This window comes from Terrapene carolina, unplaced genomic scaffold, assembly GCF_002925995.2.
Source record: "Terrapene carolina triunguis isolate 2854851 unplaced genomic scaffold, T_m_triunguis-2.0 Scaffold21, whole genome shotgun sequence".
NCBI lineage: Eukaryota > Metazoa > Chordata > Testudines > Emydidae > Terrapene > Terrapene triunguis.
In genome coordinates this window covers 41,474,699-41,545,643 of record NW_020664372.1, presented here as the reverse complement: position 1 = coordinate 41,545,643, position 70,945 = coordinate 41,474,699, and the positions used below count along the sequence as shown (strand labels likewise).

At 45.5% G+C, this 70,945-nt stretch overlaps 1 protein-coding gene across 5 annotated transcripts; it reads right to left on the bottom strand.

Moving 5' to 3' along the window:
• Positions 1-19,755: 19,755 nt before the first annotated feature.
• CHST10 (carbohydrate sulfotransferase 10) lies at positions 19,756-52,085 on the bottom strand. 5 transcript variants are annotated; one of them, XM_024202491.2, is made up of 8 exons: positions 51,782-52,085; positions 37,581-37,676; positions 36,924-37,064; positions 32,113-32,210; positions 29,029-29,085; positions 27,383-27,617; positions 23,348-23,453; positions 19,756-22,310 (listed from the first exon to the last, which is right to left on the bottom strand). In XM_024202491.2, the coding sequence occupies exons 3-8, from the start codon at positions 37,021-37,023 to the stop codon at positions 21,773-21,775; spliced, it is 1,134 nt and encodes a 377-aa protein (XP_024058259.1). In that variant the 5' UTR covers positions 37,024-37,064; positions 37,581-37,676; positions 51,782-52,085; the 3' UTR covers positions 19,756-21,772. The 5 variants fall into 5 exon arrangements, with proteins under 5 accessions (XP_024058259.1, XP_024058251.1, XP_024058233.1 ...); XM_024202483.2 differs by having other exon boundaries at positions 36,924-37,061; XM_024202465.2 differs by lacking the exon at positions 37,581-37,676.
• Between the last annotated feature and the right edge of the window lie 18,860 nt (positions 52,086-70,945).

Below are 70,945 nucleotides of genomic sequence, written 5' to 3'. Positions count from 1 at the left end.
GGCCAGAGCGCCGGGGGCAGGGCGGCGAGCCCCAGCTGGGGCTCGGCTCTCCCCCCGGCGGCTAGAGCGCCGCACCGCCCCCCTCCAGGTGCCGCCCCAAGCACCAGCTTGGGTGCCTGGTGCCTGGAGCCGGCCCTGCTTTCCATGATTTAGGGGCATATCCTGCCCACTCCTCTGCAAATGTGGTGGGCTCCATGTACAGTGAAACTGGTATGGTCCAGCTGTGTGAGGTCAGCAGGCTTTGGGGAAGGGCTATGCAGCCCAGGTCTGGAGCAGAGGCCAGCTTCAGGAGAGACGTGAGTTGTGATGTGTGCACGGATTGGTGGAAGGGCAGGACATCAGGGATATGCATATCCTCTGCTCCTTTCCACCTCCATCAAGGAAGATGTGAGGGGCCTGGAACCTACTCCAGCTTTTAGGCTAGAATGGGCCTCAGAAAAAGACATCTTGTTATAGCAGACAACGGTATAACAAGATCCAATGGCTGGAAACTGAAGTTAGGCAAATTTAGACTTGAAATAAGGTGCAACAGTGAGGGCAAATAACCATTGGAAGTGGAACACCTTACTGAGAGTTATGGTGGCTTCTCCATCACTGGAAATTTTGAAATCAAGACTGGATGTTTTTCTAAAAGATCTGCTCTAGTTCAAACAGGAATTAATTCAGGGAAGTCCCATGGCCTGTATTATGCAGGAGGTCAGACTAGATGATCACCTTCTGGCTTTATAATCTGTGACTCTATCAATCAGAATGGAATCCTGTCCTTTTCTCCCTGTAGAATTTACCAGTGTATATCTAGTCACTCAGGCAAGTAATGGGGAAAATGCTTTGGCCTGTATTCAATAGATCTGTCTTTGCAACAGTCTGAAGAGCACTGTCAGAGCAGGGTTTAAGAGTATCTTAATTTCAGACTCAAATGTAATCTGTCTTCATTAATGAGGAATAATCTCTTTGTTCCAAAGTCTCTATGAAAAAACCACAGTGGGCCAAATAGTCAAAGAATGACAGAGTAAGGTAACATCAGTTATTTAAAAGGACGCTCTCCATGAACTTTTCATTCATTTTATAAAAATGTGTTACTGCTTTTGCAGTTTTTAACCAGAAGACTAGTTGGCTAGCATTTCTACCACACTCTGAACACTTAAGTATTATTTAAGTGCTAAGTATTAACATAACAAATACCAAGTATTTTAGAGGACAAAACAGTGATTGTATCTTTCTAAAAGTAATAAAATGTACACATAAGAAAAGGGAAAGAGAATTTCTGCCACCATCCCTAAGTGGGAAAATCAGCAGCCTGAGACACATAACTAATAAAGTCCCAAAGATTCTTAATTGTTCAGATTGTACCCTGCTTCACCAAAGGTGCAAAATTAGCCAGTAAGTAGACAGAAAAATTCCCAGAGCCAAATTCTCCCAGCAGGATGGAGGTGGCTTCCACTGTCTTCTGGATGGTAAGAACTGGGTCCTCAGATTTTCATACTTTCCTGAAAAAATATGCAAACAAGAAAAACCTAATACCTTACATTTAGATTGTATCCAAGGCCCCGCCACCCTTCATATGTCATTTCTCTTCTTAGGCCCTAGTCCACGCAATGCACAGAGTAACGCTATGCCCACACAGAGCCCCGTTGAAGTTAGTCTGCCCAGGTGCTGTCAATTGCAGATCGGGGCCTTAGATTGGTAGCTCCTCAGGGCAATATGTTTGCCCAACCCCTAGACCAGGGGTCAGCAACTTTTCAGAAGTGGTGTGCTGAGCCTTCATTTATTCACTCTAATTTAAGGTTTTGTGTGCCAGTAATACATTTTAACATTTTTAGAAGGTCTCTTTCTATAAGTCTATAATATATAACTAAACTATTGTTGTATGTAAAGTAAATAAGGTTTTTAAAATGTTTAAGAAGCTTCATTTAAAATTAAATTAAAATGCAGAGCCCCCCGGACTGTTGGCCAGGACCTGGGCAGTGTGAGTGCCACTGAAAATCAGCTTGCATGCTGCCTTTGGCACGCGAACCATAGGTTGCCTACCCCTGATCTAGAACAATGGGATTCTGTTAATAGTTTCCCCACATCTTTCTTGTCCAAGAAGGTATGTTTGTACTGGCAAATCACTTATAACTAGACCAATGTTAGGGAAGCAAAATCAAAAGAAATATGAGGAGCATGCAGACAAATATAGTGACTACAAGGATGCCTTAAAAAAAAAAAAAGACTGCAAACACCTTGCACCTGCATGGGGACTATGATTGCCCAGTCGAGCTATAACTAGGGGCATACATTCCATTTGGGCGATATATGCCATGTCAGAGCCTGAACTAGCTGCACTGTGCATCTACCTCCAGAAGCACCTAGCCAAGGGCTTTATTAGTAAATCCACTTCACCTACCGGAGTGCCAGTCCTCTTTGTTTAAAAAAAAAAAAAAGGATGGAAGCCTCTGATTATGTGTGGAGTATTGGGCCCTAAATCAAGTCACCATTAGAAACCAATACCCGTTACCACTAATTCCTGAGCTAATGGACTGCATGAGCACTGCCCAGGTATACACAAAGCTAGACCTCAGGAGGGCATATTACCTAGTACATGTTAGAGCTGTGGACAACTGGAAGACTACCTTTCAAATGTGTTACCGTCACTTCGAATATCTCATATTGCTCTTTGGTTTGACAAATACACCTATGACATTCCAGCATTTTATTAATGATGTACTCCGGAACATTCTGGACCAATATGTGTTAGCTCACCTGGATAACATTTTTTTTGGACAATGCCAAACAACACACCATGCATGTCTGTTCTGTCCTGAAGAGGGTATGCCAACATGGCCTCTATGCTAAGCTAGAAAAATAAAGCCTTTGATTAGTCCTCCGTAGAAGTCCTAGGGTTCATACGATCTACTAGAAGTATTGAAATGGACCCGTGCAAGGTAAAGGCAGTCCTGGAGTGGGCGGTGTCATGGAATGTTCATGAACTACATTTCCTGGAGTTCACAAACTTCTATCAGTGGTTCATCCTGAGCATCCTGGAGCAATCACCCCTTTCACTATGCTGATCCTCAAAAAGATTAAGTTCCTCTGGTATCCTGAGGCCCAGCGGGCCTTCGAGGAATTAAAACTCATATTTACCACCACTTCCATATTGGTCCACTCTGACACTTCACACGCCTTCATCATTGACATGGATGCTTCCAACTTGGTGATTGGAGCAGTGCTATCCCAAAGGCCTGGTCCTCAACAACTGTTACATCCATGTGCTTTCTATTCCAGGAAACTCACACCCTTTAGGGGACCTAAAGGACTCAAACCTGAACACCTCCTGAATCCTCAAGCCTCATAACTTTCTAGGCATAGCTCCCTGCCAAGAACTTCTCATCCTCTTATAATCAGCTGAGCCATGGTAACCGAGATATGGTAACCTATGTGAAAGGGAATATACACATTCCCATAGAATCTCCAAGGACTACAGCCCTACAAGTATGTCATGCCTCTCCTCTGGCAAGTCATTTTGGCTACTTTAAAACTCAGCATCTCATTGCTTGTGTCTTCTGGTGGTCTTGCATGTGGGCCACAGTGCAGGCCTATGTCACCTCTTGCAACTAACGTGCCTGCTCCAAGGTGCTGCACAATAAACCCATAGGATTCCTACGACCCCTCAAGACTCCATCTAGCCCCTGGACAGTCATCACCTTAGATTTTGTAGTAGAACTACTCAAGTCCAATGAGTTCATGACCATTCTGACAGTAGTGTCCTACCTCACAAAGATGGCATACTTCATCCCCTGCAGTGGCCTACCCTCCTTCCAGGAAACCACTGACTCTGTGTGGACCATGTTGTCCACCTCCATAGCCTCCCAGAGCACATCATCTCTGACTACGGTGCACAATTTATCTCCTGCTTGTGGCGAGAAGCTCTCTGGATTTTGGGCACCCGTTTCTGCCTCTCCTCCATCTACCACCCTCAGACAAATCGTCAAGTGGAGAGGACCGACCAGATCCTGGAGTAGTATCTTTGATGCTAATAAAATTCTACCAGAATGATAGGTCCTCACTGCTATCTCAAGTAGAGTTTCCATACAGTAATGCAGAACATGCATCTACAGGCCAACACCCTTTTTAAAAAAAACTATGGGTCCTACCCTCAGTTCTCCCCACAACTTCCCACAACTCAGCAGCACTGGGCTGGATACAACACATATGCCAAAACAAAGATGACCTAAAAGTTCACCTGGAGGATGCCAAGAAGAGCTATGAACAATATATGGACTGTTAATGACAGGAGGAACCCACCTTTTTGGTAGGCCAGAAGTATGGCTCTTGGCAAAAAACCTACACATGAGCAGGCCAGCTTGTAAATTGGACCAGTTCCTTGTCCCTACTGTTTTCACCAGCAAATTAACCCTGTCACATTTGAACTTGATTTGCTCCGTTTTCTCTGAATACACTCAGTTTTCCATATACTACTCCTGAATCCCTGCATTCAGGACCCATTCCCTCAGTGCTCCCAATCACCTCCCTCCACCCCGTGGGTATGTGTTCAAGACCACAATGAGTATATCACCCATGAGATCCTTGATGCCAGAATCAGATGGGTTAGACTCTGGTATCTTGTGGATTGGGAAGGCTATAGACCTGAAGAGCGCTCCTGGGGACCAGCAGAGAATGTCCATGCTCCTGACCTGGTAAATGCCTTCCATAAAAACCTCCCTAGAAAACCTGGCCCACTACCACCCAGAGAGTGCCTTAAGGAACAGGGTGATGTGAAGGACTGGGGGCCTTGAATGTGGGGGCGCAAGTCTCCAGGCAGTGGTCAGACTACAGCAACCGTCCAGCAGCTCACCTGAACGGTTGGACCAGCAAAGCTCTAGCTTGCAAAGGGCCTGTCCGGGGTTGAAGTCCAAACCTAGCAATACCACCCAGCGGCAAGAGTCATTGGCTGCATTGCCCAGTGGCAAGAGTCAATGGCCAGGGTAGAGAAACCCAGGCCCACTCTGCTTCACCAAGTTCCAACCCAGGGCCCTGTGAATAATAGTTCAGATATGTGACCTAGAGGTGGGTGCCTTTATGCCTGTTCCTGGGGCTACTTCTGACCCCAGCTTCTGGATTCCCCCTGGAGTTCTCTTCGATTGCACTCCTGAGGGTCTTCCTCTATCAGCAGTGATCTGTTGTTCCCGGCCTACATGTGGTGAAGGGACCATGGCAGCTTGGCAGTAGAGCCTGGTCTTGGCTGAGTTGAGCCATAGCAGCTTCTCTACAGGAACTTGCAACACACGACTGCCTCCTGCTCTGAACATCCAGAGTGAGCTGAACTGCTCCCTTTTGAGCCCCGTCTCCAATGCAGGCATGCCTAGGAGGTTCAGATGGGCAAGGGCTTTTGGGCCCAGAGCTCTTCTTTAACCCTCAGTTTACCAGTGTAGGGCTCAGACACCCCATCACAGGGCCCCACCCACAAATCTCCTCACTGAGGGATACTTCCTGCCCTACCAATTGGCTGGGAAGCGCTATTTAAACCGGAAAGAGGCACAGGAAGTTGTCTGAGCAACTAAAGGAATCCTTGGCTGGCTGCTACTATGGACCCTGCCTACTTACCTGACTCCTGGGTCCTGCCTTCTCGCCTGTTCTTGGTTCCTGCCTCCCAGCCTATTCCTGGTTCCTGTCTTTCTTATTCAAGACCCCGTCTGTTCCTGGTTCCTGCTTTCTTCCCTTGTTCCAAGTCCCTGTCTCTATACCTTACCCCTGATGCTGACCTCCAGCATCAACCCCTGGCTTGACTCCTGACTGTGGCTCCAGCTCTGACCTTTGGCTTGGCACCTAACACTCACCCCAGCTCCGGGCCCAGCCGCCTGACTCTAACCATTAGGCATGACTGTCCACCCAGTCCCTATACCCAGTAAAGAAGCTGGAAGGGAATCCCAGGGAAATGGGATGAGACTATTGCCATGGGGGAAGCACTCCCCATCCTGTGGGAGACAGGGAGAGTTGCACTGGAGTAGAGCTCTTTCTGTGGTGAGCTGGCCCATTGTGAAGAATAATATGAGTTTGCAACGAATCTTTTTAAAAATGTTTGTTCGTACTTTGGCCTCACCAGCTATGACAAGGTCTCTGAGCTTATATGGCAGCATCCCATTTTTATTTTAGCTGCAGACTTGCATTCTGTGATGAAAAATGAAAAAATGGCTGAAACGTAAAGAGGCATGTGGAATCTTAGTCTCCCTTGGCCTATAGCACATTGCCTCCCAGACACAATGCCTCAGAGATAAAAAGCTGTTGGTGAGTCTATGGAATGAGCTGATGCGTCTGAGGAATTTTCTTGACAGGTGAAATTGTTGCTCGTGTTCTGACCAGTGTGTCACGCCCAGATGACATGTTGCAAACTTTGAAAGCAGTGTGTGTGAGTGAGAGATCACGTTTTTAGGTTAAGGATTTGAAAGAAATTCTAGATGACAGGGTTATCCTAGCAAGGCACTCCTATGTATTTACTCCTTCTTGAGCTAAATTGGGTCACACTTGAAGTAGGAAAAGGTAAATAGCTAAAACCTAATCTTGTCTACAGTGAAAAGAGGATAAAATGATTAACATGTATAGTTTAACAAGGTAGCGATATGTTTGTTTATGGAAGAGACAGAGGGCCAAATTCTGAGGTGATGGGTTAGTTTTATGCCTTGATTGCCTAGTGAAAGGAGGTCTAAGTGAATGTAAGAATTCCAGGTTGGTGTAACTTAAATGCCATGGGGCTGGCAGAAGGTATAAATTAAAGGAAAGAGAGGGCATTAACTATGTGGAGAAAAAGTATGATATTTGAGAAAAAATATGATCACATAAGTAAAGACTAGTTTGTAATGTAAACAGGCAGGGGGATGGAGTCAGCATACTCAGCCTTAACTTTGGTATTTATTATTTGTAATGCCTGTGTGTGTGCGCCAGGCACTTCATATACATAAAAAGACTCCCCGCTCCAAAAGAGTTTACAGTTTACATGTAGAGAAGACAGGGAGGAAGGGTAAAATAAAAAGGGGAGGAGAGGTGCAGGAAGAAGATCATGCCCTTGACCCTCACCCCCACACTGACCCCTCTCCCTCCTAGCCCCATATTGCATCTATAACTGAGTTTGAAGACTAAATTCAATTATTAAAGTGTGAAACAGATGGCTGTTAGTCCCGCTTTAAGTGCAAATCTCAATGCACTCTTATGTATGGAGTTGCTACTGTCACCATCATTTGAATATACATTATGCATACACACAGTGATTCCCATAAAAACCAGTGTTATCCACTTGCAGTTAAATTTATTATAATATTTCCCATTATAGAATCATAGGACTGGAAGGGACCTCAAGAGGGGGGGAGGGATAGCTCAGTGGTTTGAGCATTGGCCTACTAAACCCAGGCTTGTGAGTTCAATCCTTGAGGGGGCCACTTGGGGATCTGGGGCAAAATCAGTACTTGGTCCTGCTAGTGAAGGCAGGGGGCTGGACTCAATGACCTTTTGGGGTCCCTTCCAGTTCTATGAGATGGGATATCTCCATTAATTAATTAAATTAAATTAGTCCAGTCCCCTGCACTCATGGCAGGACTAAATATTATAAGTGCAGTAGATACACAAATCCCATGAACCAAATAAGCAAAATGAACAGAGGCCAATTTTATCTCATGTACATTGTATACACTCTCTCTCTGGGCAGGAGTAGAAACACATGGAGTCTTAGTTAGTTAGTTGATGCTATTCATATTGTGGTCGCTAGAGGGTGCCCATGTGACTTTTTCAAAGGAACTTATTCAGTGTATATACAAAATTTCACACAACATTCTTTTAGTGTAGTTTTTTAAAGATGCAAAGTCAAGAACTCAGAAGTCAGGAAACACCAGCATGAAGGGTGCCTGTGCAACCCCTGTGCCTATGCATTGTGAGACCATCTTTACCTACCTGGTCACATACAATTTCCCCCCCTGCAGGATTCCTGCCTCATTCAATGCACAGGATGGATGCTACTCACTGAATGAACTGCTATTCAATATTTTATTTTATCTCCATTTTTCAATGTATGGCCCTAGATCTTATTTACTTCACACTATTAAAACCCTGCTGTGAAGATAGAAGTATTAATTTCATCATGGGTTCTTCCAACGTGCTTGTGGCTGCAGTGTGGGTGCCTTGCAAACATTAACTTCATAAGAATCCTGTGAGATGAGGGGGTATTATTATCCCCATTCTACAGCTGGGGAAGAGAGAGATTAAGGTCAAAAGTGTCCACTAATTTTGGGTGCCCATTCTGAGACACCTAGGACTTATATAATGCTTAGCATCATATAGCACTTAATATGTTCAAAGCACAATTCCCATTGACTTCAGTTGCAGGTGTGAGTGCCAAGCACTTCTGCAAATCAGACCTCAGATCTGACACCCAGAAAATGAAGGCCGCACAATTAGTGACCACCTGTGAAGAGTTTCGTTTAAATTACCCGCCTAGCATCACACAGGAACTCTGTGACAGAGGCAGAGAGAGAGACTCTAATTCTCCAGGGTAGCATTCGACTGCCTTAACCATGAGACTATCCTCTTACTTCCTGAAATTCCTGCCTCATTCACGACACACCCTCCAACTTCTTTAACACACTTATTTATTATTTGTATTATCGTAGTGCCTAGAAGCCCTAGTCATAGACTAGGAGCCCATTGTGCTAGGCACTGCACTAACACATCACACAACAATTCCCTGCACCAAGGATCCTACACTCTAAATATAAGATGAGACAAGAGAAGGATAGAGACAGACGAGAGAGTCCAACTCAGGGGTCGGCAACCTTTCCGAAGTGGGGTGCCAAGTCTTCATTTATTCACTCTAATTTAAGGCTTCGCGTGCCAGTAATACATTTTAACGTTTAGAAAGTCTCTTTCTATAAGTCTATAATATATAACTAAACTATTGTTGTATGTAAAGTAAATAAGGTTTTTAAAATGTTTAAGAAGCTTCATTTAAAATTAAATTAAAATGCAGAGCCCCCCGGACCGGTGGCCAGGACCCGGGCAGTGTGAGTGCCACTGAAAAGCAGCTCGCATGCCGCCTTTGGCACACGTGCCATAGGTTGCCTACCCCTGGTCCAACTGAACAATGAGACAATACTGATCAGTATGGTAGGCAATGCTATCAGCCAGGGCTGGCTCTAGGTTTTTTGCTGCCCCAAGCAAAAAAAATTTTGGCTGCCCCCCACCCCAGCCCTGGGCTCTCCCCCTCCCCCAACTGCACCCTCCTGCCGCCCCAGCCCTGGGTCACTGGTAACTCGCTCCCAGGGCGGGTCATTCAGCAGGAATTTTGGATGTGCACAGAACACAGACAGGATTGGTTCCCATATGGTTACAGAACTGCAGTAAAGTGGAACAATTTTCAGCTTGTGTGACTGGAGGATATCTGGATGCATATTATAAGACTGTCCTACATAAATGAGAAAAAGTTGAGGTGCCTTTATTATTCTTTTGTTCCATTCTTTGTTTCTATGGGGAATGCACTATCACGGTCTTCCTTTTAAACAAATAAAACTAAAACTTAAAAAAGCAATGGCTGTTGAAAATAGCAATTCCAGTCCTAATAACCACTGGGAAGCATTTCTTGCTCAATTTATTCTACTTTTTCTACAGCAAGTTACAGTGGATCAGTATATTTGATTTGGGGGAAATGAAGTAACAGCTGCCCAAATTGAGCTTGAGCACTCCTGAATTTTGAGGGTGTTCAAATCCGGAAGGCAGGTGCTAGATTCCCTTTCTGAATATTAGCTATATCTGGAAAGGAAAAGTCAATTTCTGCTTCCATGGCTCAGAAGTGGAAATCCTCCTAAGTGCCTGGTACTGTATCTAAAGCTGCCCAGGTCCAGAGCCTCCCCTCCCTTACTTTTCATTTTAAATTCTAGTGGGATCCACATACCTCCCTTGCTAGGTTTCAGATAGAGAGGAGCACCGTCCATTTAGTCCCCCCAATTCCTTCTTTGGGGGAGAGCCCAGGACTGGGGCAGCAGGGGGTGTGGGTGGGGGGGGAAGAGCCCAGGGCTGGGGCGGCAGGGGGTGCGGGTGGGGGGAGAGCCCAGGACTGGGGCAGCAGGAGGTGCGGGTGGGGGGAGAGCCCAGGGCTGGGGGAGCAGGGGAGTGCAGGTGGGGGCCAGAGCTGGGGCAGCAAGGGGTGTGGGCGGGGGAGAGCCCAGGGCTGGGGTGGCAGGAGGTGTGGATGGGGGCCAGAGCTGGGGCGGCGGGGCAGGCGGGGGGGGCAGGTGGGGACCAGAGCTGGGGCAGCAGAGGGTGCGGGGGGGGGGGGGGGCGGGGGGGGGGGGGGGGAGGGGGGGGGGGGGGGGGGGGCGGCAAAAAACCTAGAGCTGGCTCTGTTCCTACCATTCACAGCAAGCTGCAGATTTCACTTCCATGCTCCTTCCCCCTCCCTTTCCTGTTGCTAGTGGCCAAGGGAATGCTGGGAAATGTAGTTCTTTCCCTGCTCCAGGGCTGGCTCTATAGGCAGGGAGCTAACCAAGGAACTACAGCTCCCAGGGCCTCCTGTTGGTTCTCAGCTCCCATGCTGGATTCTTGCGCCCCTTGCAAATCTGCCGCCCCAAGCAACTGCTTGCTTTGCTGGTGCCTAGAGCCGGCCCTGCTATCAGCAAACCCTAGCCTAACTCTTATCAAGTTTTATGTAGGAAGAGGAGAGTTTTAAGGAGGGATTTGAAGAAGAGTGAAGTAGTTTTGCAGGTGCTTACGGGGAGCACCTCCCAGGCATAAGGGGCACCAGGGGAGAAAGCACCAAGGTGCTCATTAGCAAATTTTATGAGTGGGGGATGGGTGCTGTCATTATGGGCCTATTGAAGGCAGGCATTGACCTTTTGCTACTGATTGAGGCAGGGACCCTACAGGCAACAGCCTCCTTTGCTAAACAACTTTGATTTGCCCTGAGCGCACCATCCATCCTGTGTACTGATTGGGTCTAGGATCATGTAAACAAACTGGTATGTGATGTAATTAAAGACTTGTCATGATTCATATGCACAAGGGGGCTGAGCTAAGGCTGCATGCATAACCTTCATTCTAGCCTCTCTCAACCCCCCAGTTCCCAGTCTCCTCCCAGCACCGCTGCCACATACACCCCTCCCCACCCAGGTCTGGCTCTTGTCCTCCCTGCATCCCAGTCAGGCTGATTCCTCCACCAGGCTTCCTAGGCACCAGCAGTGGGAGCAGTCAGAGCACAGGAAAGACAGGCTCCCTGCTGCCAGATGTGGTGTCCGGTGTCACAAGAGGCCCTACCAGTGAAGAGCAACAATTGCAAGAGGCGTCCTGCTCAGCTCCTGCAGCCCCAGTCTACAGCATGCCCAGTTACGTTCTTTTTGGAAAATTTAGCTGCCAAACTCTGTCTCTACTGAGCATGTGCACATTGAAATTTTTCAATGGCTTATAACTTGGCCACACACACACACAACAGCAAAAGACACATCTCTGACACCAGGGTGGCTGCCCCCTCCAAATTTCAAATCCCTGTTTCAAAGCATGGGGCACTAGAGTTTCTCAATGAAATGTCTGTAAACATGGGCAGCAGATACCGCCGCCGGATACCTGGGCTGTGGTGGCTCCGTCTGTGCTCCATCCCTTCCCCAAGTCCCCCACCGCTGCCTGATGAGTCCCTCCTCGTTCCTCTCCTCCACTCCAATGCCCCTCTCCAGAGGTCCCTGCCGCTATCCACGTCCCTCTTCTCCTCCACTCCCCTCCCCGTGAGACCCCCCCCCGGCCCGCTGCATCCCTCCTTACCTACCCACAGGGGAGGGGGATGGAGGAAAGGAGGGATGTGGTGAGTGGCAGTGAGGGGGCCAAGCAGGGAGAGAGCTGATCAAGGGAGAGGGTGGAGAGGGGCGGGGCCTGGGGCAGAGAGGGGGTTGAGTGTGGGCGGTGCCATGGGTGGAAGAGGTGGGACAGGGAACTAGCCTCTCCCAGGGGAAGCTTCACCCGACGCCCATGTCTGTAAGATATTCTTTTAACGCAGGCAAAACATCACCACCAACTCAGGCCGTCAGGTTGTCCAGCTGGGCACTCACTGTCAGAGATGACCTTCCTGTTGTGCACTCAGGTTTTAATTTCAATGTCCTGAAATTGACTGTGGCCCCTACTAGACCTGTTGCTATAAGAAGATGGGAGGATGTGCCACCTCCCCGTCCATCCTCAGTGCCTTGTCTGCAGCCACCTCCGTGGGAGCAGGGAGTGCACTGAATAGATGCTCTCTTTCTCCTGCTGTAGGTGCTCTACGGCATCCAGCTGTCCACAAGGCAGAGAACACAGGGAGGATGAGATGCAGCCTCATACCCAGGCTATGTCAGGGTGAACCAAAAGAAGTGGGGCCGGTGATCGCGAAGTCACACAATACACTCCCAGCTATAAATACTGTCAGCTGGCCATACTCTGGGAAAGGGGTCAAAAAACTTTTTAAAAAGATTAGTAGTAGTATTAGGCAGGTAATGTTTTGGTGGATCCAGGCCTACCAGAGTTCTATGCTGCCCTGCCTCCACAGAGGTCATCATGGGTGAGGTGAGCACTCTAGAGGCTAGCTAGCTGCTGGGACTGATTTAGGGAAAGACTTTTTTCACGACTTAAGCACACAGCAAGATTTCACATGCTCTACATCCAGAAAGCAAGTTAAGATTATTTGTTACAACTAAATTTTAAGGTGGCTAATGAGCCTATTACTCATAGCCTTGAATGTTAAATGGCGGCTCTGATTGCAACATATCCCTAGTGTCATTTATATGGCTCTGCAAAATTAAAACAAAGTATCAAAACCAGCTCTAGCCAGCATTCAAAGTTACCCATACCAAAGAAGAGCAGTAAACATTAGCTGCCTGAACTGTGTGCATGCTTTTTTGATTGGTGTTCCAATGTGGTTCGCAGAAGTTATAACGTTTTCAAAAGTCTACAGTGAAATAGAGTTCTCAATATGATAACACAGTCATCAATATTTTGTCTGCTCCGACTTTATAACAACTTTACTCTGCACTTGACACATTACAAATATCTTTAATACATCCTACGCTTATGCAGAGAGCCTCATTTACAAGGTGCAGTCTTTGGTAAAGCTTATTTGACATACGGTCCCACCAGCAACCAGGTTTTCTGAAGGAGGTAACTAATATATTTGATAGTTTCTTCCCAGGGCTGGGAATTGCCCCTATTTGTTTTCCCCTTAAAATAAGAAACGAGGTTTGTTGAAGCCGGGTGGGAATTCATGTTCAGAAGAACGTGTGTGGTGGATTTGGAAAAAGGTAGCTTTCCATGGGGATATAGCTTCCTTGCAAAGCTCTGCTCTGACTGAGGTTCTGTGGGGCGTTTCATGTTTATTGGGCCTCAATGACACCATATCCAGTGTGCTAGGTAGGCATTGAATCTAGATCTGAATCTTGGAGTTGACTCTATTACTGCCTTATACTCCTTTGGTAAGGAAGGGATTGGGAAAATAAAATGGACTCCTAGGGACAGGAGGGGGAGATGGGAGTGGTAGAGAGTGTTGATACCCAGGAAACACCTTCCAAAGAGGAAATTAACTCATAAAGCTTTTATCTGAGGGAAGCTGAAAGCTTGTCAATTAAAGGGAATAAAGAACAATTAAAACAAACTTTGAGAGATCTATTGAGAAGATTCCACGTTGGCACAGACTTACGAAGGAGTGAATGTAGCCAGAAATGGGTGACTTTACAGCAAAGAAAGCTGCTGCCTCATGTATTTCCTTAAGGTGTTTGAGGCTTGGTGGGGAAAAGGTTACCAAAGCAAAGGCTAATGGGAGAAAAAAAAATCTGTGGCTTTGGAAAGCTTGATACAAGCTTCAATCTTTTGGCACTTCAGCTAGCCACCTGTGTATACCCTCCCATCCTGACCAAAGTTCCCTTGTCTTAATGCTTGTTTTTCTTTTGTCTCTTTTGTTAACAAACTGTTCAAGACTAGCATGACAGGCTCCTGAGTTCTCTGAAGGTGCATCAGAAGCCACCAAATAAATGAATGAAATATTGAAGAAACATACCTGCACAGTTGGCTTTGTAGAAAATGTGATTTTCTTTCATTGTGCGGAGAGGATCCGGCTGAAATAGGATTAGTTTGGAATAAAGAGGAACTCAGAGATGACATTCGCTACCCATTGAGGTCCATTGTCCTCTGGGTCTCTCTTTAGTGTGTAAAGCCTCTTCTTTTGATGACTTAAGAACTCATACAAAACATTTAAGCATCAAAGTCATTTCCAACTAGAAGCTACAGAAAATAGACCCCAAAATAGAGTATTAAACTGTATAAATAAACTTATCTTGGAACAAATTGGCATGTAGAGTGCAAGTCTTGCGTACTGTACTTTATGCTAGCGATACACCGCTAAGAAGATTACAATTTAAAAATCAATATCTCATTAAGAGAATTTCTTTTGGCTAGCAAGAAATTAGATGACTGCTCTTTACATGGAGGTAATGGCAAATCCTTTATCAGTCTAACTTTAAAACCGTAACAAATTATTAAAACTTTCTGCAGATTCTTGCTCTACACAGAGATGTTTTTCAGCAATATATGAAATTCAGGCTTACTTAAATCAAAATTTGTGACCCAGGGACCTCTTGGTGCCAGCTGGCACATAGGTGCATAGGGTTTTTCAGGGATCCCCTTGGTCAGATATATGCAAAATAGTTCACCAAAGGGTGGTATGTCAGGTTTCTACAGAGAGCCAGGAGCCCTCTAGTCATCATGATCATTGTGCAATGTATATATGGATAATATTTAAGAAGTTATGTATATATTACTGAAAATTATGATCTTAAGGTCTTGATGGCAAGGCAGGTCACCAGGAGGTGATATCCTCGGACATGTTCCTTCCAGGCAGGTGGTAATAGATGCTTATCTCCATGTCTGGTCATTTGTGCATTATATATTGTCTGCCTCACAATGGAGGCCTATTTGCATACTGAGCCAGGTGCCAGTCAAAAGGTTGCAAAATCTACAAGAGAGAAAATCTACAGGAAGGAACAAAACAGCAGGTGAATGTCCTATTTATGAATGAAGATAAAGGATGGGACTTGTATATCTTGGAAGGCAAAGAAACACAGAGGGTCCTTCACTGAGGATACAAGCTAGTAGCATGTCTAACCCATGAAAAGAGGATCACAGCCAAACCTGGCTGTAAAACGCTGCAAGGACTTTGGGTGACCTATACTTTACAAGACATGAGTGTATCTAGTTAATTAAGTCTAGGTTCTAGAATGCATGTTATGCTTTTATTCTATATGTAACCATTTGTTTCCAATACTTCTACCTGCTATTACGTGAATCTCTGGACTTTGTTAAATAAATGTATACTTGCTTTCACTCTAAACATATCTGAGTGCTGTGTGTTCAGGGGAGCAATGATCGGAAGTGGAACTGGTGGGCTACAGTGTACTTGTTCTTTGGAAACAGCGAATCTGTGAATACTGTGTGTCCAGTGGAACAGGGGCTGGACCCTCCAGGGAGACATTTGGAGGCCTCAAGGGCTGGAGTGTGCCTATCACTTACCTGCAGAGAGCCAATGGGGCCCACGAGGGGGGAGTGCTGGTGTTGCCCCGGCCGGGTAGAGTTTAGGAGCTGACACAGACAAGGGCAGGTGGTAGTGAGGTGCCTCAAAATGCTTGGTACCCACAGGAACTGTCACTGTGGTATAGGCGGCAGGGTCTAGACCCCATCTGCTGGTTAGCCAAGGGTCACGCTCCAGACACTCATATACCAGCCAATATAAATACTGAGTGATTCAACAGTGAGAAGGTTGGAAACAAGTAAAGAAGAAGGGGTACAGTTTGTTACTTTCTGTTTGGTTATTTCAGGTAAGGGAGATAGAACAAAGGAAAGGACAGGATGAGTAAGCTGGAGACATACGCTAAACATACCAAATTGTAGTTGGAAAAGGGTTAGGTGCTCAACACACTAGAGGCAAATAGAACTACAAGGCCCAACTTCCTAGATGGCAGGAGCATATGTGGGTGTAACTTATCTACCAAGGAAACAGAAGGGTGGGGTTGCGCAAGAAAGCAACCAACAGGAGAATATAAAATAACATGCATAGGGAGGAGATGGTGTGGAACTATTTAATCTTACAACTTCTGCCCTCAACCTCCTTACTGCTCATGACCAACATGGAATTTCTACCACCATTTCTCACCTCTGAATTTGATCCCAAAATCCTGTCTTGAGGGGCTTTACAAATGAAAGTTTTAGACTGAAAATATACTAATGAAGTTTGTTAGTGAAGAAGACAGAAGTATACAAAAAGGAGCAATAGCACCCTTTTGGGGCCCTGGCTTTCCCACAGAGCTGTCTCAGCAGACTGTGTGGTAGCTGCCTTTTTATACTGTACTTTGTAAGTAATTCTATATCTTTTAAAAAAGAACAGTGACATTCATTGGTTGAGTAACACTATAAAGATGGAAATTCAGTGCAAAGGATACTGCAAAGCCTCTTGAGAATAGATTGAGAGCAAAACGAGTGGATCCAGATAGAGACTTTACAACATGTCAGATTTCAAATGTAACTTGCTGAGAAATATCAGAGGGGTAGCCGTGTTAGTCTGGATCTGTAAAATGCAACAGAGTCCTGTGGCACCTTATAGACTAACAGATGTATTGGTGCATAAGCTTTTGTGGGTGAATACCCACTTCGTCAGACGCATGTAATGGAAATGGCCAGAGGCAGGTATAAATATGCAGGTAAGAATCAGTCTGGAGATAACGAGGTTAGTTCAGTCAGGGAGGGTGAGGCCCTCTTCTAGCAGTTGAGGTGTGAACACCAAGGGAGGAGAAAATGCTTTTGTAGTTGGCTAGCCATTCACGGTCTTTGTTTAATCCTGAGCTGATGGCATCAAATTTGCAAATGAACTGAAGCTCAGCAGTTTCTCTTTGAAGTCTGGTGCTGAAGTTTTTTTGCTGTAAGATGGCTACCTTAAAATCTGCTATTGTGTGGCCAGGAAGGTTGAAGTGTTCTCCTACAGGTTTTTGTATATTGCCATTCCTGATATCTGACTTGTGTCCATTTATCCTTTTACGTAGGGACTGTCCAGTTTGGCCAATGTACATAGCAGTCGGGCATTGCTGGCACATGATGGCGTACATTACATTGGTGGACGTGCAGGTGAATGAACCGGTGATGTTGTAGCTGATCTGGTTAGGTCCTGTGATGGTGTCGCTGGTGTAGATATGTGGACAGAGTTGGCATTGAGGTTTGTATTCACCCACGAAAGCTTATGCTCCAATACATCTGTTAGTCTATAAGGTGCCACAGAACTCTTTGTTGCTTTTTGCTGAGAAATGTTATCAGAAACCACCAAAGTAGTAAGAACAGAAGTACAGGATAAACCAAAGCAATTATGCAGTTAGCAAGATTTATAGCATTAAAGGCAGATGAAATATCTAAAAGCAGTAAATGTCACATCACCAAGATCCCCACACCCATAGTAAGTTATTTGTAATCCATAGCAATTCTGTCTCCATATGCTACACTCTGAACTGTGGAGTGATCACACTATAAAGATACGCATTCAGGGAAGTGGCTACCTACAATCTTCTATCTTTGCACGGGAGGAGCGGTGAGTGTATGTCACAGCATATTATCTTATGCTGCCAGGGAGGGAGAGTTAGAACTGAGAAACATAAAAAGGCTACAGATTGAAGAAACAGAAAGACCTACAAGAATATCCCTATTTATTAAATCACAGTAGGTGTGTAACTTGCAGTTGTTTCAGAGGAATGTTAGTTACTCCATAGCGGGTTTTCGAGTGACTAGCAGGTGCGGTTTTCAGTGCTGTCTGGAATTTTTGTCAAGGTCATTGCTTGTTATGACTCCAGGCAAACGTACATTCATTTTCCCCTGCACTCCTGCCTTCCTTGATAATAAGGGGAAATTATGATTAAGTGTTACTTAGCACTAAGCAGCATCATTTGTCAGCTGTTGTATTTCCTCTGGGTAATGTCAGCCTGTTGCCATCAGCTGTTCAGCTGGAAGTGTATTGCTGCTTGCCTTGCAGGGGCACTTCTCTTATTACAAGGCAAGCCACACTACAGTGCATTCGGAGCTGTACAGCTGCTCTGGTGGCAATGGGCTTATGGCACCTCAAGCAATTGCAACAGATGACAAAAGGAAAGCAATGGGGCATCCTAAAGTTAATCAAAACACCCCAATGAAGTTCTGCACAAGGCAGCACCAAAGTATGGTGAAAACTTGAGGGAGACAGACTCAATTCTCTTCCAGAGGGGAGGCATCAGCCTGCGATGCATTCTGGACAATCACACTGTGGATTCGATTGCTAATAGAAGAAGACGACTATAATTCTACAACTGTCTCCACAGCAGTGCCACAGAACACACACACTCTGTTGCAAATTAATCACACTACAAGGGACTATCAGCACACTTCTCTGTCCCCCTGCTGTCTCGCAGTTGCAGGCCATCTGTAAATCTGGTGACCTATGGGGATGGCGTGCAGGGAGCAGTTATCTAGGTGCCTTAGCCATTCAGCTAAGTTAAGCCTTTAAGGTCCAATTCTCATTTATGCTAAGGCCCCTTTACACCACTCTGGCAATGTAAAAGGGCCTTGAAGTGAATGTAAATTAATTTTATGCCTACCTTAAGACCACTTTGTACTGACAGGGTGGTGTAAAGGGGCATTAACTTACGTGATAATTGGTCCTTAACTGGATATACAATTTCCTCCCTCCACTTACAATTAACTGATTCCTGTCAACTATGTTCATTATGAGCGCAGGCCTGGCCTTACTGTTTTGAGGAGGGTCATCAAGAAGATTCTTCGAGCCCCCCTAACCTACTTGACTCATTTTATATAAAGGGAATTTGTCGGAAGACAGGATACTGGGCTAGATGGACCATTGGTCTGACCCAGTATGGCCGTTCTTACGACAAGTCTCAAAGGAGCTGGGGTGGAAGGCCCCCACCTTGCCTCATGGGTTCCGTGTGCACCCTATGTGGGCCACTGCTCCCCATGTTGCGGGCTTTCTTGCTCCACTCTCCCATTCGTCTGCCTCTCCTCTCTTCCTCCTGCATGGATTTCACCATTTTAGCCTAGCCCTCCTTCTTAAGCCTGGTCCTCTCATTTTAGTGTGGTCCTCCTCCTCTCTTATAGCAATGAATTCTCCTCAGAGATCTCATTGAAACTTTCATTATACTCTCTGAAGTGGCAGTGGAGGGGAAGGATAGCTCAGTGATTTGAGCATTGGCTTGCTAAACCTGGGGTTGTGAGTTTCAATCCTTGAGGGGGCCACTTAGGGATCTGGGGCAAAATCAGTCCTTGGTCCTGCTAGCGAAGGCAGGGAGCTGGACTCAATGACCTTTCAGGGTCCCTTCCAGTTCTATGAGATAGGTATATCTTCATATATATATTTTTTAAATTTTACGTCAACATACCTTGTGTTGACCTAACTTTCTAGCATAGACATGACCCGAGTGTTAAGCAGTTTCTATAATATTCACCCACAATTATTCCTGAAATGCTATTAACCACAAAAGAATGAAGATTTCCACATGGAAAAAGTAGCACAGAGGGATATTGTTTTAGTATATTTCACTTACAAATTGAGAAGAAGATAATGAGCATTCCAATCCCAGACTGTATAGTATGGAACCATTAGAAAAAAGTCACAGAATAGTAATTAAATTGAATTTAGTAGGTCACTGCATTAGAACTCTAGCACCAAACACTATACTAAGAAGAATAAAACCAGACACAGTTATGTGATCAGTATCTTTTGCTTGAGAGAGAGAAAAATTCTACTTCACCTTTATTAGGATTAAACTTTAAGGCCTTAATTCACTATACATTATTCACATTGTTACATTTTAATACAGTAGAGAGGTAATCAGCTCATTAGCTCTGAAATGCATTTAACAATATACTTTTCTATGACTTCATATAAAAATAACTGAGCTGTTACATCCTTTAATTACCAGTTAAGAAATAACAAATCTAAGACATTGTAACTGCTGCTTTTTCAAGAAAAACAAGAGCACTTCAAGCTTTGCCACCTTAGACTGTTCTTTTGTAACAATGCCCAGTAACAATTCTCCCTTATACCAATCAGTCTGTCAATATGCTTCTGGAATCACATCCAGCTACTAAAGGACTTCCTTTTTGCGGACAGCAGCCCATGTCCGATTTGGCACTGGTTTTCCTTTTTTAAGTTCACAGGTGTAAGATACTTCCTTTGCCCTGCCACAGGAGGCTATCCAGACAAATACTGTGGCTGGATTTAGAATGAGAGACTCCATAACTTTATGGCCATTGTTAATGATTCTAGCCATATAAGTTGAGACACTATTATATTCAAAATTCATCCTTTAGGAGACAGATGCCAAAAATGCAGCTCGGCAGCCAAATATGACTCTGCGATTCCTAAAATGCAACTGTGGTCTTCCCTCTGCCACTTACTGCAGGATGGGGGCAAAGCTGATCAACCACAGGTTTTTATTGCTGGTGAACTAAAAAACAAAAAGACTTCTCGTAATCAAACAGGAACAATGCACGCACAGGCAAATACTGTGGTTGTGTTAATTTAATTTTGCTTTTAAAATTTATGCACAAGTGTAGCTCTTGAACTCCTGGCAAGTTGCCAAAGCTGGTGGCATAAAGTTTGGGCACCTTTGATTTAGGGCATTATGCCAACTGATCACCGGGAAGAGTCTAGAATGAATCTACCCATTTAGAATTGGGGAGGTACATTTTGGGAGGGGATTTGTTTTTCTCTGAAGCATCAGGTACTGATCACTGCTGGGAGCAGGATACTGGAGTGGCTGGACCATTGGTCCAAATAATTATGGCAACTTTTATGTTCATATGCTTTCTTGTTTTCATGGCTTATTTAATATTTGTAACAGCCTGAAACATTAGAAAATAAACAATGTTAAAATGCACAGTACTTAGAAAGCGGGTCTTGGCTTCTATATTTGCTCTTGCAAATACAATTCATCTTTACTTTTTAATTAGTTTTCCTCAAAGTCTCCCCAACAATCCTTCCGAGTTTCTTGTTGGGATCTATGCTCCACCTCAAGTTTTCAGACAATATACAAACTTGGAAGTTAACAATTAAAAAAAATGAACAACTATGTGGCCTGATGGACCAGTAGTAAGTACAGATAACACCATGACACAAAATAAAACCAAAGGGCCTCTGGAATCTGCCCTTTTCGGATAGGACTGAAGCTTCTGTCAAGTTAGACTCATTTTATGTGTATCGCAAAAAACAGCATTAGCTCAGCACAACGATTATAGCAGCCACACAGCAGACTCTGGGCATCTTTTGCTCATCTAGCGCATCATCAGTTTTTGGTCCTATGTCAGCCTCTAGTTTTCATAGCCCATGAGAGACTCCACATTTCTTTTTATAAGCATCAGGTCCCCTTACATTTCACAAAGCTATACTACAGCAAAACTGGTATCTTTACGAAATGCTTTACAACATTTTACATTGCATTCTATTTGATGTTCTTTTTTCTTCCTCTTTTTCCTTGGGAAGAGGGGATAAGTAACAGATTTAATTCACAATAGAAGACTGCAATGTCATATGTTGAAAACATGGTCAGTGGCTAACAGTTAGGAACCCCTAATTGTTCGTGTGACAAATATTCCACTGAAAAATGGAGCAACATCAAAAAAACTAGAAAACAATGGTACAGTATTGTTAATCTCAGTTCTGTCAGTGCTGCAGCTGGTATTCATATGCTTTAGTTTAATCTGATAGACACGTCTTCACAGTTTCTAGGCATCAGTTTAGCAAGAAATCTGGTTCCCGATATCCAAAGAGTTTAAAGTCTCCTTCAAAGTGGGCATATAGGCGTCTTATATCTCTCTTGCTAATGCCTGAGAAATAACGCTCTACCTTTGTTTTGTTGTATACCGTTATTCCTGGTGGAATTGTGGGATATGATACCAGATGGTCTATTCCTGCTTCTTTCAAGATATATGGAGCATCATCCTCCAGGGTTTCATGGTGTCCAATCACACTATACGTTATTTCACATGGGGCACAAAGTTCCACGTATGTTACCCAATGAATTATGTGATCACCAAAGTGAACATCTAGCCATCGGTGGTTAGGGTCCCCCAAATAGCGCACAAAGTCCTCAAACTGCAGCCCCCTGGTCTCTGTGCGATTCTTCCTGTATTTCCGAATAATGCCAGGAGCAATTTCATGCCTGTACCAAGGTTCAAATCGAGGATTGTGGACAAACTTGTCCTTAAATGCAGAAATAAGTCTTTCAAATGGATCTCTTACAATAAAAAACTTGAAGTATAAATTCAGTCTAAAGGAAAACAGAAATGGAAGGGATTAAACAGATAGAAAAAGTGAACTAAGTATCGAAGAGCTACAAAACTGAGATAAAATACGACCTCTGAAACACCAAGAATATGACTTGTAAGAAATAGCCCACTTTTCACCTATCTCTGAATACCACTACCAATAGCACTTGAAATAAAATGTTTTACTTGTTTTAATACAAAACACGATGGTCACCTATTAAGCAGGGTTACTCATAGGAGACAAAATAGCTGAATCCATGTCCTCTAGCGCATGTGGTGAAGTTTCTAGGAAAAAATCTTATCCAGGATTACTCTTAGAGAGTACGCATTTCCAGGGACCTGATTCAAAGGCCATTAAAAGCAATGGGAATCATTCCACTGACTTCAGACCTGAGCTCAAATGAGCTATGGGCTTTGGACCTGGCCTCAAATGAGTTGTCACCTTTCTGTTATGGAACTATCCCTTCTCGAAACCAATTCTTCAAGGTGGCTTATAAAAACCCTCAGTCTTATACCCAACAAAAAACTACATTTTCATAACCATCCAGGCACAAGTCTCCTAAGTGACCACAATCATTTTGTTCCTATCCTCCCTCTTCCTCAACCTCGGGGCCCAATTGATTTCAGTAGCATTACTTATGAAGTAAGGCACTTGTTGATGTGAATAGAGGTGGCACAATCTGGCCCTTAGATTGTAAGTTTTTCTGAGAAAGGAATCTTTGTCTATCTTTTATTTAAAACACCCTGAGCACTTATGGTGTTATATAAGTAACAGACGAACCAGAGAAAACCTAAGCACATCTAAGCACAGCCTGGGTTTGAGTCTCCACTCCATTTCACCAGTAACGTTCGTTTTACTCCTCTGAAGTGAACATGAGATGGTAACACCAACATCAACAGAATCAGCAGAGTTACACCAGTGGTAACACCAGTGTAACAGAAACTGAGATCTCCTTGGTTCCATCTGCATTTTAGTGTGTGATCCTCCAATCTTCCTCTCTGGTTCAGAAACCTATCTCCCTGGGAAATCACCTCTTACCGTTTTTGAATTTCAGAGTCACTGAAGGAGGATAAGCGTGGAAGTCCGTTCTTCTCATGGTCATGTACTATGTTCTCTGGGATCTCTTCTATAGAAGAAAATGCTCCTAGATAAAGAAAATAGACAGAAAAGGTTACCTTTAAAAGACGTGGGGAAGGGTATTTGTCTTATAGCGGTGTTTTTATTTGGTTTCTCTCTCTTCTGTGGTATTAGTAGTTATGGTTACTAGGTACAAAAGCTGTTAAATAAGGGAAGATTCAGACTGAAACACTAACAGCTTTTCAACACTCAAAAGAATACAGATTTGGAGATTTGTAACATGACAACTCCTGTCTAAACCAAACCAGTGTTCAAGTCTCTCAATAATGCATATTAAACAAGCCTTATCTGTCAGCCCTCCCCTCCCTTCCCACAACTTTCCTCCCACATAACCCAGTTGGAAAGACTCTGAAGCTTAGCTTTGCGGGAGGAATTGGCTTTTTTGGTTTAGTTTCCAGCAAACAGGAAACACTGTAAAGTGTCTACCTGAACCATGTAAAAAGCAACAAAGAGTCCTGTGGCACCTTATAGACTAACAGATGTATTGGAGCATAAGCTTTCGTGGGTGAATACCCACTTCGTCAGTATTCACCCACGAAAGCTTATGCACCAATACATCTGTTAGTCTATAAGGTGCCACAGGACTCTTTGTCGCTTTTTACAGATCCAGACTAACACGGCTACCCCTCTGATACTTGATACTTGAACCATGTTAACTCGAAACACTTCACTGTCAGGCTCCTGGCAAACTTTCTTTGCTTGGGTCCTTTTTTAATTAAACGAAACACTATGCTGAAAACTACCAAACTTCAGATCCTTCCGTGTTGCATAAGAGAATAAAATACATAACACATTCAGAATGGCGAGCATCCGGGTGTTAGTTTATCAGTCGCTCTGTAGGCACGTGAGGTGCAGGAGAGGATAACAGCTAGTTTAAGACCCCAATCCTGAAGTGACGTGCCAATATAGAGCACCATGGAACTCAGTGGAATTCCAGGTGGGCGGAAGGACAAGTGCAGTGTCATCAAACTAGCAAGTCTCCATGAAAGCCACCGTGCCCATCTATACACGAGTGCTCCCACCACTGGAGTCGCACTGGTGCCAGGAAACATGTTTCAGAAAAATGCCTAGTGTCGATAAGGCTGCAGTGACTAATTCACACAGCTTGGAATCTTAATGTCCTCAGTCTTGCCTGTTTTATAATTAATTCTTTTTGTCCTTCCCTTTTCTTGTGTGAATTTAAAGCTGGCAAATGCCAGACTTGACAGCCTAGGACACTGAAGTCCTCTATTCATTCAGAGCGAAGTTACAGCATAAGCAATGGCAGTGTCAATTACTCCATACTGCCCTAGGAGTGTACATCAACCCTGATCTACAAATATCATCTCTAGGGCACCTACTCTATTATTAGGCCTGTCTGCTGAGGCTGCTCAATAAGGATGTGATTAGTGGTGGTGGTGGTGCTTGTTAGCAGGCACCTGCCTGCTGGGAACTGGAACAAGTCCACCAAATGCATCTTACATAGGCCACCGATAATCAAATGGTAACAGCTTTCTGTCACTATCAAGCTGGGCTGGATTTGAACCAGTGAGGTGGAGGTAAGATGCTCTCTATATCTAATGATCAATCCTGTTGTGCTTATTGCAAAGCTTTACTGAGGGCTGGTCCACACTAAACCCCCAGTTCAAACTAAGATACGCAACTTCAGCTACGTGAATAATGTAGCTGAAGTCGAAGTATCTTAGTTCGAACTTAAAGGTACTTACCGTGGGTCCACACGCGGCAGGCAGGCTCCCCCGTCGACTCCTTCTACTCCTCTCGCGGAGCAGGATTACCGGCGTCGACGGCGAGCACTTCCGGGATCGATTTATCGCGTCTAGACAAGACGCGATAAATCGATCCCAGAAGATCGATTGCTTGCTGCCGAACCAGCGGGTAAGTATAGATGTACCCTGAGTATGAACATCTGGATCTGAATCCTTCCTGCACTATCAGACATTGCTTAAGGCCCAGACAAAGCTCCACCATCTATGTCTATCCTGAGCCACTCTTTGCATGTCCTCTAAGTCCCATATGTTTTCCCTCTCTTAGTACTGTTCAGTGGAGGCAATCTTTCCACCAGCCCCTTTTACGTGTTCCTCTAGCTGCCCAGTGGCAGATGCTCTGGCTTCATTCTTAACTCATGTCCCAGACATTTTCATCATCTTTTCTGGACAACTCTAGAGATAAAGAGTAATTGAAGTTTCTGATGAATCTGAGATTCATTATAATTCATTTAATTCAATATCTAGTATTTTCATGAGGCATTTGCTTCCAAAATCATTTAGTTGTCTGTCTCTACCTTTAGTGGATTTCCAGCTTTCACATCCATATGTTAAGGTAGAAATAACATTTGTGTTCAAGCTTTGTAGTTTGGTCTTTAAGTGGTAGATTTCTGTATGACCAAATCTTGTTTAAGATGGTGAATGCAGCTGCTGTCTTGCCAATTCATAACATTATGCAGGGGGTTGGACTAGATGACCTCCTGAGGTCCCTTCCAACCCTGATATTCTATGATTATTTCTTTTTGGACATCCCCACAGGATTGCACTGTACTGCCAAAATATGTGAATGGACTCATCTTTTGTATCCCTTTGTCTTCTACTATAATGCTTGAGTTGGGAGTTACTGGGGTTCTCATTAGATTTGTTTTTTCATAATTAGTTACTAACCCTGTCTTTTTTGCAATGCTGGACTTTTGGTCTTTACTTACGTGTTGGTTGAGCAGTCACTCAGAAGAGCTATGTCGTCAACACTATCTAGATCTAATATTGTACTGTTGTCAAGCCATGTGATGCCTGTGTTGTATTCATCTACACTTTTTTCCAGAATGAACTTGGTGGCAATACCAAATGGGAGAGATTAGAGAATTCATCCTTGTTTGACATCAGTGATTACATTAAACCAGGGGTTGGCAACCTTTCAGAAGTGGTGTGCCAAGTCTTCATTTATTCACTCTGATTTAAGGCCAGTAATACATTTGAATGTTTTTAGAAGGTCTCTTTCTATAAGTCTATAATATATAACTAAACATATTGTTGTATGTAAAGTAAATAAGGTTTTTAAAATGTTTAAGAAGCTTCATTTAAAATTAAATTAAAATGCAGAGGCCCCCGGACCGGTGGCCAGGCCCCGGGCAGTGTGAGTGCCACTGAAAATCAGCTCGCGTGCCGCCTTCGGCACATGTGCCATAGGTTGCCTACCCCTGCATTAAACCATTCACCCAAGTTTGCATTTACTTTAACTGTGCAAGCTGCACCTTGAGATATAGCCTTGATGAGGTTAATTATTTTTGTTCACATACCATAGCACTTCAAAGATATATATAGACAGAGAGAGAACATGCACCTGTCAGAATGTTATTTTAACATAAATCACAACCTTGTTCCTTTTCTTTTGTTTTAAGTCATTCTACAATTTATTTTCACTGACCAGGCTACAATTCTACACCCTTAATTGTATGATTGATTCTTCATCACTCATGCCATGGCCCATTAATAATGTATATAAAAAATCCCAGTGTTACAGACCTGCAGCAGCTGCCAAACTGAAAACACAATTGTTCCTTTTGTTGTTGGGTTCAAGTCACAGGATTTAAATTACCCTGGTTTAGGGGATTGTGATCCTTTATGATTCACTTGTTTAAAAATTCTACTCACAGGGTGCCCGGCCTGCAGTGAGAATAAATCCACCAAATAAATCCTCAATGGCTCAGATAAATCACTTCTGAGGTAAGCTACAGTGATATTTATTCAAGCAGAAAGAAGGTAATTTTTAATTTTTCAAAAAGGAGACACTTAAAAAGGACTAAAAGGAGCCGCAAGGAATGAATGAGTGGAATTAAGTATCTGTTTGTAAAGAAGGTTAAGAAATTAGTTTTAATGCTTCCCTCATTCTAGTGATTCTGCCCTTTCCCCCTCAAACAAAAACCTTACGCTCATTAGAGCAAGTAGGTACCATTTAAAACAATCAAGACTTTTTTCCATTGAGTGTTGCCCACTTTCGGAGTCTGACAGAACAGGATCTTGTGCTTGTCACAAACAAATATTCGGTCCAAGACAAACTTGGAAACGGTAGTATGAGAGAGATTTCTCAACGCTGCATCTCTGCACACATTCCTTAGAAGCTCAATCCTTTTCACATGGACCAGGGGTTGGTGCATCGGATCTTCAGAAAAAACATTTCCAGTCGGCTTATTAAAAAAAACAAAAACAAGCAAAAGTTTATCTTCTAGATCAAATTTTAGAGACTAAGAGACCAAGCAGTCAAATTCAGTATTCTAGTAAAGTACATATTATGTTCCCCCCCCCCCTCTTCTGTATAAAAAATATTGCTAAATTTACATCATCCCAGTTGGTTTCTGTTGGCTTCCTCAGTGTTGCTACTACAGAGGCTGGTGATCTTCAATCATTATCTAGGAGGGTAAGAACCTTTCTATACAGCCATTTTTATCATGTTTGGCCTAGTCTGAATAGAAAGGAACAAACCATGCTTTTACCAGAACTTAAAATCCCTTATCTAAGTGCAGTGGCATGTAGGAAATTTTCCAAGTGGTGGGAAGGCAGAGCTAAGCCATCAGTTTCAGCAGAAATTAAGTTTTCATTTGAAACATAAAAGATTTTTAGCCCTTATGGATGGGAAGATAGCACAGCATCAGTTTGCATCCGGAAGGTTGACTTCCTGTATCTGCACACACAGACAGCCCCAATGCATCTGTTTCTCCAAGCTGCAGCAAAGTAAGGTTGACCAAATTCTGCTCAGTTTCACGAACGCTCTTCAGAACCCCCAACGGGCAGCAATGAAGCAAACATTAACGTCCTTTCACTCTGCAGCTGCTTGGGAAAGTTTTGCACAGCAGCAGAGGCAGGCCCTAGCACTATTCTGAGTGGTGAGGAGGAACTACTTAATCAAATAGCAACCCATCACTCAGAAAGACAAGCAGAGATCATAGATTTCAGAGTAGCAGCAGTAATATCTTAAGAACACATCAGGGTAAACAGCTCAAGCTCTGTTTTATGGAAATGGTCATATCTACAATTATTTCATTCAGTGTTAGGTGTTGGCTTTCCAGAAAGCATACAGAGCATTCTGATTCTGTTAAAGTGAGACATTGGAATGCTTAGGGAAATTCCACCCCCCAAAAGACCCACAGATTAACAGTTTAAAGTAAAGCAGCTTGGGTTTATGAGGCTGAAAGCTGCTACAGCCCTACAGATCTTGCAGGGTAATAAAGCTTACAGCCTTTCTGCATTAGCCTCAGAACAAGGGTTAATACGTATAGAGACTTAAGGTCAAGCATGTGACAGGCGATCTAAACGGAAGTGATTTGATCCTCTGAAGAAGGGCATCTGCAACAAGCACCTTACATCTTCCAGAGAGTGGGGGACGCCTTGGTGAACAACCTACAGCTTACAGGGAAGGGGCAAGAAGAAACGTAAGGCTTGAAGCACATTCTGACCCCTTCTTCAATGCTTCTTATGCTCTCCTTCTGCATTTCTGTTCTGCTACCCAACCTCCAATTTTTCCCTGAGTGATGCAACCTCCTCATTGTGCTAGCACTCTCCATGACCCACTTCCCCACTGCACCTCCAAGCTCTCCTTACCCCATCCATCTCCACTGGGCCTCTTAATATCCACAGGAAGTGAGCACCTTCGGAGGTCTACAGAAGGGAGTACTGGGGTTAGCAGGGGCTTGGCAGGGGCAGGAGGAACAGGATCAACAGCAGAAGGTGGCAACATTCACCCTTCCCCTTGAATAGATGAATTAGGATCCTTCCATTTTAATTGCCTCCCACTTTCTGGTCTCAAGCAAGGATCTGGCAGAACTGTGCCAAAAAAAAAAAAAAAAAAAGAGGGAGTTCCTTATTTATAAATAGCTTGCCTGATTAACTTCAATTTTGTGGGGGGGAAAATCTGTATTTTCTACTAACAAGCTTCCCTAGAGATTGGTTTACACTGTGAGGCCTGATTCTTTAAGGAAAAGGTCTAGAAACTTTCATTTAAAAATGGGAAGATGGGATTAAAAGAAAACAAATGAAAGAAAAAGTGTCCTTACATCTCCAGCAGTTATTTTAAGTGAGTCTAAGCCAATGAGCTATCTTGATACTGCTATCTAAAATAACTTTTGAAGTTAGTGTTCAGTCAAGTAATATTTGGTCCTGTGCACTAGATCTCAACTAGATGAGTCCAGAGAACTAAATTTTATATAGAGTGGTTGGATATTGAGGAAAAACACACATTTTCACAAACTAATTTTCACTCAAAGTTTCCTCTCGTTTTTCCTCCCTTTTCATATTGTCTCTTGGTGCAAGATAGTAAAAAGTTGGAAAGCTTTGTCGACTCTGCTGAACACCTCCATTTCTAGGCTACCAGGCACCATTAACTTCAAATGCGGGAAAAAAATTTACCTTTGCCCCAGGCCTGACTACCAGCTTTTGGATTTTAGAAGAGGGATAGGCCAAAATCTGATTTATAAGAAAAATTCAGCTACAACCTTAACTATGGTGTGGCTACCGACAGCCCTTAATCCCCCGTGTTATTGGTTCCAGCTGCATTCTATTCATACTATCCTTATAGATTTCTTATTGTCGCTGCCGAGCTCAGCACAAATGTTAGAAACATATTGTGAAAGAAGAGACCCTACTCCTCATCTTATTTTCTTGAATAAGTCCGTTATTCACTTTGAGCTCACAGGTAAAATTCAGAAGGATTTGATTAAGGGAGCTTGGAAAGCCAAGCACTGTCATCCATGTTAGCATTCAAAGTGTCAAAAGCTTCAAGCAAAGTGCCTGTGAAACATACGTAAGGAGGCTAATTAAAAGCCTTTTTGTTTTCCACCCCAATTCTCCATGGGAAAACAGGATCTTGCTTTCTGCTGCTACTCCTCTCCAATCTCTCTTGGCCATAATGAAATCTGAAAAACCTAGCAGATTGCTTGTCTGACTGTAAACATCCCCTTTGCATGTATTCTGGATTAACAGCACTGCTCAGCACTTCAAGCTGTCATAGAGTCATGGGGGAGATGGTATTGGATACAGGCACTTCATTATTCTTTCCCAGATATGCAAGGGCAGATTTTATACACTTACAATATTGCCAGCCTTACATCAAAGTACTGTCCAAAACCCAGGGCTTTCTTGGTTTGAGCATTCTGGTAACGACTTCAATGTCAACCTCTACATGCAAAAAATCAGCCATAAAATGACTTGAGACAGTGGGGAAAAGATGCTGCCCTCAGAACAACACCAGAACAGCCTCCCTCATCAGTTCTTTATTCCATGACATGGGATTACTGGCATGTCTCTGTAAATTAGAGAGTACCAGACTTGTTTTGCCTAATTTCCAATCACTCAAAATTGCATGCTAGAAAGTTCAAACTGTAATGAAGTCTATTGGGTTCATGTTCTGCTTAGGTGAAACCTTGAGATGTGGAGCAGAGAGTACACAATAAAAGCAGAAGGGGAGTGCGGGGGAAAAGTGGAATGGAGCAGGCAGAGCAAAAGACAAAAACAGAGAGACTGCACAGAGGACTAAAGGAACCAAAAGTGGAAGGGGGTAGGAGGGGGGAGGAGAGACAGTCCAATTACAAAAATAAATACAGTGGGCCAAATTTTGCTGTCAAGAACTGTGCAACCCAACTGACTGCAACAGAGGCTGCCCAGAATTTGGGGTGGTACATATCTGTCACAGATAGGGCAACCACTTTTGCTAGCTTTGTGAGCAGCACGGATGCTATTCTCTCCTGAATACACAGCACACATTTCTCTTTAGATAGAAAGGCAGTTTTTCAGTTGACTCACTATTAGAAAACAAGGGACTTACACCATTTGGGGAAAGAGGTTTATAGCCACAAACCAGTTTTGTGATCCCTGTGATGGGGTGTCTATCCCACACCAGGCCTGAACATGTAGAATAGGCCAATTAACCTTATAGGCTGTATCTGGAGGAAAGCCAGGCACTGATAAGGCTAAGGGCTGATGATGCCCAACTGGGGGAGGAGCTGGGATAGGCTTATAAAAAGAAGAAGCTGGTGGTAAGAGGGGGCTCTGTAGAGAGAAGCACTGCAGTCACTGTCTAGAGAGGTAGGAAAGAGCCTACGGAAACAGAAACAGGGTCAGAGCTTGAGCAGAGCATGGTTGCTGGGCACAGGGTCCCTGGGCTGGAACCTGGAGTAGTGGCTGGGCCTGGGTTGCCCTACCGGCTACTGGGAAAGTGACACAGACTTGGCAGTGGATCAGAAGACTGCCTGAAACAGCTTGTCCAGTGGGACTTTGATACCGCAGAAGGGGAGAACTAAATAGTGACTGGCCGGAGGGCTGAGACATGAAGAGGGAGCATCCTGACTCCAGAGAGAGACCACAGGGCAAGTCACAAAGAGGGAGTAACTTGAGTGGAGAGAGAGAAAAAGAGAGACACCAGGGGCAAGCAACCAAAGAAGGGTATGTCAGACCAGTTCAGAATTAATCCCCAGGTGTAGCCACAAGGAGGCGCCCCAGCAGTGAGTGAACCCCATGATAACTCCAAGAAGAACTGTATGAAGTTCACCTAACTTTATTCTAAATAAAATGGCCAAGTACATATTTCTGGTCCAGCAATTCCTGATGCCCTAAAACAAGAGCTTTCTTTCATTAACTCCATATTTTCACACATTTTTCAGCAAACTTAACAATTATCTCAAAAGCAGGCACCTGAAATTCTTCAGGCAAACATTTCTCCTCTGGCACTTGTATCTTTTCAACTTTTGTCATAGCCGTCAGCATTAATGGCTCTTGCTTGACACCATATACTAGATAAGAATGAGAGAGAAGAGAATTATAGAAAAATGGACAATTATTTCTGCATTACAGCCAACTACTGGTATCAATTCTTGAATCAACACACACATTTTAGAGCTTGCTTTAAAAAATGGGAGGTTATTGAAACAAACATGGCACAATATGGCTCACTAATATTTTAGAGGATGTCCTCTTCTGGGATTTTGGTTGCTAAGGGCCAAATTCACCCTTAGTATAATTTCAGTAGAATTACACCAGGGATTAATATTGCCCTATGTCTTTATTAGGCTTTTATTAACATTGCATAAGGAAAAGCAGAGAAACACATGAATTCATAAATCCAACGCTGTAAAAAAGATTCATCTAGTCATTTCACATATTGTTCGAGTCACTAATGTATGATATTTAAATTATATTCAGTAGACAAATGAGCATAACTATATGGGTTTGACAGCAGGAGATTTTTACTTTCAGTAAGCTCAGCTAAATGTAGCCAAAAAGAAAATTAATCCATCAGTGTTTGCACATCTTAGTATGCAGGTTTGTCCTGTTGTACATGTCACCGTTCAGGGCAACTGCGCCTGTATTCCTCCTTGTGGTTCATAAGGGCACCCACTCCAAGCTCCCAGCTCCTCAGCCGTCACCTCTCTTGGGCCGACATCCACTTCTCTCTCTCTCCTGACCATGGTTTTTCCAGACTGCACAATTCCCTGCCTACATCGTGATATTCCCAGCAAGCTAGACTGCTCAAAAGGCCAATATCTGCACTTTGCTTTCTCTCCAGAGGCTAGAACCCGGGTATTATCTGTAGTTATAAGTTAACAACACAACTCTTTTTAAGCAAGCACATATTATTTTTAAGGTGAAAGCATTACATAGAAAACATATTAAAAACAATAAAAAAAACCTACACACACACACACACACTAAAAATCTTATCAGAGGTCACCCTAATTTCAACAAGGGATCTGGTAGGTGTCAATCCTTCAGAACTGGTTTTTCCCCATGGCAACAAGTTTGTGACAGTCTCAGATTCAGACTCAGAACCACCATGACTATTTCAGTCTTTCCTTTATACAGCTTGGGACTTTGATCTTGGCCTCATATAAAAGATGATCAGCTCACAATGGCCCACTCCTCAGGGTGTACCTTCAAAAAGCTTTTGCATAACCAAGGGTGGGGAATTTGCATTTACCTTCCCCTAGACCCTGTGCACTCAGAGGAAAATTTGGTCCAGGGCAGAAGGAAAAAAATGCCATACTCATAAAATATGGAAAACAAATAATTGATTCAAAGAACAATTGCTAAACAAAATAAATTAAAATAAACAAGCCCCTTGTCAACTGAGTAAAATATTTTTGAGGATAATCCTCACTATGAGTATTAATTGTAAGGGGTTGGGTCATACTAGTTTCCCCCCAGTTTAGCACTCTATATTTTTTTTCTTCTGTGAAGACAGTTACTTGTCTCCATTTGGCCTAGTACAAAGATAGGCACCCTCCAGCACTTGTTGCTCCATTCACGTGCCTGTAGTGCAAAGTGAAATTTACAAGATCTTTTTACTTTAACTTTACTGTTTGCACAGGGAGCAAAGCAGCAATCTAAAATTGGAGTAAAGAGGAAGTAATCAGATTTTGCCATTTCCCTTCATGGCAGCAGCAAAATGAAATTTAGGGAAACCCTTAAATTTCCTGTCAATTCAACTCTGTTCATACATAGAACAAAGTAGCACAGGAGGGAGAGAGAAGGGGAAGTGAGCAGGAAGATAAATGGGAAAAAAAGGAAGACTGTTCCCTTGTGTTCCCCATCTGTTGGCTGTCTTCACCTGGTCTCTTAGCTTATACTGCAGTAGCCCCTGCTCCAAAGAGCTTACAGCAGAGGTCGGCAAACTACGGCCCCAGGACCCTCCTGCCTGGCCCCTGAGCTCGTGGTCTGGGAGGCTAGCCCTGGCCACTCCCCTGCTGTTCTCCCCCGCCCCCCCCCCGGCCCTGGGGGGGCTCCTCCGGGGGCGAGAAGCAGGAGGGGTCGGATAGGGCGCGGGGCCGGGCCACACCTGGCTGTTTAGGGAGGCACAGCCTCCCCTAACTGGCCCTCCATACAATTTTGGAAACCGGAAGCGGCCCTCAGGCCAAAAAGTTTTCCCGCCCCTGGCTTACAGTCTTTTTGTTCTATGTTTGTAGTGCTATCATGTCCTGGTCCATGACTGGAGCTCCTAGACACGACCCATAGTACAAATGATAAATAAATAACAATTGCAAAGATATTGTGGGACAGACACCCACACCCACACATGCAAAGCCTTCTCTCAAAAATAACATTCTATCGTAACTTTCAAACAAACAAAGATTCCCAACCCTCTGCCCTATGGCTTAAGATGTCTCCTACAATAATAATTCATCAAGACAGTATATGGCACTTCATTACGTTACTCTCACATTTTTACAGATGTATAAAAAATACTTGAAAGAGCAAGCCACCTGCAATTTAAGGACAATTATGAATCTCGGTGAGAATTTATTATTGCTGAAACTAGAACAGAAGTCTCTCAACTTGCAAGCTAAGCCATCTTACCTGTCAAGCAGGTTTATTCTTCTTCAAATTAGTTCAGGAGTAGTAATAGAAAAATTAAGTAGTGGTAGTGAAAAAAAGTTATGTAACTTAAGCAGACTGAGGTGGAGGAGGATAAATCAATGCTTGCTAAAGCTTGTAAATCACAGCAGGAGGAGATTAAACAAAATGTAAACTACCACTTCTATAAAGACAAGGGGAAGGAAGTCAGCTATTTATTTTTGAGGATACATGCAGATAAGATAGAAAAATCAAACAGAAGGCAAAGCGAATCATGTCTCACTGGAGACCACAGTAGAACCCAAAGAATCAGTTCAGCTCTAAGGCGCCAATCCTGCAATGAGCTCCTGTAGGCAGACTTCTGAGCCAAACTGCACAGGTGAAGCAGTCTGCCCAAGCACAGGTCATTGCGGGACCCGGGCCCAAGTTGCAAAAACATTAAAAATAAGCCAGAGAGTTGCCTACTTAACCACAGGAGCAAATAAAGACCTAAAAAGCTATCCACTGAAAGCAATTTGGACTAAACATACACCTTATGAAAACGGGTTGAGTTAACTCAAACAAATAGTATTTTCTACCTTTAAATTGTCTCGCAAGAGTTGACAGCTTGTCATTTAGGAGGATCAGAATATTTTTTATAAGTAATCAGTATTAAATATTTCCTGACCAAAACAGTTCAGGGCCAAAATTACTCCCTCTTTCCCCCCCGCCATCGTTTTGGTAAGTCATACACAAAACTAATGTTTATGATCCCTTTCCAGAAATCTTTAGCTAACAAACACTGTTCTTACAGCTGTCTGCATTCTACACAATATCACTGGATGGCAGTTACTTAGCACAATAAATAAGGCTCTGATTCTGCAGAGGTATGTACGTATTCTATGTGAATACTCCCAATAAAATCAATAGGGCTATTCGCAGTGTGTAAAGTTAACTATGTGCTTAAGGCTTTGCAGGATTGGAGCCTACGGAACTGCATTGTCTTCTGTTCCAATAGCAATACTGGGAGGAAAGGAATCAGTGTCGACCCAAAAAATTGGCAGGGACAAAAAAGAAAGGGGGTGAATGGGTATTCCAAATAAAAGATTAAAAATAAATAATTACATCTGAATTCTCTTGACATTTCCTGCTGGAAAGCTGTGACAACAGCTACAAAGAGTTCACATCTGTAAGCCTTGCTGAATAAGACTGTAGACACTACCAAGCATGCCATTTAAGTGAACTAATTGTGCCTTTATCCATTGACAAGACATTGAAAAGAACTGAACTGATGGCCTTACTCTCCACAGTCATATTTCTTTAAGTGTCTTAAAAAGATACAAGAATAGAATATCTTCTTACATCACACACACACACACACACACACACACACACTCAAAAACACTATCTGCATGTCATGTCAGTGCTTTCATCATACACTCCCTGCAGGTCTGCTTGTTAACAGCAACACATCAGTATACAGAGAATGCGGCATGCTGTGTGTAGTGTCATCAAGTGGCTTAAAACTCCTTATCAGTCTAATACCATCTGGGCTACTTAGGCTAAACAAAAGCCTATAAGCTATTTGTCAATCAAACAGCAGAGGATAAAACAGAAAGAAAGGAGCAAGGCAGGAGAGGTTAGGGTACGTGCACTGCTAATCAAACTTTACACAATGTCTCTTGAATGCTATAATTGGAAGGTAAGTATTTAAAATGGTGCAGAAAATAAAGACTCTGTAGTTACTATTTAGTTACTGTGAAATTTCCCTTCTCCCTAATAAGGAACAAAACAATTCAGGGGATTGTTCTGCATTGCTTCAAACAGGCACCATTTGTTTACTGACTAAGATGTTGAAATTTAATTGGTTCAAGAACCTGTTTATTAAAAGGCAGACTTTCAAAATGTAATCCCCTCTGTTCCTAAATGTAGGAATCTGGTAGCAATGTTATTTTTTCAGATCTTTATAAACAAGAATGTAAACTCTATAAGTATTAGCATTGTCACTTGCTAGCAATGTATAAAATGCACTGCTCCAATCTCTAATCCTCTAAAATAAACAAAGAGATAACAATGTGTTGGGATCTGCTTTGGGCACAATGATTACACTGCCACTTTTGGACAGAACATTGTTCAATATTCTGTATTATATCAAATTTAATTAAAGGTGAACTTACCATCTGGGTCTTTAAAAGTCAGTGTGATGAACTTGCTAGCAACCATGAACATGAATATCACCCAAAAGCATGCAGCTAACAGCAGCCACTGATGGTGCATGTTGTCAGTTGTGAGCCATATAAAACTTTTGTATCTTCCTGCTTAAAAAAAAAAAAAAGTAAAAATTACCACATACAAAATATATTTCTTCTATTTTATAAAACCAGTACTTTGTATAGCAGACATTAAAATATACATATTATATTTCTGCCTGAAGTCAAATACACCTAGCGGATTAAACTTGATAACAATATAGCCTTTAATATACTTAATACTTCTACAGTTATGATATAATTTTATTACTAGTGTTACAGTAGATGCTAGAGGCTCTAGCCTAGTCAAGGCTGCCATCATGCTAGGGTGCTGTATGAAAGGGTAGTAAAAGAATATCCCTGCCCCAAAGACATGACTATTTTGGGCCCCCATCCTGCAATCGGATCCACGTGGCAAGCCCCTTTTCTCTTACAGAGCCCCATCAAAGTCAACAGGGCTCCAGGAAGGTGCAAAGTTTCTCCTGGAGAGATTGCGGGATCAAGTTCTTGGTTTAAAGGCAAAGTACAACAAGCGGTGAACCAAATAGGGATGGGAGAGAGGATGGAGTAACAGTGGTAGGCTACCTATGCATGCAGTTTGCAGATATTCTGGGGTAGGAAGGTTGCATGTGGGTTTTGTTTAGTTTTGATCAGCAGCTGACATCTTAGCAAAAAAGTTCTCTGAAAGGTAGAATGCAATGCTTTTAAAAATAAAAACCAAAAATGATTTAGGATCCCAGACATTAACTGAATATACATTTTCAAAATGTGTGCATTTGTAGGGCGGGATTTTCAAATGGACTCAGCATTGGCCTAACTCTGGTTGGTAAAACTCCCATTGACTTCCATGGGAGCAGCTAGGCCAATGTTGAGTGCTTTTGCAAATCCCACCAATAAAGGTTAAGTCTATACAACTTTTTAAAATTCTAGTTCAATTTCCATTTACCTGCGAAGACCTGAGACTCCTCAGGTGTTGATGTTTCATTGCAAGAATGAAGCAGAAGCTGTATTCCTAACCCTGCTTTCAATATCTGTACTGCCTCAACTGTTACTGGATAAACACAAGACACCCAAGGGCCTGAACTCGGGTATTTGCACTTCACCTCTAAGGGAACTCTTCTCCGTGAAGATAAATATGATAATGAAACTTTGATAGCTCTTAACAAAACGAGAGCTAACGTACAAATGTCAAACATTAATATTACTTCACAATGATGTGGGGAGGCTTAGCTAAATAATTAGCTCCCCCACCTCTTCAACCACTGGGGAAACCAAGACCTGACCAAATTCCATCAGAGGGTAATCACGTGCAACTTCCATTCACTTGAATGGGAATTTCAAATTCTTATCCTTGGGATTTTGTACCCTGTTAAGCGAGATGCCAAAGGTGTCATGGTGAGTGAGTGAGTGAGAGAGCTGAAGATAGACTAGTTATCCTGATTCCCTGGTCTTTGCTTAGATCATAAGACCACAATATTTATATACTTTAAACAGAATTTAAAAAAAAAAAAACATGTCCTGGATGACAGCTATTGAACAGTTCATTTATCAATTATACATTAGAAACAAGGCATCTTTAAAGTATTGTTTCTGGGATTCCATTTGCAGGATTGATAAATTACCAATTGATGCCCTTCTCAACTCCTACTTTTCTCATTCCCGCAAAGCTTAAATGACAAAAGTAAATGTATTTCATATTGTTCAGCTGTGTTCCTTTCCTTCCACCTGCTGACCTGCACCATCTCTAACATCCCCAGTGTTGACTGCTTTTCTAGCCAATGTTTGCCTGACTGCTTCAAGCAAGGCTCATCCAAGAAGGCTTTGCTCCTGTCAGTCATAGTGACAATCACATTCGGTGCCATTCTTTGGAACACATGCAAGTAGAAGAATATATATTTGGGAATTCTGGAACATAAGTACGTGAAATGGATGTGGGGAAAATGAAGAAATATTGTACTTCCAATTACAAAGAAAAATCCAACAATCTTTTAACTTTTGGAACCGGTGTTCAGAGCCGCTTTTGGAGGATGCGTAAGGAAATCTAATCTACCATTAGAAAGATTAATGTGTCTTTAGCACAATTAATTTGATATATTAAAAAGACAGTTTCTCTCTTGTTTTAAATATTCACCAGGAACAGACACATTCATAACCATAGTGGATATTGAAACATTAGTACTATTTTTTTGCAGTAATGAAAGAGATCAAATTAAAAACTATCCTACACAACATAAAATTCTCTTTAAAATAATTGAGCAATGTCATTTTTGTTGGTTAGCTGAGTTAGGGCCCAACTCTGCAGTATGATGATTTGTGTGTGGATACCAGGATCTGCTTGTGTGGAATTCAGGGTATGTGGACTCCAGAGCCCTGCCACAAACTGCTCAATGACAATCTTACAGAAGTTTTCAGTTCTCAATGTATCATTTTTAGTTTGGCAGTTGAAAGAGACAGTTTCCTTCATTATCATACTTCAAGAGTTTTCTTCTTAAAAACCATGCTCAGTTACATTCAAGTCAACTATCCTTTGGATTTTTATAGACTCTGTAGAAGATTCATCTCTGCTACCCTCACTGGAGGACAAATACCTTGTCTCCCATTTCTAGGTCAATTCCCATTTTCTAAGCACAAAATTTTCTAAATCAGGCTTTACTCCATTATCAAAAACTGGAGGCCAGAAAGGGCAAGTACTATGATCGGAATTCTAGAGCAAGTTCCCACTGAAACAGAATTCGTCCTTTAATATTCATAACATATCTGCTAGGAAGACAAGTTTTGTTATTGTGATGAATATGTGGGTGCTCAGTAAGGTTTATTAACCTGTATCCCCAAATGTGATTTATGTATTTGATTTCTAAGATGGTGTGTTAGGCTATCAGAGAGAAGCAGATAGTTGCAGTTGGGTAATTGAACAGCCCAGGGCAAAATACTCCAGTGGAATAAAAACACCACCATAGGCCTCAATTCTGCAATTTACTCTGCCTGAATGGAGCCCCATTGACATTAACAGGGTGCTGCATGGGTGCAGCAATATACCAAAGCACAGTATATTAAAGGATTGAGGCCACAGTGAGCAACTACCATGTGCCTCCTGCACACCATTAAAATGGAAAGAAGCTCAGATGCTATAGAGATGGAGGCCATGCAGGTACCTAGACAGATATAAACTCTTATGACTACTAGGCAGGAAAGTATTTTATTCCTTTGCTTCATTCCATTGTGTCATGCTGTCTGGAGTGGCTCACGACTGTGAGTGCCTACGTCAGGGCAGACTGGCAAAAATAGGACAGACACCCCAAAGTGGTGGTATGTTCTATAATTAGATGTCACCATCCTAGTAACAAAGGTGAACTCCTGAATCACTATAACAGTCTTACCACAGAGTCACAAACAGTCCCCTGGGGCTCTCCAGTCTATCTTGCCACCCAGGCAAGCTGGACTTGGTGTTAAAAGGTCACTTGCACCAAACATTCACAAAATATTCAGGTTGCTTCCAGTCCCAAGAGACCAGTCACTTACCCCAGATCATTTTGTATCTTAGCCAATCCTGTAATAAACTAACTAAAGGCTTATTAACTAGGAAAAAGAAATAAGAGAGTTACTTATACGTTAAAGAAAGCCAACCTATAACACAAATGAGTTGCAATCTAAATCCTAAAAGACAGAGTTGTAGCGATTTTCTTGTGACCCTGTTTTATCTTTTACATTTAGTCATTCAGTCTGTGAGACGAGCTCCCTTGCATGTAGCATTTCCAAGGTGTGATAGGGCCATTCACCAATCCTTTGTGTCCCAATATTCATTAATGGCTCGTTTAATCTTGATAGGCCTCTGAATGGGCACGGCGGTGGGGGACATGACAATTTCTGAGCCTGGGTTCACAAGCTCAGAGCAAACATTTTCCTCTTACGTATTTCCTTATATCATGGATACAGGTCCTCTCTTCAGGGTGTGGGTTATGGGTCAGTCTGGATGATAATGCTTAGCTTTCTAAAGTCCACATAAAACTTCATGGTTTGTCTTTTTTAGGTACCACCACAATAAGAGATGTCCAGGGGCTTTTTGACTTAGTAGATAGCATGCTGGTGATGGGGGTATCCACCTCTTCCTGGATCTGTTTCTGCATTTCCTTTTTAGCATGACATGCCTTTCTAGGAACAGGGCAGGGCCCTGAAGTTTCAATAGAATGTACAATCCTGTCAGTTAACCCTGGCCAGTTGGAAAATATAGGTTTGTGGTGGTTCAAAAGGGCCAGCATTTCCTGCTTTTGGGATGCATCCAAACCCTTCCTGAACTCATGGGGACTTTCCAGGGGACTTTCTTCCTTGCTCTCTCTGACCAAATCAATCAAAGGAGCATTAACCATTTCTTCATCAGCACAACAAATCATATTCACTGCCATTTCCCTTTCATGGTAAGTTTTTAATCTATGTTTGCACAGATCCCCTGCCATGCCCTATCATAAGTGACCTCAATTATTCTCTCTATCACCTCCAAAGGTCCTAAACAACAGTCCTGCATTCTGTTTTTCCACACTAGAATCAGCACTAGCACCAAATCACCAATGCAAACGATCTTTCCTCAGCATGCCTATAGTACCAACCCTTCTGTGTCTCCTGACTTTTTTCAAGGTTCTGTTGCACTAAATCCCTCAGAGCCTGTACATTCTCCTTAAAACAAGTGACATACTCCCCTACAGGCTGTCCTGTTTCCTCTGTCCTGCACTCCCAAGAGCCTTGAATAAAAGCTAGGGATCCCCTCTCTGTCTCCCATACAGCATATCAAAGGGGACAAATCCAGTAGAATCTTGGGGAATATTTCTGTACCTGTATAGCAAATACGGGAGTAACACATCCCAGTCATTCTCGAGCCTGCTGACATACATTTTTAGCATAGCTTTTAAAGTTCCATTAAATCTTCCCACTAGACCATTGATTTCTGTATGATAGGAATCTAACAGCTGCTCCCTCACTCCTCCTCACTGTTCATGGCAGGGGCCTCTGACTTTGGAGTCCTTGGAAGTATCCACAGTGCTTGGCGGGGGAAGGGGAGGGCGACAGGTGTGTCTGCCAAGTAAGGCTTGTAAAAGTGACAGGTCTGCAGCTTGGCACTGAATCGATTGCTGGCCTCCCTGCGACAGCTCCTTGGATTTTATGCGGCACTGCTGCTGGCACCTGTTGTAGCCCTTCTCCTGCATCCCCTGAGCAATCTGCTCATAGATATTCACATTTCTACGGCTGGTCCATAAGCTGTGCCTGCACAGCCTCTTTTCCCCACAGGCCCAGGAAAGCCGATATCTCCTGTCTACTCCAGGCAAAAGTGGATCTGCTGCATGTAGCCGGCATGGTCAGTTGAGCAGTTACACTCAACAATGGAGAACTGCTAGGTGTGCTCGCCAAGCCAGGCAGCCAGGAAAAGGAATTTCAAAAATTTGTGGGGCTTTAAAGGGGGGGGGCGGCTTTCTATCTGCCTGACCAGAGGAATTCACAACGGTGACCAGAGCCATCAGTGTGGGGCATTGTGGGACAGCTGCTGGAGTCCAGTAACAATTTACATAAGCATAGGGTGACCAGACAGCACGTGTGAAAAATTGGGACGGGGATGGAGGGTAATAGGTGCCTATATAAAATAAAGTCACGACTATCGGGACTGCCCCTATAAAATTGGGATATCTGGCACCCTACATAAGTAGCACAGTGTCTACACTCTGACTGCATTGATCTAACTACATCAATTGTGACTCTACACTGCTCAGGGAGGTGGTGTTATTAAATCAGTGTAGTGGGGCGCTTATGTTGGCGGGAGCCAAATTTAATTGAAGACATGTCCACAGTTAGGTCAATGTAAGCTGCCTTGTGTCAACCTAACCATGTAGTGTAGACTAGGCCTATATTTTTCCATTCCTGGAAGGTTTTCTGAGGGGGCCCACAATATCCACCGACATTCTGGCAAACACCTATTTAATAATGGGCAGAGGTTGCAACAGCGCTTTGCAGGGTCCCTTCAACCTCTAATGCTTCTGACATAAGGCACAACTCTTGCAGTATCTGTCTCAAACAGCTGAGGCCAATAGAAATTCTTTTTAAGCCTGCCACAGATTCTCTCCACTCTTAAGCATCCTGCAAATGGACAATCATGAGCTAATTGGAACAATTCTCTCCTGTACTTCTCAAGCACCTCAGCAGGACTATCTCTTTCTCCCTGTGGGAGCCTGTCTATACAACAAATCTCTGACAAAAAAAAATCTACCTTCTCCTTCCTCAACCGGGGAATTATTCCCAGCTGCAACCCTCTCCTGGTCCAGAGAACGGTCATCTTGTTGAGCCTTCACCAATTCCTTTTGAGCCTCACTTAAATTTAGAGCAGACTCTGGGTTTACCATGGTGCCGGGCTCAGAGTCAGAAGGGGCCCCGGCCAGTCCGATCCCCCGGCCGGCTGAACCGGCCAGGAAAGCTGCCCCCGCCCCTGCTCCGCCTCTTCCCACCCCTACTCCGCCCCAGCCCCGCCCACACTCCACCCCTTCCCCTGAGCTATGCCCCAGGGGACTGCAGCAGGGGTCGGGCATGCCCTGCACTCACGGGGCGGCGGAAAGTGGAGCGACCCGGCTCCAGCCCGCTCCGCGCTGCCGATGAATGCTGGAGGGCAGTTCCCCCCCTGCCTCCCAAGTCCCAAGGCTGGGATCCAGGGGAGCAGAGTGGAGTGGGCTGGGGCCGGGTCACTCCACTTCCCGCCGCCCCATGAGTGCGGGGTCGGGCCTGCCCTGCAATCACTGGGCGGCAGGAAGTGGAGCGACCCGGCCCCAGCCCGCTCCGCTGGCTCATGCTGGGGGGGCAGTTTCCCCCCTGCACCCCCAAGCCTGGGAAGGTGATGGAGTGGTGGGGAAGGGGCATGGGATGGGAAGAGAAGGGGATGGGGGAAGCGGGGGCAGGTGGGAAGGAAGGGGGTGGGGTGGGGAGGAGATGGAACGGTGGGGAAGGGGCATGGGATGGGGAAGAAAAGGGGATCGGGGAAGCGGGGGAAGGGGGGAAGCTGGAGCCCGGCATGTGTCATCCCCTTGGCAGAAGCTGGGGGCCCCCTGTTAAGCAGGCCCATCAAACCCTCACCCTGACAAGCCCTACCTCCCCTGCATCTGTACCACCGCACTGAGCCCCCCCAGACACCCTCCCCACTGAGCCCCAACCACCTTCACCTGGATCCCCTGCAGAATCCCATTGCCCCTGCACCTGGAACCCCACAATGAGCTTCTGTGCATCCAGATCTCCCACTGAGCCACCCGCACCCAGACTGCCCTACAGAAAACTCTCTTACCCCCACCTGGCTCCACCCACACTATGTCCCTCTGCACTTGGATCCTGCTGCCGGGCTGAGCCTGCTCACCCACACCTGGTGCGCCTGGCACAGGGGGGCAGGGCCCCAGGGTGTTTCTGGGGCAGGCCTGGCCTTGGACTGTGTCAGGGTCGGGTGCAGCCTCACTGCCGAGTCCCTGTCCCGGGGTGGGGTGAGGAGAGGCTGCAGGGTAAACTCCCATCTCCATGCAATCAGTGGCCTGTGTTCCCCACTGCCATGTTGGAGCCTTCACATTTATTTATTGACAAACAAAATTTGCAGAATTTTAAAATAATGTGCGCAGAATTTTTAATTTTTTGGTGCAGAATTCCCTCAGGAATATGGGGTGCTGTGCAGCTGTGATGGTGGGACTCTGAGGAAGGTGGTGGGCAGGTTTATGGGTGGGGGGGGCGCTGGGTGAGCGGTGTGGTGTGCAGGGTGCTGTACAGTTGTGATGGGAGGCCAGCAGGGGAGGTCTCTGGGAGGTGTGGGCGCTGGGCATAGAGATCTGTGGTGGAGGTCTCTGGGCGAGTGGGCGCTGGGCATAAGGGTGGGACACTGGGCAGGGGGGCGGTGTGGTGCGGGCCCACCCTCAAGGGGAAGGGGCATGCTGGCAGCACAGGGCTGGGCAGGCCAGTGTGCGTCTGGCAGCTGCAGGTTTGTAAACAGTGCCCTCCTGCTGGGCTGCGCAGAGCGGGGCTGCTCCCGCCGCACTGTGCCTCATTGCCCCCAGCCCACCTTCGCTCTGGAGACTGACCATCCCGCCCCCCTGCACCTTGCCCCATGGGGGCCCACAAATATGTTTGGCGCCGGGCCCACAAAAAGTTAATCCGGCCCTGGTCACTCTGGCACAGCAGAAGAATTCTCACACTCTTCCTCTGAAGCCAAGACACTACTCTCAATAGACAAAGGATTGAGGATATTCTCCCCTCTCCCTCACAGCATTCCCTGCTGTCCACAGACAAAGCAGGTGACTCAGAACCACACTCTCTCTGGCTGCATGTCAGAACATGAACCTGCTTAGACATGGCTAAAATGTTATTACCTATTAAAATATCAGCAGGCAGCAAATTTCTGACCCTTAAAATCCTCCCACTCAAGGGAGATCTTAACCAGAGCCACAGTCAGAGAACTCAGCCAAAGCTAATATATTTAAACTCTTACCAGGGAGTTTGGCTTCTTCTCTTACCAAACTCTCCGTCACCAAAGTGCCTTGGGACGCCGTATCTCTCCAGCCTACAATCTATGCCAGGGGTCTCAAACTCAAATGACCACGAGGGCCACATGAGGACTAGTACATTGGCTCGAGGGCCGCATTTACTGACACCTCCCCCCGCCCGCCACCCTCGGCCCCACCCCCTCTCCACCCCTTCTATGAGGCCCCGCCCCTCCCCCGCCTCTTCCCACCCCTTCCCTGCCCCCATTCCAACCCCTTCCCCGAAATCCCCACCCCAACTCCGCCCCCTTCCTGCCCCCAGGGGGTGCAGGAGGGGCGTGGGGTGTAGCGGGGGCTCAGGGCAAGGAGCTGGGGTGTGGGGTGCGGCAGGCAATCAGGGCAGGGGGTTGGGGTGCAGGAGGGGTGCAGGGTGCGGCGGGGGTTCAGGGCAGGTGGTCGGGGTGCAGGGTGCAGCAGGGGGCTCAGGGCAGGGGGTCAGGGTGCAGGAGGGGTGCGGGGTGTGGCGGGAGTTCAGGGCAGGGGGTCGGGGTGCAGGGTGCAGCAGGGGGCTCACGGCAGGGGGTCGGGGTGCGGCAGGGGACTCAGGGCAGGGGGTCGGGGTGCAGGAGGGGTGCAGGGTGCAGCAGGGGTTTCAGGGCAGGGGGTCGGGGTGCAGGGTGCGGCAGGGGGCTCGGGGCGGGGGGTTCGGCTGCAGGAGGGGTTTGGGGGGCGGGCTCCGGCCTGACGCGCACCGGGGGCAGGGCAGGCTCCCTGCCGCCCTGCCCGCACCGCGCTGCGCCGGGAAGCGGCCGAAACCTGGGGGAGGGGCGGCGCAGGGGTGTGTGTGGCTGTTGCTTCAGGCACCGCCCTCAGCAGCTCCCATTGGCCGGGAATGGGAAACCGCAGCCAATGGGAGCTGCTGGGGGCGGTGCCTGAAGCAACAGCCACCCCCCTCCCCCCGCGCCCATCCTCCCCCAGGTTTCGGCTGCTTCCCGGCGCGGGGGCAGGGCAGGCAGGCAGGCAGGGAGCCTGCCCTGCCCCCGGTGCGCGTTGGGCTGGAGCCGCTCTAGGTAAACGCTGGGGGATGGCGCGGGGGCCGCGAGGAGCTTGCTGGCTGCAGAAAATAACCCGCGGGCCGCATGTTTGAGACCCCTGATCTATGCCATTCACTCTAGCATTCTTAGTAAGCTCTTCACTACCTTCCCAAGACAGAGCTCTAACACTGTTCACTGTGCTATGCACTTCCTCTGCTGTTCCCTCTGGAGCCACGGTAGTAGCACTGGGGGTACAGGTCATAGGGTGACCTTAACTTTGGGGCAATTTGGCTTTATATGGCCAAGAGATCTGCAGTGACGGCAGACTACCTGCCTGCCTTTAGGGCAAGGGATTTTAAAACCTAGGATCCCTTGAGGTGTTTTTTTTTAATCAAAGTTGAGATTAGGTTTATTCCTAGACCCCTTTTTTCTCTTAACCTGGGGAACAGAGAGATTACCCTTCCCCTGAGGTTTGCACACCCCATGAGTCCTCGATTCAGTATATTCATCAACAATTTCTGCTGCCTCCAAAACAATGGAAGGTTTTTTTCCTCCCACAGATGGCTGCTTTTAACTCATCAGTCATCATTCACAATAGTTCTTGCACCATCATTTCAAACAGTTTTTCATAGTTACCTTTAGCCTCCCCTTTATCCATTTTTTCATAAAATTACACATTTTATGCACATATTCAACATGCATGATACTGTCAGACATTTTAAGATTTCTACACTTCAATCAATAGGACTCATGGGTAAACTTAAACCTTTTCAAAACATTCTCTTTAAATTTCTTATACACCTTTAGGATCACCTTGCTCCATATCATTAAAAACTTGTCTTGCCTTCCCTGTAATCTAGTCAAAAGGACTGGCAACCACTTATCCTCTGGAATCCTGTGGATCCCAGTCTGTCAAAGGTGAACATCAGTCTCTTGAGTGGGCTTTCTCCCACGCCCCAGTGCTTTGGGTGGGGTACTCACTGGCTGAGGCTGCTGCTTTTGCTGCTCCAGTACTTTGAGCTGCAAAGTGTGAGCTTCCATCTGTTTCTGGTGTGCTCTCTCCTTAGCTTGTAGTTGTTCCATGCATCTGCGGTGAGCTTCCTCTCCAAGTTCAGCATTGGCTTTGCATCTTTCGTAGACTCTCTCCTCCACCTCCCCAGTTTCTTCCTTTCCCTTGATCTGGAGTTCCACCATCAGTACCTGGTGCTCACAATCTTCCTGGGCTGCCTGGTGCTTCAGCTGAACCAGTTCCACTGCAGCGGTCTCTGTGGCAACTGGAATGAGGGGTGCTCAGACCCTGCTCCTTAGTCAAAAAGTCTATGAGTGCAGCTCTCAGTTCCTCATCTGAGGCTTTCTTTTTGAGATATTCCCCTATTTTTTGCATAATTTTTCAATGTTGTTTGTTTCAAGACCCTCATCTTACTGCGATTCACTCATTGTGACTAATCTTAAATACTCTCAATATAAAATTTAAACTTTTAATAGCACTGGGGTTATGAGCTATAAACCCAATTAACCTGCGGCATGTGAATTCTGCCAAGACTACGCCAATTGTCACGCTGTCTGGAATGACTCACGACCGTGAGTGTCAACCTCAGGACAGACTGTCAAAAACAAGGCAGACATCTCAAACTGGGGGTGTGTTCTATACTTAGACTTCACCAACCCAGTAACAAATGTGAATTCCTGGATCACTACAACAGCCTTACCATGGAGTATAACATGGTCCCATTAGGCTCTCCAGTCTATTTTACCACCCAGGCAAGCTGGTAAATGGTCACTTACACCAAAAATCACAAAATATTCAGGTTACTTCCAGTCCCAAAAGACCAGTCACTTACCCCAGATCAATTGGTACCCTAGATCTTACTCAAAGACAACGCCTGTAGCCAATTCTGTAACAAACTAACTAAAGGTCTATTAACTAGGAAAAAGAAATAAGAGTTATTTACAGGTTAAAGCAAGCCAACATACACACAAATGAGTTGCAATCTAAATCCTAAGAGAGACAGAGTGATAGTGATCTGTCAATTCAAGATGTCTCTTTCAGGGCAAACCGAGGGATAAACCTGGGGGATCTCCTGCCTCAGTTTAGAGTTTCTGGCCCTGAGAGAGTTCAAACAGCAAAGAGATGGAAAATTTTCTTGTGACTCCCCGTTTTATCTTTTATATTTAGTCTTCAGCTCTATGAGATGAGCTGCCTTATACTTAGCATTTCCAAGGTGTGATAGAGACATTCACCAATCCTTTGTGTCACAATGTTTGTTAATAGCTCGTTTAATCTTGATAGGCCTCCTGAATGGGTGGAGGGGACAATTCCCATGCCTGGGTTCACAAGTTCAGAGCAAACATTTTCCAGGTTATAAAGCAAAACTTACATATTTCCTTATAGCGTGGAATACAGCATTACAAGTGAGATTAATGCATGCAGCAATTTACAAGCATTTCATAGAGACTAAACATTCTTATAAGACTAATACCTACTTTGAACAAAACTAACATACAGTGAGCCGGTTTGGTTCCAGCTATGAATTTGTCAGTTCTTAGTTAATCTCTATGGCCTTGGCATTTGGTTTAACAGCATCACACACAGATTCCCAGATTTATGTCTACCCACCCTTTTAGAGCTCTCTCACTTATTCTTGTAAAGGGAAGAAAACTCACAAAGCTCCGCAGATTTCCTTCATTTTGCTTGCTAGACGAGTCTCTATGGAGTATACCTCTCATTTCTGACAGTGCCCCTTGACTGTCAGCAAGAGAACTGAATGTACTCACACTACTTTTAACCTCCCAGCATTCTTTATAGAACTAGTACGCATGGAAAAACTCTCCCACCAGGCATTTTAGTCTCAATTACTCACTCATGAGAAGTTACAGATATTCAGGATCTTTTTGCTTTGGATCCCTTCTTTGGAGATGGGCTCACTCTCTCTCTCTCACCAAAATGTTATAAGGGAACCAACCCACAGAAAAAAGGAGACATGAATTTCAAATAAGGAACTTGAAGAAGAGCTCTGTGTGGTTAGGGTGACCAGATCGCAAATGTGAAAAATCGAGACGGGGCTGGAGGGTAGCAGGAGCCTATATAAGAAAAAGATCCAAAAATTGGGAATGTCCCTATAAAATCAGGACTTCTGGTCACCCTATGTGTGGTTCAAAAGCTTGTCTCTCTCACCAACAGAAGTTGGTCCAATAAAAGATATTACATCACCCACCTTGTTTCTCAAATAAGGGAGTATAAGTGATCTCCTGGATTCTACCCTTTTTTAGGAATCCTCATTCTCCCTGACTGTCCTATGCACTGCAGGTGTCTAAGGGTAAGTCTACACTAAGGCTACATCTACACTACAGCCAGATTGACACTACAGCGATCGATGCACCGGGGGTCAATTTAGTGGGTCTAGTGAAGACCCACCAAATCGACTGCAAATAGGTCTCCAGTCAATCCTGGTACTCCACCCCAGTAAGTAAGAGTAAGGTAAGCCGTCGGGAGAGTGTCTCCCATCAACCCAGCGTGGTGTAGACACCGCAGTAAGTCGACCTAAGCTTAACTAAGCCATAACTTAGTTCCACTTACTGCAGTAGTGTAGGCATAGCCTAAAAACGCTACATCGCCGCAGGAGCACTTAAATGAAAATGCTCCTACACCAGGCATGGGCAAACTTTTTGGCCCAAGGGCCACATCTGGGTGGGGAAATTGCATGCAGGGCCATGAATGTAGGGCTGGGGACAGGGGTTGGGGTGCAGGAGGGAGTGCGGGGTGTGGGAGGGGGTGCGGTGTGCAGGAAGGGGCTCAGGGCAAGGGGTTGGGGTGCAGCAGGGGACTCAGGGCAGGGGGGTGGGGGCGCAGGGGGGGGGGGGGCGGGGTTGCAGGAGGGGGTGTGGAGTGCAGTAGGGGGCTCAGGGCAGAGGGTTGGGGTGCAGAGTGCAGGAGAAGTTCAGGATGTGGTCTCCGGCCCGGCAGCGGCGCACAGCGGGGCTAAGGCAGGGTCCCTGCCTGCCCTGGCCCTGCACCGCTCCTGGAAGAGGCCAGCATGTCCAGCAGTGGCTCCTGGGGGTGGGGTGGGGCAGGTGGCTCCACTGCCCTCATCTGTGGGTACCACCCCCGAAGCTTCCATTGGCTGCGGATCACCGTTCCCGGCCAATGGGAGCTGTGGGCTGCGGTGCCTGCAGGCAAGGGTAGGGCATGGAGCCCTCTACTTCCCCCTCTCCAGGGGCCACAGGGACGTGGTGCCGGCTGCTTCCGGGAGCGGGGCCGGGGCCAGGGAAGGCAGGGAGCCTGCTTTAGCTCGGCTGCGCCACAGGGCTGACAATCCCACGGGCCGGACTGAAAGCCCTGACGGGCCGGATCCAGCCCGCGGGCCGTAGTTTGCCCTCCCCTGTCCTACACCCACAGGAAAGAGATCTCCTATCGGCGTAGTAAATCCACCTTCCCACAAGTCAGTAGCTATGTCAATGGGAGAAGCTCTCCCACTAACATAACACTGTCTACACGGGGGGTGGGTTGGTATAACTACGTCACTCTGGGGTGCAGATTTTTTACACCCCAAGCCAGTTATACTGACATAGCTCTGTAGTGCAGACCTGACCTGAGTTAGGCTATGTCTACACTATGGACCTTACAACGGCATAGCATGGTGCTGTAAGAGAGACGCTCTCCCACCGACATAGCGCTGTCCACACTGGTGCTTTTGTCGGTGAAACTTATGTCTGTTGGGAAGGGGAAGGGGGGTTCACAACCCTGACTGACAAAAGTTTTACCGGCAAAAGTGCTAGTGTGGACATAGCACTACAGCAGCCTGCGGGCTGTAGTGTTTTTAGTGTAGACCTACCCTTGCTCCCTGGACTTTGCTAGGTTTCAAAAGCCCCATGCATGGCTCTGGACGCTGGGCTGAGAAGTGCCAGTGGGTTATTGGTCTTTAGTACCTAGGAGTATTGCGTTAATCCAGGGGTGGGGTTTGTTTGTTTTTTTGCAATCCCTCATCATCCAACGCCCCGGGATGCTGGAGGGACCAAGCCGGAAGCGCAGCCACAGCTCCGGCCCTAGCGGGCGATGGGACCATCTGCCCTGGCTGCGGCATCCAAGCCGCCGGCCCCAGCCCCGCACAGGGGCTGCAGGGACAAGTCTCCGGCGGAGAAGCCAGGAGCGGCGCAGCATCCCGCCCTGCTCGCCGACCCCGCAGCCAGGCCTCCCCCTGCCCCGGCGGGCTCGGCAGCGCCTCCGCGGGGTGGGCGCTGCGCCCGGAGCCCCGCCAGCCCCGTCTCCACCTACCGGGCCCTGCAGCGCCGCTCACCGCAGCCTCGGTCTCCCCCGGCGCGGTGGCAGCTCTGGGGCATCCCTCACTCGGCGGCGCAGGCGGCCGGGGGAAGCGGCTCTGGCGGCTGCATCACTCCCCCCCGTCTCCTCCCGTTATCCGGCGGCGGCTCCGCCTCACCCCGGCTCAGCGGCTCCCCGGCCCGGCTGCCTCCTCCACATACTGCCGGGCCCCGCGGAGCTCGCTTCCCGCCTCCTCGGGGAGGAGAGGCCGGCCCGGCCCCGCAGGCGGCCCCCGCCGCGCTGGAGCAGCCCCTCTCCCTGCCGGGGCGGGGGCAGAGGGGCTCAGGCCAGACCCCACCTCCAAGGCGCAGCAGCGCCTCCCCAGGCGGCCTCTCCAGCCAGCTCCCTCCCGGGGCCTGGCTCTGGCCCCAAGTGGGGAGGCGACACCAGCACAGCCCCCACCCAAGCGCAGGCTCTAGGTTTTTTGCTGCCCCCTCCTTTTTGGGGGGGCTTTTACACATGTTTGCACTTTGCAATGGTTTTGTTTTGTTTTTTGATTGTTTAAAATTTAAAAAAAAATGAAAACAGAGAATTTGTAGTTAGTGAAATAAAACACTTTACCCCCCCCCCCCTTATTGAAGGTGGACTTTCTAACAAGAGTCTGAGTTTACTGCTGGGTCTGGCTATGTGTTGGCTTGTGGAAAACGCAGTTAGTAGTGGGGGGGATGGGGGCCCTAAATGGGGCTAATGAGCTAGCCCCGCCTATGCCCAGCGCTGCCCCACCCACCCCGCCACCCGGCTCCTCCCCAGGCTAGGCGCAGGGGGAGGGTGGCAACCTGGGCGATGCACTTCGCCCTGCTCACCTGCGTCATAGAAGGCGTCCAGCACCGCCATCTCCCCGAAGTCCAACTCCCTGAAGTTGACCATGGTGAGCTGGGCTCCCTGCGCCTCGCAGGCTCGCACCAGGCACTGCAGCGCCCCAGCCTCGGCTTTCGGGCTGTCATTTAGCACATACACCGTGGGGCAAGGAGCGCTGCCGTGGAGCCGGGATGCTGCCTTCCCCTCCCAGCCCTGCCGCCACCGCCTTGGTCCCTGGCTGCTGCTCCACTTCTCTGCTGAGGAAATGCTGCCGATGCTGCTCCACCGCGGCGCCCCCGCTGCCCTCCATGGCGCCCGCCCGCCGCCCCGTACTCAGGGCCGGTCTAGGTTTTTTTCCAAAAAAAAAAAAAAAAAAAGGATGGCCGGAATGCCGCCCCTGGAAATGTGCCGCCCCAAGCACATGCTTGCTTTGCTGGTGCCTAGAGCCGGTCCTGCCCCACCCCAGAGCCGCCACCTGCCTCCCTCCCTGGGGAGCGCACTCCTTGGCAGGGGCAGCTCCAGGCACAAGCGCACCAAGCGTGTGCCTGGGGCGGCAAGTCGCGGGGGGCGGCCTGCCGGTCGCCATGAGGGTGGCAGTGAGGCAGCCTTCAACGGCATGCCTGCGGGAGGTCCGCCGGTCCCGCAGCTTCAGCGGCAATTTGGCGGCGGGTACGCCGAAGCCGTGGGACCAGCGGACCTCCCGCAGGCATGCCGCCGAATCCACGTTACCAGTGGACCTCCCGCAGGCATGCCGCCGAAGGCTGCCTCACTGCCGTGCTTGGGGCGGCAAAATACATAGAGCCGCCCCTGCTCCTTAGGCACTCGCGGGGAGGCATCCTAAAGCCGGGCTTCGAGACCCACTGGGGTTTGAGGGTAGCTGAGGATGTGGCCGGGGATCTTGTTTCAGTGAGACCTTCTAATTGCAGTCCTTTTCGTTTAAATCCCCACATTCAAATGGTCCCAGGCTGCCCAACCTGGTTAGTGTTTATCTAATAATAAAATCATAACCAATGTCTTATAAAGCCCCAGTCCTGCACCCTACCCTGCGCCCCTGGACACCCATTTCCATAGGATTATGGACCAGTTCAGGAATCTGCCCATGGATCACATTGAAGAATCCAGGCCTGAGTGCAGGGCTGCTAATTCTCACCAGTTTATTGTGAGCCTGACAATATTTGTTAGAGCCCAGCTGCTGGAGTCACCCCCTGATTACATGAGACTCTCAGCGTTCTTTCTTAGTATGTTTCTAGCCCTCCCAGTTGCAGAGAAAAGCTTGAAATTGTGATCTTGTGCCCCAAAGACACCCAAAAGTCATGTAAAACAACCCCACATTTATTACATTTTAAGATCTCATGATTTTAAATTACCTTTTTTTGGGGGGGGGGGATACTTGGGATTGGCAATAAATCCAATAAAACATGGTTCACAAACTGTACTCCACAGTGCCCTTGCTAGGAGAATGACTCAGAGAACTAAGCATAGTGAGACTGAGATGCTGGGAAAGGAGGACGGTGTGTGAGACAAGTTCTTTCTTATGAAGTGGCCAAACAGAATTTTTAAAAATTTGGAAAACCCCCGCTATACAAATTATTAGAGTGCATGGGCATGTGTGGTATGAAAACATAGATGATAATTATTAATGTTTGAAGACATAAATTGAGATTTTCAAAGACATCTTAAAGGATTTAGCCAGACAATTCCCATTAATTTCAGGGGTACTTCTGTGGCTATATCCACTAGTATACACTGAAAATATCCGCCACAATCTTATTAGAAATATAAAGAAAAAAATTACAATCTAGAAAGACAAAAACAGATTAAAGTCTCAGTTATGCAAGAGTTCAGTGTAGCCAGACACTGTGCCTCCACAGAACCCTACTGAAGTCATTGGGGCTCTGCCTAGGGATAGGAGTCCTCCTCCACAAAGTTCACTGCAGGACTCACATTTTAATAGTCTCCTACTCCACTGACATCAATGGGGTACTGTGAGAGTGCAGGACTCTGCCTACAGGGATCACCTTACAGGATCAGGGCTAGAGTGATTTGTTCCAGACAAAGGTTCAGATTCAGAGAGAATAGAGCTGTAAAGAGGTTTTCAAAGCTGCCTGCAGGATTTGGATGTCCAATTCCCAATAAAATCAATGGGAGTTAAGTCTCTAAATCCCCTAGAAGGCTTTGAAAAAGTCAGCCATAAATTACGTGTTAGTAGGTGAGTTCAGACTGGTGTAATTTCTACTGTGATGGAGCAAAAGAAAGTATAGATTAGAGCAGGGCAAGCCCACTTTAGCTTAAACCTATTACCTAGTTCTGTTATTCCTACTACACCCTTTCAAGTCTCTCATCATATGGATTAAACCAATTTAGGGAGTTTGAGTCCAAGATTCACTCACAGTCACTAACTTGTAATGTGTATCATATCTTATTTGAAGCCCCAGGAAGTAGTACTTAGTGTACTAAATTAAATGGCTTCTTCCCTCACTAGTTAGCCAGAAGGCAACACCCCTGTCTGTTAGATGAGGATTTAGTCACTATAATCCATGCCTTTTCAGGCTTGACTATTGTAGTGTAATGTGCTATATTGGAGGCTGACCAAAAAGGCCACATGGAAACTGTAGCTGGTGCAGATGCTGTACCCAGCTTACTAAGCAGATCAGGCCAATGAAAGTACATCACATCAGTGCCTCATATGCTACCTTGATTATAGTTAACTATACAGTGGAAAATTTGTTTAAAGGAGCTAGTCCTCATCAGTGTGACCTAGTGGCTAGCGTAGTGAACTAGGATTCAGGAGACCTGCGTTCTATTCCAGGTTCTTCCACTTAGCTGCTGGATGATGACTTTAGGCAAGTCACTTTACCTCTTTGTAACTCCATTTCCCCTTCTAGAAAATGGAGATGATGATACTCCTTTGCAAATTGCTTTGAGATCTACTGATGGAAATCACTATATCTAGGTATTACTATTTTTTTTATCTACAAAGCCTTGAATGAACTAGGACCCAACTACCTTGGAAGTTACTTTTCTCTTCAGGCAATGAGAATGGCAACTGCAACTACATGGACACTAAACTTAACAGTCATGGGCCACAGGCAACTTTACTGATAAAGAGCCTGTGGCTGTGGAACCTGTTTCTGCCAGTTACCAGGCTGGACCCAAGTACTTTGAGCTTCTGAATATACTGCTATAGGCATATGTATAATAACTGAATCCAGTACAGAACCAACATATTCAAACTGAGCAGGTGAGAGGCTATGTATTCTCTATGTGGTCATGAAAGGATCTGAGGAAGTTGAAAAAATGGTTGTAGGCAGATTCAAATTTGGATTAAACAATTGCTGGGCCAAGCAAACACAAACCTCGGCTACCCTCTTCTTAGTGCATGTGTAACCCACACAACTTCTGGGTGTGGTGTTCTGCCTGTTTTCCCTGCCAGCTTGGGACTCCAGAACCCTGCCTTGTTGAGCCAGTCATGCTAGCCTGCTGCAACACAGACCCAGGTCTGGTCCATGCCCCCCAAAACTGCAGAGTTTAACCAAAAACTGCTCAGCAGGTCACCTATCTCCTGCACCCAGACACTCAGTTCCCAATGGGATCCAAACCCCAAATAAATCCGTTTTACTTTGTATAAAGCTTATACATATAGGGTAAACTCATAAATTGTCTGCCCTCTATAACACTGATAGAGAGATATGCACAGTTGTTTGCTGCCCCAGGTATTAATCACTTTCTCTGGATTTACTAATAAACAAAAGTGGTTTTATTAAGTATAAAAAGTAGAATTTAAGTGGTTCCAAGTAATAACAGACAGAGCAAAGTAAGTGACCAAGCAAAATAAAGCAAAAACACGCAAGTCTAAGCCTAATACATTAAGAAACTGTTTACAGATAAAATCTCACCCTCAGAGATCTTCCAATAAGCTTCTTTCACAGACTAGACTCCTTCCTAGTCTGGTCCCAATCCTTTCCCCTGGTACAGTCCTTGTTAGTCCCAGCAGATAGCTTAAGTGGAAAGCAGGGGTGTTCTCATGACTGGCAGCCCCCTTTGGTCTGTTCCATCTTGTTTTCTAGCTTTGGCACAAGGTGGGAATCTTATGTCTCTTTGGGTCCCCATCCCTCCTTCTAAATGGAAAAGTACCAGATTTAAGATGGATTCCAGTATCATGTGACACAGTCACATGTCACTGTAAGACCTCATTCTTCATTACCCACGGCCCACACATACACAGGAAGGCTTGCAGGTAAATAAACCATTTACAACCAATTGTCCTAGTCAATGGGAGCCATCAAGCTTCTAAACCACCATTAATGGCCCACACTTTGCATAATTACAATAGGACCTCAGAGTTATACTTCTTATTTCTAGCTTCAGATACAAGAATGATACATACATACAAATAAGAGGAATATATTCAGTAGGTTATAACCTTTGATACCTTGGAAGAGACCTTTTGCATAAAGCATATTCCAGTTACAACATATTCACACTCATAAGCATATTTCCATAAAACATATGGAGTGCAACATCACACAAATTACCTAGGGAGGTTGTGGAATCTCCAGTATTGGAGGTTTTTAAGAACAGGTTAGACAAACACCTGTCAGGGATGATCTAGGTAATAATTAATCCTGCCTCTGTGCAGGGGACTGGACTAGATGAACTATTGAGATTCCTTCCTAAATTTCTATAATTCTATATCTGTTCAATGCCAAGTACCCACCACACGGTGATATAAATATGATTTATATCAACAAGAACTCATACTTGTCCAAGTGCAATTTCTGCTGTTGGAGGCAAGAAATTTCCTTGTTTGGGAGGTCACTGATTTAAGGGCTGCTCTTCTGAAAAGTGACTGACCATGGAAGGAGAGTAGTGCTAGACAGCTGGCTTGCTTTTTACCAGCCCCATCTTATGCCACTAATCTTTGACATTTGACTGATTCCCCATTGACCTGTAACATTTTTGCCATTACTAGACTCTTTCTAGAATAGAAAGTGGCCTCTATTTCCATTTGGAGCTTGGGAAAGAAGCTTTAGACTCTTAAGGGCTAAAAGAAGCTTGTAATAGCTAAAAACTGGCAAAAGACCCATATGACGCACTGACCAATGGTTGAATAAAAATAGAACATAAGCGTCTCAATTTATTAAGTTTATAATATGGAACAATGTTGGACAAAGAATCAGAATAAGGGATATAAGAAAGTTATTCATGAAGGAAGCTAAAAATGATGTGGGATTCAGTTTTGTAGCATGAATAATAATTCCTCTGTAATTAATATAATAATTCTGTACTTATATTATTTACAACAATAAACATGAGAGACAAGGAGTGACCTGTAGTTAAATGTTAGTCTAAAATGAATGTAATGAAGGACATTGGAGAAGTATGATAGTAAGACCCAGGAAGCAGTTACTATGGGGCTTGATCATACTACTGAAGTCCACAGAAATTTAAAGACCCCATTAAACCTGCAGCTTTTACACCATCTGTCCATCGCAACTGCAAGCAACATGGTTTCAAAGAATTGAAAGGGTGGGATAAACAGGAGACAATTCTGAGGAAGCTGCTCCAGCCTCACCCAGTGAAGTAACAGCTATAGGATTCTAGATGGCACCATAATAAATGAACTGGACATTAAATTTCACAGCCTTCTCAACCAGCACAAACAAAGTTAGAGCTGCAGAGAGCATTCATAAAGAATCCTAAACAGACCTTGAGTACAAAGGTCCATTTGTTTTGCAAACCTTAGACCAGATTTGCAAAATGTTCTTGAACCTGAGATGAGGTTCAGGTTTGTGGCCCACTGGCCTCACTTCACCGCTACCTCAGCAGTGACCCCTTTAGCCCCAGGCCCCTTCCCTCCCACAGGATCCCAGCTCTGAGATTCTAGCCTATGGTGGTGGTGAGAGATAGACATTTCTGCCTGATAAGCCGAAGGGTTGTGCTTGGGTAAGAGAACACTCTGCACCTGAGAGCCCAGCACTTGAGCAAGGGAGAGAGGATACCCCTGCTTGGTGAGCCCAATCCCCTGATCAGAAGAAAGTTGAACCTTCCAGCAAAGGAGCCCACCTCTTCAGCCTTACGCCATTAGGTGGAATTTCCTCCAAGCTTTGGGAAACCCCACCAAATATAGACAGGGTTTCCCTTCTCCCTACCAGGGGCTGTGTTCTCCGGGCTGGTGTCTCCTCCTATATTGTCTGCTCACAGGTTGAAATGCTCAGACAAGACTCTCCTCTTCCTTCTTCAGTTCTAGAAATGGGCTCCCCAGTCCTCTTCATTTCCAGAATGGAAGGCTCTTCTTTCCTCTTCTTGCCTGATGTTCTCCTTCCCATCATGGGTTTGTTTATGGGGCACAGCCCACACTAGGAAAAAAAAAAAAGACCTATTGCTGATGATGGTTGCCAGCCATGGGTTCAGCTGTTATGCCTCCATTTATGAAATGGTGCTGGAAGCTGTTTGTCTGCCAAACACTTGCAGCTAAGCCATGTTCAGCACCGATTCACCTGCACCTTATCCTGATACTTAACAGATCATTTTTCTAGCATAGAACAGACCACTACGTGTGTGCTTGGGCTCTTCCTGGAGGTCTGAGTTAGGTCTTTTGAGCAGGGGGTTGGACTAGATGACCTCCTGAGGTCTCTTCCAACCCTAATCTTCTACGATTCTATATTCCAAGTCTCCTTGTAGCCCTCCAGAGATTGGTTCATAACCACCTCTGATGAGTACCTCAGGAAAGTTCAATTTGCATACCCCGACCAAACAATCCTCCCAGGTTTGCACCAGACTAAGCAAAATGTTTTTCTACTATACATCCATCTGTATTTTTTTTTAAACTAAAATTCTTGTGGTTCCAAGGGATAAAGCCATAGGGTTTTTTTGTTTTTGTTTGTTTTTAGTTTGGGCTAATTTAATGGAAATAAGGAAGGATTTTGAAACATCTTTTTCTACATGGCAGAATGTATTTGCGGTCAACAAAAATCTTGTCTGATGTTTGAAATTCCATCATTTTCATACTATTACAGGACTTGCTGAGTGACGGCGCATTAAGATAATTGTTTATTCTTGCTGTCAGACAAACATAACAAGAGAGTCTGTGTTATTCTGTACAAGTGCAGCTGTAACATTCACAGATTACACGATATCCTAGCATCATGGACCTTTCCAGATCACACTGCGTTTATGTCTGTGAACCTGCCACGGTGGTCAGGAGCAATATCCTTTTCTGTTGATTAACTCTCAGCCCTGGTACAGGGGACAAACAATAAGCACATGGGTCCCATCAATTGCCCCAAAACAGTTGGGGAACCTCATGGATGCAGAACTGTCAGTACTCTCCTGATCATGACCAAACTTTGTAAGCTGGTGCAACCATACCTTATTCATGGCATCATACACCTGCATGGCAATGGCCCCACCAGTCTATCGCCTTACACCAAATTGGTTGCCTGTGGACCAGCAATATTTGGTGGTTGCCAACTTCCAGGTGGCAACGGTGACTTGCTTCTCAACAGGTATGAGGCACCACGTGTTGGTATGCTGCCACCATAGCTCTGAGGCCAGTTCAGCACAGATCTCAAAAAAGGCTGCCTTTGCCATCCTGAAATTCTCTTGCCACTGCTGGTCATCCCAGGTCCGCAGAATGATCCTTTCCCACAAATTGACACTGGTTTTCCAAGCTCAGAAACGGAACTGCATTGTGTGAAGCTGCTGCAGGAACAGCTCCTGTACGAGAAGTTGCTTGGTGTCATCCTTGTCCTAGTCCTTGTCCCCCATCTTCCACTGCTGCTGCTGGAGGAGCTGCTGCTGCAGCCACATCATCTACTTGGTGGTGTGTCAGACAAAGTCCAAAACCAAAGCCACCCAGCTCCGAGAGCTCAAATAAAGCCCAGACAGCCTCTGTGTATTTGAGGTTGCTGATGTAGCTGCATGGAGCATTGTTGGGACCATAGTGGCTGACAGTAATTTGAAAATGGTGCTAGCCCACCCAAAAAGAGAGGAAGCATGGGACAACCTAAAACTCCAAGGTCCCATAACTGCTGGGAACCTTAGAAATGCTTCATAACCTCCCCAGGCCCATGTCCACTATATATGCTCTGTTAGTGAAGAGGAATTCCATTAGTCTGGAGTTCTTTGTGAAATAATGTGAAGAGGATTTATCACAGCCCTTAAAAAAAAATCCCAGTGGCCCACCATAATACATTATGTTAAGAATGCCTCTGCGGATCTTAGGTTATGCTCGATACAACAAAAGGTTTTGTTCAAAAATGTATTGGATGTCAAATAGGCTGCACAAGATAAAAGTCTTATCCTCTGATGTTTGTTGGTACTGCAATAAGGAAAAAGGGCCTGTAGTGGCTTGGAGCTGGGGCCCTCCGACTCTGGGTCCTTGGGAGGCCACCCCGCCTCACTACGTCACTGATACGTCGGCCGCCATGGGGAACGAAGCGGTCTCCGCTTGCAGCTGAGGCCCAGGTCTGTGCTCAGGCTGGGTGGGAAACAAACAGTCAATTGGCCCCAGCCCTGGATCAAGGCGGGGCAACACAGAGTCTGAGGCTCAGGCTTCTGGCATGGGGAAGGGGAGACTGCCACCCCCGGGTTGGGGTGGCAGAGGGGATGCAGGCCCACCCACTCCACTGCGTCTCGGCCCAGGGCCCTAGCAGTGACAAAGCGCTCTGTCATTGGGTCAGCGGGGATCCACACCACAACATACTGACTCACCCTCTGTCAGCATTGCAGCCAGACAGGGGTCTGCTACCCCTGGGTCACTTCCACACTCCCCTTCTTGGTGTACGTGTTGCCATGAGGAGGGGTTGAGGTTGACGGTGGCTTCTGGGACCGCGAGCAAGGAGTGGGGTTGAAGCCCTGAGCCACAGCAGGAGCCTCCCATGGGGCTGAATCCCCGAGCTCCAGCAGGTGTGCCCCGGCTCTCGAACTTCTGAAGATTGTCGTATGTGGCTCAGAGGGTCAATAAGTTTGGCCGCCCCTGTCCTCAGATACGTACCTGCTAAACTGGGTTTAAGACTTGGTTTTTGAGGGCTGCAATGATCACCAAGTGCATGATTTTACAAAAATGGAAGAGTGGGCTTATGCTAAGTATAGAGCAGTGGTAGTCAGAAAGAAAGAATATCTTATCACTATAGAGATTAATTATATGATTTCAAAGAACTATGGGACCTGTTTTTAGATACATTTGGATAAAAAATATTGACTTCTCACAGAATGCGAGACCGCCATTCCACCTAATCTCATCTCCCTTTTCCTGCCTTTTCTAGTCCCTTCCTTCCCTCCTTTTCCTATTTATGTATGTCTTCTCCTCTTTTATTACTGTAATCCCCCACTGTACTGTGCTCTGTCCATGTAATACTGTTCAATTTTGTATTGTCTGGTCTTGCAGCTTTGACAAGTTGTAAAACTGCAAAATTCTATCAGAGATCCCGTGAAGTGTGCAGTATTTGGAAGCATATCTTTTTGTATTTTTTTACTGTCTGCTTTTTCATATAAAAATCAGTGCAAAATTTAGAAAGAAAGAAAGATCAAGCGACTAGTATTATTCAATATTTTCATTAACAACTTGGATGATGGAATAGAGAGTATGTTAATAAAATTTGCAGATGACACTAACCTGAGAGGGGTTGCTAACACTTTGGAGCACAGGATTAGAATTGAAAATTATCTTGACAAATTGGAGAATTGATCTGAAATCAATAAGATGAAAGGCAGTAAAGACAAGTGTAAGGTACTACACTTAGGAAGGAAAAAATCAAATGCACGGATACAAAATGGGAAATACTGGCTAGTAACAGATCTGGGCTTTGTAGTGGATCACATATTGGATATGAGTCAAGAGTGTGATGCTGTTGTGAAAAAGGCACATACCATTCTGGGATGTATTAACAGGAGTGATGTTTGTAAGACATGGTGTGTAATTGTTCTATTCTACTCTCCATTGATGAGGTCTCAGCTGGAGTACTGTGTCCAGTTTGGGGCACCACTCTTTAAGAAAGATGTAAAGAAACTGGAAAGAGTCCAGAGGAAAGCTATAAAAATGATAAGCGGTTTAGAAAACATGACCTCCGAGGAAAGACTGAAAGAATTGGGCATGTTTAGTCTTGAGAAGAGAAGGCCAAGAGGGGACATAAGTCTACAAATATGTAAAAGGTTGTTATAAAAAGGATGGTGATCAATTGTTCTCTTTGTTGACCAAGGGTAGGACAAGTAGTAATTGGCTTACTTTGCCGCAAGGGAGATTTAAGAAAGATATTAGGAAAAACTTTCTAACTATAAGGATAGTTAAGCACTGGAACAGATTACCTAGGGAGACTGTGGAATCCCTATCATTGGAGGTTTTTAAAAACAGGTTAGACAAACATCTATTAGGGATTGTCTAGGTTTGCTTAATCCTGTCTCAGCACGAGGGCTGGACTAGATGACCTCTTGAGATCCCTTCTAGCTCTACATTTCTAGGATTCGTATTATCTTTAGCTCAAGAAAACAAACTTGTTAAGATATTTGATTTAGAAAGAGACCTGGTTGTATAAAAGAATGTAAGGCTATCTTTTATTCAGGATATTCCAAAGAGGAGCAATGCTTAGTATGTGTTATCAGAGCTATAAATTAAGGTCTGAGGTGTACTACAAAGTTAGGTCAACATAAGTTGCTTTGCATCTTCATCCTATTTGTGCATGTGTCTACACTCAAATTTGTCTCCAGCTGACATAAGTGCCCTGTTACGATGATACAGTAAAACCACCTCCCTGAACAGCATGGAGCCATGGTCGACCTAGTGAGGTCAATGCAGTCTGATTGTAGACATGTTGACCCTAACAGTCCTCCAACAGCTGTCCCACGTTGTGGGACAGTTTTCCTCTGGTCACAATTGTAAACTTTACTGCCTAGGGTCACAGAGACCAGAAGCCAGCTCCACAGCCTTTAGAGTCCCCAGCATGTTTTTGAAATGCTTTTTCCTGATTGCACACCTTGGTGAGCACACCTAGGAGTTCACCCTTGTTGTGTGCAACTGCCCAACCGACCATGCTGGCTCCACGCACCAAATGTTCTACTGCCTGGAGTAGGCTGGAGGTATTGGATCTCCTGGGCCTGTGAAGAGAAGAGGCTGTTCAAGCACAGCTAAGGACCAGCTGTAGAAATATAGGCATCTAGGAACAGATTGTGTGGGGGATGCAGGCAAAGGGGCATGACAGGGATCAGTAGCAATGCCGTGTGAAAATAAAGTAACTTCACTAGGCAAGCCACAAGACCAGGGAGGCCAACAATAGACCTGTAGCTGAGCAGCAGACCTGATGCTTTTACAACGAGCTGCATGCCATACTTGGCAGAGACCCCACCAGCAGACCACTGTGGATACCTTGGAGGAGCCCAGGAGAGAGACCCCTGCCATGAACACCATGGAAAGGGAGGAGTGGAGTGGGGAAAGACACAGCCAGGAGCTCCAGCCATGCCACACACCTGGACCTATTTGAGACTCTACCACTGTCTAGCCAGTCTCACCAGGTAAGCGTGGATGAGCCTGATGAAAAGGAAGGAACCTTTGGTAAGCGTTTGCATGCATTTTTCCTTACAATGTTTAAATTTAAAGATGTCACCTAGCTCATCCTCAAGTTAACAATAAAACGGTATCGACTTCTCATTCTTTTACTCATAGGAGAGGAGGTAGAGGTACAACAAACAGAGGTAGAGTTGTTATCTGCTTTTCATTCCCCTGTGGAGTTAGCCAAGGGTAGGGTGGGGTGTTATGGGATTGGGAACAGTTTGTTTATGTACATAGGGATGTCCCTGTATCTTCCTGAGAGATCTTGATGAAACTTTCATGGAGATAATCTCCAATCCTCTCCCAAAGGTTTCTAGGGATGGCTGCCTTATTTCTTCCTCCACAATAGGACACTTTCCCCCACCACTCTGTGATGAGTTTGGCTGGCACCAGTCCAGTAAACAGGCTAGCAGCAGAGGGGCCCAGGTGGCTTTGGGACACCAGTTACATGTGTGTTCTCTGTGTCTCTCTCATTCTCAGGAATTAGATCAGCTAAAACCACTACCGCCTGTGGAAAATAGTGTCAATATTCAGTGCCGTTGCTCTATATTCATACCCATGGAATAGGGTCCCAAATGTTATTGTTTCATGCAACCAAAATTCTTCCCTCACCCCCTCACCACAGGTGGGCCATACTCACCGTGGCTGGGGCTGGAGAGTGATGCTGAGCAGAAGCGCTCTAGAGTTGAATTGTCAATAAGCATGTCTTATTAAAAGTGTTTGTGGGAATGAGGGAAGGAAGTTTTGAAATGTTTCTTTCGCTTTCCCTTGTGACTGTAAATCCAGTGATCCATCTATATGGTTTTATCTGCAGCTTCTGCCATTGTGGCCTTGAAGGGTGCCCCCTGCACACCCACTGAATGCCTGATCCTGAGGAGGGCTTGGAGGGCCAACATGACAGACAGCAGGGAGAGGGAAAGAGTGGACAGGAGGAAGTCCCAGGAGTCCCATGAAGGAAAGGAGAAAGAAATGTACCAGGACATAATGGTGGTTCTCAGGCAGCAAACCCAAATGCTGCAGACCTTGGTTGACCTGCAGGTCCAGAAATCTTGGACTTCTCGCTCTTTGCAATCCTTGGAAAATTCTGTGGTAACAACTACCTACAGCCCCCCAACATACCACCTGCATCACAGGCCACATCCTCACCCCTATCTCTCCATGCCAGGGGATAGTGAGGAAAACACAGCTTCATATGCACTGACCTGTGAGAACAAAGGCTGCTGCATGTGTAGACACCAGGTATTACATTTGTGCACTGAAATGTACAAAAATGTTTGCTGCCTTTCCAATTTTAAAGTCCCATTCCATTAATTCAGTGTTTCTCAAACTAGGGTCACCATTTGTTTAGGGAAAGCCCCTGGCGGGCCGGGCTGATTTGTTTACCTGCCCCGTCCGCAGATCTGGCCCATCGCGGCTCCCACTGGCCGCGGTTTGCTGCTCCAGGCCAATGGGGGCTGCTGGAAGCGGCGGCCAGTAAATCCCTCGGCCCGTGCCGCTTCCAGCAGCTCCCATTGGCCTGGAGCAGCAAACCGCGGCCAGTGGGAGCCGCGATGGGCCAGATCTGCGGACAGGTAAACAAATCAGCCCGGCCCGCCAGGGGCTTTCCCTAAACAAGCGGTGACCCCAGTTTGAGAAACACTGCATTAATTTATGTTAAAAGGTTGTATTGTATTGCCTGTTGTTTTGTGCACGTCATTTTTCTGCACTGGTGTTGCCACTCAATACATTTCTATTGTTGGAGAGTAAAATTATCTTTATTAGTTCTCAACACATTTCAGAATGCATAGCGGTACTGAAAACACACAGTCCTCGTAAATGTACAGCAAGCACCATATATTTCATAGCTTCAGGAAAACATGCAGTCATATTTCTAAGTGTACAACAAGCGCTACCCAATTCCCAGCAGCACCCAAAGCTCCAGGGCCAGAGAACAGTGCAGCACAGAATGCTACTCTGCTGGCCATAGTGCTCTTTCAAAGCCTCCCTCAACCTCATAACCCCATACTGAGCTCTTCAGTCCCTAGGTGTGTCTTCAAACTCAGCAGACAGCCTGATCCACCTCTACCCTTCACCCTAACAGCAAATTTTCCCCTTTTGCCCTCACAGATATTATGCAGGACCCAACAGGCAGCTACAACCATTGGAATATTTTTCTCACTGAGCTCCAATCTAGTGAGTAAACAACACCAGCATCCCTTCAATAGCACATTCAACAATCGTCTGCACCTGCTGAGCAGGTAGTTGAATCTTCCCTTGGGGCTGATGAGGTGGTCAGTGTAGAGCTTCATGAGGAAGGGGTAGGTTGTGTCCCCCAGAATCACGGTTGGCATTTCAATTTTGCCAGTGGTAATCCACTGGTTGGGAAAGAATGTCCCTGCTTGCAGCTTTCTGAACTGTCCTGTATTCTTAAACCTGCCAGCGTTATGCACTTTCCCTGACCAGACCACATTGATATTGGTGAAGCATCCCCGGTGAGCCACCAGCGCTTGCATAACCATAGAAAAGTAGCCCTTTCTACTGATGCACTCTGTGGCAAGGTGAGCAGGTGCCAAAATAGGAATGTGCATGCGGTCTATCACCCCACAACAGTTTGGGAACCTGATTGCTGCAAATCCATCCACTATGCCACGCACGTTGCCCAGAGTCACAGCTCTGCATAGTAGGAGATGATTAATGGCCCTCCACACTTTCATGGTAATGAGCCCACTGTGGATTTACAACTCCAAAATGATTTCCTACTGATTGCTACCAATCTGGTGTCAATGCAGCTCTCATTCTAGTGTCCCTGTGCTGGAGGAGTGGGGCGAACTCAGCACATCCAAAAGTTCTGCAGCCACTGCTTGTCATCCGAAACCTGCTTTACAATACAATTTTACCTGTCAGTGCTCGTTTCTTGGGCGAAGAAGTTGTGTTCCACCATCTACAGCTGGTCTTCGAACACCACCAACTTGAATTGTTGCAGTACTTCCTGTGGGTCTGCAAATACAGGAGAATTGTGCGTCCTGTATTTGCAATGTTAATAAAAATAGTGCAGAGGTCTGCACGCTCCATGCTTCTATCAGAGATGGCAGACACTGAAAAGTGTCACACAGGTTTGTGGGATTTTTTTTTTTAAAGTGCAAAAATTATGGGGTATGGATAGGGTGACCAGACAGCAAGTGTGAAAAATCGGGACAGGGGGTGGGGGGGGTAATAGGAGCCTATATAAGAAAAAGAACCAAAAATCAGGACATCTGGTCACCCTAGGTATGGATGCCATTATGGGATGGAGAAAATTGCATGCCGAGAATGACTTAGCTCCCAGAGATCCCTGAGTGAGTCATTTCTACCCAACATATTGTAAAAAGTTTGCAAAAGGCATTGTGCCAGATGACGATGTGTGGCACACTGGGATACCTACCTGGGGTGCACCTCACTTTGCATCAACACAAGCACTTCTGCTGAGTACATGGAGTGCCAATGCAAGCAGCCAAATATGCATGAGCATAAGTGATATACACAGTTTGGCAGCTGTACACCGGCCTAACTTGCATAGACCAAAATTTGTAGTGTACACATCGCCTGTTATAAAAAAGTGGGCCTCTTTAAGCCGCCTCTCTGCAAAAGAAAGACCTTTAGTCTTAAACCCACACAAAGAACTCTAGAAATATCCTTATTGAAACTAATTTTTTATTAACTCTCTAAAGTATTCATTCTTCACATTTTAAGGAGAACATTTATGGCTGGTATGACAGAGGGCAATATGTCTGTATCAAACTGTGAATGCCATTTTGTATTGCGTGCAGAACATATATCTAACTTAGCCCAAGGCAAACCCATTGAAATGCAATCCAGATAGCTGCCCTGCTTGACACCTCATTGAAGGCTTATCATGGAGAAACTATCAAGACTACAATCTGTGGCTATGAGCTTTGAATGACTCATGAGAACATAAAAACGGCCATACTGGGTCAATGGTCCATCTAGCTCAGTATTCTGTCTTCCGACAGTCGCCAATGCCAGATGATTCAGAGGAAATGAACAGAACAGATGCAATTATTGAGTGATCCATCCCCTGTCATCCACTCCCAGCTTCTGGCAATCAGAAACTAGGGGCACCCAGAGCATGGGGTTGCATCCCTGACCTTCTTGGCTAATAGCCATTGATGGACCTGTTTTCCATGAACATATTTGGTTCTTTTTTTACCTTTACAACATCCCCTGGCAATGAGTTCCACAGGTTGGCTGTGCATTGTGTGAAGTAGTATTTCCTTTTGTTTATTTTAACCCTGCTGCCTATTAATTTCATTGGGTAACCATAAACAACACTTCCTTGTTCACTTTCTCCACACCAGTCACGATTTTATAGAACTCAATCATATTCCCCCGTTTGTTAAACTGAAGCATCTCAGTCTTTTTAATCTCTCCTCATTCGGAAGCTGTTCCAGACACAATCATTTTTGTGGCCCTTCTCTGTACCTTTTCCAATTCTAATATATCTTTGAGATGGGGTGACCAGAATTGATATCTACTGGATCACCCTTTTCCACATGTTTGGTGGCCACCTCAAAGAATTCTAATAGACCAGTGAAAGCTTGAGCAAGGAGGAGGCAGAACCCTCTTTCAGGACAGCCATGATGCCCATAGTGCAAATGGCTCTGTTAGAGAAGTTTGATTTTAGTGACCCAGGCAGCTTCTGGTTTAATATACAAAGCACAAGAATAGCAGGCAAATGCCCTGATATTTGCCTTGGGTAATGCTGCTGCTCATACCCTACACCTCACTGATGGGGAAAAGAAAGAATATACCCAAATGAAAGAAGTTTTTGATGCCCACTTCATAGGCAGACAGAATCATAGGGGCTGACTTGTTTTTGCTGGGGCTAGGGTCAGGGCCGGCTCTGGCTTTTTTGCCGCCCCAGGCAAAAAAGCCTCCCGCCGCCCCGCCGCCCCCGGCGGCCAGAGCGCCGGGAGGAGGGCGGAGAGCCCGGCCAGGGCTCCGCTCTCCCCGGCAGCCAGAGCGCCGTGGGGAGGGCGGCGAGCCCAGTCACGGCCCCGCACTCGGGCCGGAGCGCCGCGCCGCCCCCCTCCAGGTGCCGCCCCAAGCACATGCTTGGTGGGCTGGTGCCTGGAGCTGGCCCTGGCTAGGGTATACTCTGCGAGCAGACCTCAGATACAAAATTCAGGGAGCCAGGAACCACTCTGGCTGGTGGGTACTGACACCCCCCATTTTTTTCCCCATGGGTGCTTGAACCCCAGAGCATCCATGGAGTTGGCGCCTATGGACAGAATAATATATACGAAAGGGCCAGATTTAAACGAGAGGTGCCAGGAACGAAGGGAAACATCTGAGACTTATTACTGTTGTTCATAGTCTTGCTGAACATTGCAAATATGGAATGTTAAAAGAAGGACTAATAAGAGACAGGATAGTTGGCATAAGAGACACCAATTTATCAGCACAGCTTCAGTTAGACTCAGATCTCATGTTAGAAAAAGCTGTAGCATAAGTGAGAATGCAAGAAATCATAAAGAAACAGTAATGTGACTTACATGTTGGCAGCATAGGGGAGGCAGCATCAGACAATACTGCCACAATAAAGAGAAAAGACACAAATGTGAAAGGGACAGTCAGACCAAATTTACAATATAAGAAACAGCGTCCCACTAGAGAGTGGGTGACCAAAAAACCTCAATTGGGGGGAAGCTTGGAAAAGCTGTGGAAGATGTGGCAAGACACAAACCCATAGGTGGCAACTATGTCCAGCAAAAGAGGCAGAATGTAGGAGATGTCACAAACTGGGACATTTTGCAGTAGAATGAAGGTCACCAAGAGTAGTGGAAACAATCCAAGAGAGCGTTATCATCAGATGACAAGGAGTCCATAGTTCTAGGACTATATTCTCAATAGAAAAGACATATTGGTATACAAGCATGAATCTAAACAGTTTAAACTTTAAATTTAAAACGGATACTGGGGAAGCAGTCACTGCAGTTCCAAAAGATCCTCTCTCTCTCTCTATAAGTTGATTATATATCACACACACACACACACACAATATGAATTGATCCTGGGGTGGAAATTTCCAAAGACCAAATCAATTTCTACATTGGGCTAGAAACAATACATTACATGCTTATGGCCAGTTCCTTGGGAAACTGGAGAAAGGACAGAAAGTTTTTTGACAAATAATATCTGTAATATAAGGAGTTACATCTCCCCTACTACGGTTGTCAGCAATACAAGGACTACACCTATCAGAGAAACTGGAATGCATTAATTGCCAAAAAGCAAACTATATATGTATCCACACATCTTCACAGGGCTAAGAAAGCTGTCAGGGGAGTACAAAATAAAACCAATACTTTTGTTCTCACAGCCCCACAGCAGAGCTCTCCATTCTTGCTAGGGAAAGCCAAAGAAGAATGAAAGAATGACAGATATTTCCCAAATAGAAGAACTCACTGACTGGTGTGTGGGGATGGTTGTAGTTCTGAAGCCCAATGGCAAAATTTGCATTTGTGTGGATCTTACATAGCTTAATAAAAGCATGTGCAGAGAAAGAGACATGCGTCCCACAGTTGACGAGACATGAATTCAGTTATCAGAGGCCAAAGTGTTCTTAAAGTTAGATGCTACAGCAGGCTTCTGGCAAATTCCCCTTGCTGCAACATCTATATTATTAACTACATTCATCACCCCATTTTGAAGGTTCTGTTTCAATTGGCTTCCATTCCTCATATCTTCAGCACCAAATATTTCCAGAAAAGAATTTCTCAGATCATAACAGGTTTGCC

What these genes read in the sequence shown, in the direction of transcription:
- CHST10 (XM_024202491.2), bottom strand. Translation starts at nt 37,023, where the DNA reads ATGCACCATCAGTGGCTGCTGTTAGCTGCATGCTTTTGGGTGATATTC. An exon ending in GACTTTTAAAGACCCAGATG is followed by an intron (nt 32,211 to 36,923) that starts GTAAGTTCACCT and finishes ATTCTTATCTAG; the next exon opens with TATATGGTGTCAAGCAAGAG. An exon ending in GCCCAGTGGAGATGGATGGG is followed by an intron (nt 27,618 to 29,028) that starts GTAAGGAGAGCT and finishes TTTTTTAATAAG; the next exon opens with CCGACTGGAAATGTTTTTTC.